Source organism: Nyctereutes procyonoides, unplaced genomic scaffold, assembly GCF_905146905.1.
Source record: "Nyctereutes procyonoides isolate TBG_1078 unplaced genomic scaffold, NYPRO_anot_genome, whole genome shotgun sequence".
NCBI lineage: Eukaryota > Metazoa > Chordata > Mammalia > Carnivora > Canidae > Nyctereutes > Nyctereutes procyonoides.
The window spans coordinates 2631845-2703933 of NW_026575049.1; the positions used below are offsets into that span (position 1 = coordinate 2631845).

Sequence of the window (72089 nt, forward strand, 5' to 3'; positions counted from 1 at the left end):
AGAAGCAGGAAGAAAGGAAAACCTGGGACAGACCCTTTACTGGGGTTTCCATGGGCAAGGCAAGGCTGGACAGAATTGGTAATTTGAGTAATTTCAGTAGGCTTTGGTTTATAGGGGTGAGCTCTCTCTAGTTGTCCGGTACCTGGCCCTGGGGTGATTTAGGGCAGGGGAAATATTGACTTGGTGTATGTTTGGGTAAAGAGGGAGGTTGGGGATATAGACTCAGTATTGGTTGGTTTGCTTATGGAAGGCATGCTCCAGAGCAGTGGTTTATTATCTTTAGGAATTAAGTAGCCCTGGGAAAGCGAGTCCCTCCTCAGGTCTGTAAGGCCTCCAAAATGTCAAAACATCATTAAATACAGAAAAATTTAAAAACATGATTAATAACAGGGTGGACACTGAGGCATAGGAAGTTCAAAGGACTGGCCCATATCACACAGCTGGGGAGTGGCAGGCCTGAAGACGAATGAGCTCCAGCTGCCTCTGAAGATCCTGCGTAGATACAGCTTCAGGACTGTTTCCTGGTTCTTGTCATTATGCCACAAGCCTTTAATGATCTCAGGCACAGATGGCTGATGGGACATGAAAGCAGAAGTGATTTTAAAGAATGCAAAGAGCAAAACACTTGAAACTTGACATTGGGAGACAAAGATAATGGAACTGGGATCGTTTAGCCAGGTGAAGAGAAAGGTGAGTGGCCATGTTGGTTTGTGAAGGATTGTGACACACTGGACTGTGAAGAGCTGGAATTTATCTCCATCACCATGAAGGACTCAGGACAGCAATGAAGAGTTTCCTGGGAACATTGATTATAAAACAGTGGTGGATTGCTGCTGCTTAAGTACATGAATCTCCTTCTCAGGAAACAGTCTCATCTCCCACTAGCTCTCTCATCTGTGCTTATCCACTATTCTTATTTCTCATAATTATTATAATAATTACCGTGTGGAGTGAAATAGAATCATATCCTCAAAACTCTTTATTTTATAATATTCTACCTTAAATAATTGTCTTCTCACATAATTATCTGTGAAGGGTTTGAATTTTAATCTACTATACTCCAGTGCAAGAAATATCTATCATTTTAACCAGATCCCAAATCTCTAATTATCAAGATGGTGAGAAATTCATTACCAATCATAAGGGTATAGGACGGGACCTGGTGGGGAAGGTGTCCTGGCCTATACTTCCAAGGTCATACAAGAGAATAGGGGTTAAGATAGTTTCTGAAAAGTGGAAGGAGTTTCTTGTCTTCCATATGATGATTACAAATAAGTGTGTTACTCAAGTTTTCATAATCATTAAAAAGAGAGGACTGGGGGATCCCTGGGTGGCTCAGCATTTTAGCGCTGGCCTTTGGGCCAGGGTGCAATCCTGGAGTCCCAGGATCGAGTCCCACCTTGGGCTCCTGGCATGGGGCCTGCTTCTCTCTCCTCCTGTGTCTCTGCCTCTCTCTCTCTATCAAAAATAAATAAATAAATCTTAAAAAAAAGACTACCCCCTCTCAAAAATATTAAAAAAAAGAGAGAGAGGACTGTGCATCTCTATGCTTCCTTTAAATTTGAGTAGCTCTGTTATATCTGTGCCAAACTTGGGCACAGAAGTGATAGTGTTGGTGCCTGGTGCACAGACTCCAAGGTGCACCATGTGGCTTGTAGAGGAGTCAGGGTTGATTCTGCTACTCCATCAAGTACTGACATCCTAATCCCAAGCTTGCAGAATCTTCCCTAACAAATGTATGGAAACTCTCTTCCAGTTTTCCAATCCTAAAGACTTTCTTTCCTCTTTATCCTCTCATTCATTTCCATAATTCAGGTTTTCAAGAACAAGTGAATAAGAGAGGTTGTCTTTGAATAAACTCATCTATGGTAAACCCAAAGGCCTTCCCCATTTTAATGAGGGAAGGAAAAATACAGTGGAAAAAAATGTAAATTAGTATCTCAATAAACAACCCTGCCATCGTTCACATAGATTCAGAGAAAGGTTGGCTATGTCACATCGACAAGGTACGGCAAATGTATTCTTACTGAGACTTAAGCCTGACACTGCCATCTGCCATCATCTGCTGCCTCCAATAAAGGGCTTTGTAACTGCTAGTGACCAGCTGGTCACTTCTCTCATTATTCAATGCAAATATGTTATACAAAGAAAGTATGACATGAAATAACATTTCAAAATATAATGCCACATTAGAAAAAAAATCCTAAATACCAACAGAATGCATTTTTTGGCCAGGGGACTAAAAACAGCTTGTTGGAACTCATTTTGTTTGTTATAACTAAGCCACTCTGGAATGATTTTTTCTTTTCCAATGTGTAATGGTTCATTTCATGCATGGAACAACTGTAATGAAAACAGCTCTTTACTAAGTCTTTGCCTTTTGGCTTTAAATTGCAATTAAAATAACATTACTCAGGTCTTGATTGTTCTCCGTCTTTACCTCTGGTGCTTAGGTTGTGGCATTTATCTAAAATTCTTTGTCTCATATAGAAATGCGTGAAAGCTGAGAAAATCAATTTTAATGAAAGCATGGATGGGAGAAACAGATAGTACTCCAAAAACTTAGAGATTGCAAGAAGCTTTTAAACAGAAGCAACAACCATCATGAATTGCATCAATAAAGGAATTAAAGACTTGGAAGGCAGCCAAGTTATATAGTTGCAGGCAAGCGATGAAAGGGTGTTAATACATTTACATCCCATTATGGGGGACAGTCAAGGTTAGACATTATGGCCAAACAGAGATGTTCAGAAATAAAATAGATGGCTTCCGCCCTGGTGGAAGTGGGAGTAGTGGGCAGTTGTGTTTTGTGGACTCTGGGACCACACAGGGATATGCAGGAGGAGGCAGCAGCTCACTCTTGACTCTCCAAAGCCATCTCCATCTGTGATTTTTCTTCCCCTTCACAAAAGACAAGCCACTGAAGCTACGACTTTTCAAACTATCCAGAAATCCATGTCCACAGCAGCAGAGCATGGGGGAGCGCCGGTTCTCTGATGCCACTGTGATCCATCCAGATTCCCAAATCTGTTCTTTCCCGTTCTCCTCTTCACCCACTACCACTGCCCTTACTTAGGGCCCCATCCTCTCTGGGTTTTCTATACTGTAACAGCTCTCAATCTCCTCTCCCTTACGTCAGCTCATTCCCACTGCTGCAAGAATCGTACAACTTGGAGCGTCAGTCCCTTTTATGATTCCTGGTTGTCTACACAATGAAATCCAAGTTCTCCAGAATTTGTTTTTGTTTTATTCTCACTTTTTTCATCTTCTTTCTTTTGTATCTACATCTGATCCCATTTTATTCTGGGAAACCCACCAGTGTGTGCTGCTGGTAGGAAACAACATATTGCTTCTGTCCAATGGTTTTCAAAAAAATTTTTTTCTTTTTATGTGATTCTGGGTCTATTTTTGTTGCTTGCCAGCATGACTCTGATCTGCATACATAATTCCCTTCATGGTCCTTTACTTGCTTTTTTTCTTCAGCTTTATTTCTTGGCATTCCTAATTCTTGGGTTGAATCCCATTCTCCCAATCTACTTGGAGCCCACTGAGTGTCTTATGCTCTCTCTTCTCCAGGTATTGTACATGCTATCTCATCCTCCCTGAACATCCTTTTTCTCTTGCCTTCTTATACACTCTTCAGTTTAGATGTCAGCTCCTTCAGGGAGGTATTCAAACAATGGGCTCTCTCCTCTTGTAGGGTTGTACCTCTGTTGGCACCAAATTACCTGCTCACCTTTCCTTTGACTGTAAATTCTAGGAGGGTGTGGACTTTTCCCTAAAAAAAAAAAAAAAGATTTTATTTATTTATTTATTTATTCATGAGAGAGACATAGAGAGAGGCAGAAACATAGACAGAGGGAGAAGCAGGCTTCCTGCAGGGATCCCAATGTGGGACTCAATCCCAGGACTTCAGGATCATGACCAGAGCCAAAGGCAGACACTCAACCACTGAGCCACCAAAGCATCCCAACTTTTCAGTTTTTAACAAGATTTTTATTTTATTTATTTGTAATTAATTAATATTTTCAAGATTATTTCTCTTATACTTAGCTCTTCAAGATAGGACATGGGAAAATGATCATTATTCCCTCGACAAGTAAGTTGTCAAGTTAATTTAGTTGTAGGTGACTTAGGAACATATTTCATGTAAATATTAACAAATATTATTACATGGCAGGATGAGATTTTTTACACTTCAATTATTTATATATCATCTTTATAACTTGTCAGCTCTAAGTAATGCCTGTGCATTACTTTTATTTCATAATTTTTTATTGATGACATTTATCCCATGGTTTAACATGTTAATTGTACTGTAATAAACATGGCTTTAATATTCAACTTTTCCTTATTATCCAAAGTTACCACAGTCCATTTCAGTAAATATAAAAATATATACTTAATACTTTGTACAATACTGGTTTTTGGTCCAAACAAAACTGGATCAGAAAAGCCAATAAATTCACTTTAAGAATCCCCATTTTTTTTAAAGATTTACAAATGGATTTAGGCAACTTTGAATAATAGGATTTACATAATAAAATCTGAGACAAGACTAAACAAAGAACAAATAAATTTTCTAACACAAAATTAAAATTTCAAGTTCACAGATTTATGTTATGCCAAAAAAGTACAGAAACAAAATTATTTTTACACAAGCTTAATAATAAAATAATGAAAAAGGCAAGACAGGTGATAGGATAATGAAAATATAGAAATAGCATATAATTATTAAATGGAGAACGCACTAGATCTAATAAGTCCTTAGCATGGACCATTCTTTAATCAGGCTTCCTCTATCAGAAAATTTTAGTGCACAATACACCCAACTCACTCACTTCACACATACACCAGCACAAACTCAGCATAGAGTTTATCTGCTTAAGAGTTCTCTTTAAATACATTCATTTTTATTAAACTATATTTATTTTAAAAGCAACTTTACACCACTAATATAAGTAAAAATCCCATTTTTTGCCATAAATAGAAGATTCAGATCAATAAAAATGTAAAGCAATATTCAAACATTAAAGTTTTACATGAGAATATCAATATTTAGCAATGTACACATACTTTGAAATGTGTCTTGTGTTCAATCGCTGGTGTATGAGCCGTACATTCAAGCCAATATTTTCTATTATAAAAACCATCTATAGTCTTGTTTTAAACTGGTCTTTGCCCAGCATACCTCACAGGGTTGTTATGATAAACATGTGAGATCATACAAACTTAAGCTCTGTACAAGGGTAAATGGTTATTAGTTTTATTCTATTTCTATTCGATAAGCAGGTGAAGGAATAAGACCACAAGGAAATCAGGATGGGGAGAAGGGATCATTTCATTTATAGAGTTGCCCATGAAGATGTAACTTGGTTTTACTTAGACTTCCAGAGAAGGCCAGAATTCAAAGCTATTAAGGGAAATTGTTTTTCATGTCACTTACTCATTATCAAAGTGAGTTTTTAGATTGTGAAGTTGAAAATATTTTATTTTAAGTTAATAATAAGTTGGCAACAAGTTTATTAGTACATTAACTCTACCACTAATATAAATTTTTATTTAAAAGCAAATATTCACACAAAGTAAAAGCACACAAAAATACACGCCATACTTTTATAAAACAAATCCTAAATGATACTATTATAAAGAAGTTTCATTCTTAGTTTTCTTCCTCATGTATTTAGTTTTGAATGCCCTTATTAAAAACATGAGGAGCAAAACACAAACACAGACAAAACCAAAAAGCATGAGGAACAACCACAAATTCGCAAATCCAGACTAAGACCTGGAACGTTAGCAATGACTTTCAACTGCCTGTGTGCTTCCCCTCATCTCATTCTCTCCCTCCTCCCTAGGGGTGGTCGCCATCTTGAATTTTGTGCTTATTATTCTCTTTACCAGCAGCTTTCTTCCTCATGGTTTTATGATACATCTTTGTCTAACAATGCATTACTTAGCTTTATTTCATTTGGAAAATTATGTGAAGGGCACCGAGCTGTACTTAGTCTTCTGAGAATTGCTTTTTGCACTCAATACTGTATTACATCACTAAGATTGCATATTGTTACATATAGTCACAGTTAATTATTTTTTATTGCACACATGCACATATAAGTGTGTAATATAAGTAAATTACTTTATCCATTCTTCTGACTTGGGCATCTAAATTGTGTCCAATTTTATTGCCACTATAACTATGCTACTGTTGTTTGAGCAAACACAGGTGAATAATCTGAGAGCATACCCAACAGACTTTCTTAACAGCATCAGGGAAACTTGTGATGAGAGCAGTAGTAATCTAAAAACCCACAGGGTTATCCTCTGGTGTTGTCACTACCTGTAATCATTAATATGAAGCAAGTAGTGACTTGTTACAAAATGTAGATCCTATATTAAGGAGATAAAAATAGTGAATCCTTAGTTACCCTCAAGAAGAAGGAAAATGGATATGCCATTATTTTCACAGTCTCCATTATAAAGGTTAATTATTCAAAATAAATAATAAATTCCATATTCATTTGATTTTGGAAATAGTTTATAGAAAGCCTGGAGAATGCTATCAGTTGGTAGCTCTTAAACTTTATTGCATATTAGAAATCACAAGGGGGAGGTTTCTAAAATTCTGATGCCTAGGCCATTCTGTAAACCAAATCAATCAGATGCTCTGGGAGATAAAGTTGCCTGGGAATTCTGATATATGACCAAGATTGGGAACCCCTGCCCTAAGCCATAGGATCTAATCTGTGTGTTAATCACTCATCCTTAGACTGGACATGTGCAGGCTGAATACTTTGAACCTGGGAGAAGGAAAGAGCACTCAGTAAACAATAGGAAAGAAACATAAGAAAAGAGAAGCAAAAATTTCAAATCCACAACCATTTAAACAGGAGTTCACAAACAAGATGGTTCACTGGAAACTTAGAAACCCCAATCACCTTGATTCTTAAGAGGTAGAAGGAGCTGCTCTACTTGAAATTTTGTTGAGTTTCTGTGTCTCTCTGTCTCTCTCCAAAGTATGTCTTCAAGTCTTCTTCCTCACTCCACCCTTCCCAGCCTTGGCAGGCAAGCCCTGGAAAGAACTGGCAAATGAATGACATCTTAAACTAAGGTTTTTGCATTGAAGTCTGTTTCTTTCTCAATCACTTTTCTGTTGTTTTTCTGTGTCCTTTCCAGGAAACATCACTCACTCTGATCACATAAAGAACTCTGTTAGGAAACTAAGGCAGGATGTTTTCCCTTCCCTCAAGGGAGTTTAATCTAAGTCATTTTACCATTCAGTGTCTATTGAGTAAGCATTTGTCGAGCGAGTGCTATGTACTGTGCACTCAGCGAGGTCGGGAGGCTGTGGAAATGAACAAGGCATAGTCCATGATCTGGAGGGGAAGACAGATTTCCAAACAAATAACATCTTTCAAAATTAATTAACAAATATAATCTTTGAAATAATCATATATTTAGATGTTTTAAAACCTACAAAATGTCAAAGTAAAAAGTTTCCCTTATGCCATTGTCCAGTTCACAAACACCTTCCAGTGTAAGCAGTATTATTTGTTTCTTGTGTGTATTTACAGAGATTTTAGCACATATGCAGCTATAAATATAAACATATATTTATCACGCTCCCTTTTTTTCATACACCGCAATCTTGCCATAGAAATACATGAAGACCTTCTTCATTATTTTATAGAGGTACATAGTTTTCATTGTATTAATATTTCATGATTATTTTTACCAACCTCACAGAGAGAAACATTCAAATTTTTCTCTAATATTTTTCCGTAACAAATAATACTGCAATGAAGAGCTTTGTATGTATGCCATTTCATCATCTCATACATGTAAAATCTGATAAATTCCTAGCAATGGGATTGCTTAGTCAATGAACTTGACTTTTTAAAAAATTTATAATTATCCTGTGATGAAATATTTTAAGTATTTATTTATTTAATCTTTATACCCAACATGGGGTTTGAACAAATGACCTCTAGATCAAGAGTCATGTTCTCTTTTGTCTGAGCTGGCCAGGTGCCCCTGAACTTTTACTTTTGATAGATATCACCAGCAGTATATGGAGGTGCCTATGTCCTCACTTCATTGCCAACACAGTGATAACTGAAATTTGACTTGTTGCTGATATAATGGGTGGTGATTTTTGCTGATATGGTTTGATGTTAATTTACAATCCTTTTTATGAGGAAGATTGAATACCTCTTTATAGCACCAGTGTTCTGTAAGTGGGGGTAAAAGAAGCACTTAAAAAGTAGAATAGAAACAAAAATTTATCATCTCTGCCCCTGGGATGCGGTAACTCAATGTTACCAAGATCCTCAGCAGTTTTTATTGGATTCTTTTTCAAAATGCCTTACCAAGTCATGGTGAAGGCATGGTAAGTACGTGGCTTTTTTTGTTTTTTTTTTTTGTTTTTTCTTTTATATCTAATTCATTTTATTTGATCATTTAAAATACACCAAGGCCTCAGCTTCTGGATTGCTACCAATGTTTTCTAGGAGTTTGATTTTCATTCAGCTTATTTGAATTCATGCTTGTCACCATTCAGATGTTTGGTGACATTTTTGCTACTTCCTTTTTTCATGTGATTTTCTAAAGTTCAACCATATTATTAAATGCTTAATTTTTAAACACACAACTACAAGAAAATTCTACCTTGTAAAGCATTTGGGGTTTGCAAAGTGACCTTAGGTCGATTATCTCATTTAAGGCACTCTACAGCTGTCATTTACTCTCAAGAAATTGCCTCTATTTTAACACAGAGAAATAAAATTATGCGCTGTCAGCCTCACAGTTAGCCTCACCTGGGTCATGTTGGAATCCATATGCAAGAACTGGAACTCCAAATCCAGTACATCTTCTAACTAGACTTGAGAGAGTTGACTGTGACTAAATAATCTTTGGTTCTCCTTTGCCTCTGGGTCTGCCTCCTACATCCACAGAGAGGTTGTTAGCAGCCTGGTGAGCAAAAGCACTATCGTATCAGGCTCTTGTTCCTCCAATTTCCCTCCCCAGACTTCACTTGCATTGACTTTTCTCTGGGTCCAGCTGTGAGAACACACGTTCTAGTCAGAATGACTTAAGAGACTTACTTCATAAGCAAGTCGGTGCACAATTGATTAGGAATATGTCTTAAAGCTTCCTCCTGACTCGGTCTTGCTATAAGATTTGTCACTACAATCAGGAGGACTGATTCACCTATCTTGTCAATTGGGATATTTGTTCTTTGTTCTAAACTAAATTAACACAGGCCAGAAAGAAACCTCTTATCCCATTGGTATCCATCATCACCATTCTTTGAAGTGCTTTTGAAAGAAGCAGTTGAATCAGGACATTTTATGAAATTGTCATCCGATTCCTTGGAGGGCCAGACCTAAACAGCACTTGCGAAAAGAGCTGGGACACATTTTTTTCCTCCACTTCAGAGTCTTTCATCTTCGGCACAGACAGCTGTGTGTGGTTTCCTTCTTTGTACAAGGGCACTCCATTTTATTTTGGTCTGACCCTCCATGGCATCAACTGACAATTTCATAAAAGATTTTGATTCAACTGAATTAAATAGTGAACTACATCAGGGGCAGAGGGTGTGACCTGACCCCCATTAAGATTATTATTAGGCTTCATTACCATCTTATCTGGTAATATTAGTGATTTGCAGCAAGTCTCTTGGCCATATCCCTGTGGACATTTGAGAAGCAAATGCAGCTAAGGAGTGAGTTGAGTCTTACTTTGTAATAAGTGAGCTGCCTTGTGTAAAGCCAAGAAAACACTTTGGGGATATAAGGTCACCTTCAAGTCAATGGCATAGGAGGTGATAAAGACACAGGAATGATTTTGGAGAAAGCTTAGAAAGTGCAGTTATGGATAATTAGCTGGATAAATGCTATAAATTCAATGCTTCCCAAGGAATTAATGCTCTGTTGCTATCTAATTCCATTCTTCCCAGGTTCAATTGCAGTTTCTGTTTTTCACCTTTTCCTCCACAACATTTATTTATTTACTCTGCCCCCACCTCTGTCTCCTTTCACTTCTGTAGCTCCAGAACTGAGCGAATATTCAATAAACATTTATTGAGTTAATCACTGAGTGATACACCTTGACCTGGCTCTGGTTCCTCCCCTACCTCTTCCATGTGAGTGTCTTCTCTGTCCTATACTTTCTACCTTTTTGTTTCTGCTACTTTCGTTCTTCCCTTTCAACATTTAAAATTATTCATGTGTCTCTCACCTTGGAAAAAAAGTGGGAAGTGATTTTGTTAATCCAATACCCCCTGCAACTATCATTCTATCATTCTACTCCCTTTCCATTCAAACTTCATGAAATGCCTACCTTTACTCAGTGCCTTGCTTTCCTTTCTTTTTCTGCATTTTCCAGTTTCTGCTCCTTACATTGCCCCCAAGGGACTGTAGGCCCCTTCCCAGTGCTTGCTCAATTTGTTCCTTTAGTAGCATTAACATCGTCAGCCGATCCTTCCTTGAAACACCCCTCTACATTCGCATCCCGACCCAGTGCTTTCATACTTGTTCTGTTTCCTTTGCAAGCTTCTCTCTTTTGCCTGTCTCTTAAACACTGGTGCCCTCAAATATTGGTGTCCTTCAGAGACACTCTATGTCTTCTCCCCATGCAGTTTCTCTGACTCTCCTGGCTTCCATGAGTGCCCTCTCAGAACTCTCCCCAGACCTACTTACAGAGCTGAATCTAAGTGCCACAAGGATCCACACCCAGATGCATCTCAGCACTTCACCCTCAAAATGCTCAGACTTTTATCATCTCTTCCAGAATTTTACTTCTCTTCCTATTTCCCAGTTTCAGGGAACAGTGCCCTCATCCTTCCGGTGATCCAGTGCCGACCAGAAAAACAGGCATCACCCATACCCTCCCCTTTTTCCTCACACCCCTAAGGAATCACAAGGTGCTTCTACTGAAACATTTAAAATGTTTCTTCTTCCAGTCCCCACTGGCCCTGCCAGGGTACAGGCCACCATCCTCTTTGCATCTGTTGCTAGGACTTTCTCCCAAGTGGACTGTCCAACCTCTACTCTTGCGGGCCTGCCGTCTGTTTCCATACGTGGCCAGATTGATCTTTCCAGAAGGCAGATTTGGCAACATCCCTCTTTACTTAGAGTCCTACATTTTCCTTTTTATTAAATCAAAATACGTGAGCACGTCAGACTGGATCCTCCAGAAGGCTCACTTACTGCTGCTCACTTCTGGTACTCTGCTTCACACCCTCATCTTCAGTTTCTGGGTTAGTTGTTACTTCCTCTGAAGTCTTTCCTGACCAGCAGAGGCTGAATTTGTGTTTTTGCCACAGCATACTAATATCACATTTTTTAGTGAATTGTAATTAGTTTTTTACTTATAAATCCTCTCAAGTAATAATTTCCTTGAAGGCACAAGTTGCTTTTATCGTTCTTATCATTATGTCCCAAGGATATTTCTTGGCATAGGCTAGATACTCATTTAATATTTATAAGACAAAAAAGATGAGTCTGCCTAAATTACTTGACATAGATCCTACTGTTTAATAAAAGGTTGGAATAGAATACTATATATAAAATGATCAAGGTGGTCTTTCAATAAACATTAGTTCTTTTCCCTTTCTTATTTGGTTCCTAAGAAATGTTTACTTAGAGCTGTGGACTGGGTTAATTTAGTCTTATGGTGATTTCAGTTTTTATACTAAAACCTATTGCCATTTAGAGCCAATAGAAGTATAGAACTTTATGGCTGCAATTGTCTTATCTATAGTTCAATGCTCCGTGAAAGTACTGCAATCATATTTCTAGAATAAATTGAAGTCTATTGAGAATGAACAGAATGTACTAGCCATAGGGTAGCTGTTCCATAGAGTGACACTTGGATTGGTTCTTGAATTTCCCAGTTGGAAATTCAATCAATTATCAGATGACTTCACAAAAGAAAATAATAAGGATTGTTATTAGCCATGATAAAACTATCTCATGGATGGATGAGTCTATGCTATTTACTAAACACATGAACGCACATGTAGATTCCATTCAATTAGTACTTACGGAGAAGCAAGAGCCAGGGTCAGATAATGCAGCTATCAAAACCATAGCAAAGCATACAGAAAAATGCTGATGAGATAATACTTTTGTTCTTTTTTTCCTTCTTTAATATTTTCAAATTGATGATAAAAATGATGCATGCCTCCAAAAAAGGATAACATTTGGACAAGCCTTGATCATCGTGTTTGACCCTAACAACAATTTTCAAAGGACTGAACAGATATTATTTTTACTTTCAATATGAGGACCCTGAGGCAAAGTCTATTTATTTGTCTGTTTACTTATCTGTCACCTATTGAACATGTCCTAGATACCTTGACAGACACTGAGATGTGAAAACAAAAATGATTACCGCTTGTTCAATCACTTCTACTTTTAAGATTATCTCCTTCCCCGACCCTCATGTACCCCTGTCCCCAACCCCAGTTGTTTAGTTTATGCTAAAGAGCTCTGGGTACCTGAGGTGGGGCTGGAGGATGGAGGGAAAGGAAGAGAGAGGGGTGGGGAGAGCAAGAGGGAGGGAAGAGTAGAAGAGAAAGAATGGGGATGAAAATGCACAGCTCTCAAAAAACAATGAGTAGCCTTGGGTCACTCACTGATTTTTCCCTTTCCAGTTCTCATCTGGACACATCCAGCCACATCTTCATTTCTTGTTGGTAAATGCCACAAAGTTCTGTATAGCCTTATAAACCACCCTCCCTCCATGCTTTCTGGGCTGGATATGGTTAATTAAGCACAGCACATAAGAAGCTGTTCTGCTTCTATTTTTACCTCCTTTGATGTGTCTTGTTGAATTGCAGAGTCTGTAAAGCCAAATTCTACATTTGTAGACTATTTTGCAGATAGTTCTGGATACCAACTAGATATTCTTATGCAAGATTTGGAGTCTGGTAGTGAGGTGGATGCTATCACCCTTCTGCTGTTTCTGTTGGAAAAGAAGGTCTAGGGACATGAGTGTTGAGAAGCAGTATGGTGTGGATTTTTGATCCCTGCATCAAATTACGGCTTTAATTTTTGTACTCTATGGTTCCACTGGCAGTCTCCTCATGTCAGCCCCTCTAACATTTCTCATGATTTTAGTGGCATTTAAATTCTGTATTAAATTCCTTTCTGTTTGAAATACCTAGAGAGGTTCCTATTTTCTCCACAGAACTGTGAAAAAATACAGAAACTTTTGCTTAAATTAATTTGAAGAATCTCTGTTCTTCTAACCAAATTTGTCCAGGCCAAGACAGGGAGGATATCAAGAAAATACCATGGAAGCAGAGAAAGTCTTAAAGAACATACATTCTAGTGACTTGCTTTGTTTCATGCAGCTTATAATGAGGAAGCCTGGGTTTAAATCCAGATCCTTTGACTCTGGATTCAGAGGCTTTTACTTATATTACCTATCACTTTTCCAAAGCAGTTAGAATATTACGTCAGTACCTGGCAAAAAGTAGAAAATCAGCATATGTTTTTCCATTTGAATTGAAGTTACAACATCTCACAGGATATATTTTAAACATAAGCATAGGGATCACTATGTGAAAATCATTTCATTCTTTTTGGAAACAAGAAAATCCTCTATATTTAGAAAAGCAGAGTGGAAGTGAGAAAAGAGTAAGGAGGTAAGAATTTAAACATTAGAAAGCAGGTAATTTTTCCTAGTACAGTAAAAAATATGTTTTGATTAAAAAATAAAACAATTCTACTTCCAAAAATTTAAAATTCATGGACATGTCATTTATGAAAATTACTTCTGACTTTTAGTTTTTATTTAAATTTTTTTTCATACCAGAGTCAATTGAATTATTCAGCAAAACTTCCATTATTTCAGAGCAATATAGCTTAACAGCTAGCATGGACCTAGTAAATGTTGTCTAAGGTCACTGGAATGATTACTGACTTGATAGAATTATGGAGAATTGCTTTATGTATCTATTTAACTTATAGAATTGCAATTACATCTGGTTGCTATTTTATGTAATCTGAAAGCCCTAAATATAAGACCTATGATAAATTTATACAACACTTGTAAACTACAAATTATGGATAGTTTAAGTAAGCTACTTTCAAAAATAATGTGACATGACATAGGTATGAACAAATAACTAGATAAAAAAAATGACTTATTCTACTCACAAGGGATAAGCAAAGCATCTGTTTCAGTTTTCAAAAATAAGAGTTACCAGACCTGGGGAGTGGGAGCAAGTAGCATTCTAGTTATGCAGAACAGCACTGAGTAACAGAAAACCACTGTATACCAACAAAGTGTGACAGATAAGAAGAAGGTTATGTTTGTGTCACTATAGAGTGTGGATTATCAGGTGTAGAACAGAATGAGGCCAGGTCAAGTGGGTATAGAGAATGTGCTTGTGCCGTCTGGGTGGTGGGTGGTCACTGAGATATTAACAGGGGACTGTCACATGCAGATTTACAGTCACAGGGAAATCTGGTGGCAGTGTTAAAGATACATAAGGAGCTTAAAAAGGAGGTCTGTGTAATGAATCTGGTTACTGATAACGACAATAATGGTCCTGGAAAGGAAGGGCTGAATCTGAGAGAAATTTTAAAACAAAACAGGTCAGCTGTTATGAATAATTGTGGGGGTGTATGTAGTGTGTTTTAGGATGTCTGAATGAGAATTATTGTGTGTCCTAGGTTTCTGGCTTGAAAGACTGAAGGATGGTGACACCATAGATCTGAGAAGGAATGTGGGAGATGAACCTTAGTTTCTGGAAATGATGACAGATTCATTTTGAACATGTTGGATTTGAAATGACTTAGATGCTGGTTTACAGATTGTGGCTGAAGCTAGAAATTTGTTTTTAATCAATGGAAAAATACTGAAGAAGTTGATGGGCTCACCAGGTTAAAGTAATTTCATTCAGACCACAAAGATATTTTATAACAAGGGAACTGACATGGGTAAAGATCATAATGATTATTATACTTCTGCACCATTATTTTCTATCCTATTGCATTATACAAGAAAGAAATAGAGAAAATCTTAAATTAAGTAAGTAAGAGTTGTTTTTGTCCTTCCATCTATAAGATGTATATAGGTGTGTGTGTGTGTGTGTTTGTGTGTATTCAATGCTATACTGCTATTATATTGATCTTGGTATCATTAGCATCAATCTGAAAACATACTTTAAAATATCTAAATCCACCAAATATTGTTCACCCATTATAGAGTTGAATATTTTTTGAATTCATTGTTTGATTAGAGCTTCATAATATAAATAAAGCACGTGCCACAAATCCTTTAAACTCCATAGCTTTGTGATATGTGCCAAAACTGTGATATTTGCCATCATTTAATCATGTTTGCAAGTTTAGTTCAGAAAAGAAATGGTTATTCTTTCCTGGGTATGTTATAACTTCAATTTGAATACTGAGATAAGATGATTACCAGTGAGTCAGTGATATGTCTACCTTTGACTGAACTGGATACACTGTGATTAATAATCTAAACTGGTATAATGAAAGAATATAGCAAACTATCTGTATGGGTGAGATGCTGGATTGACAATGGGATAAAATGAAAGTTAGCATATTAAGCAGTGTGATCAGCTCCACTATGTTCCTTACCAGAATGATGGCAAACAGGTTCCCATCTCTACTCCCAAGCCTTGGCAAGAGATATGAATACCCATCTCTGAGAAACAACTATCAGCTCTCCTAAAATACTGCACATTCTCACATCTAGGGTCCTCTAGTAAAAACAATTCAGTCATTAGGGGCACCTGGGTGGCTCAATAGTTAAGCTTCTGCCTTCAGTTCAGGTCATGGTCCCCAGTCCTGGGATTGAGCCGTGAGCCAGGCTCCCTGATTTTCTCTCTCTCTCTTTGTCCTTCTCCCCTGCTCATGCTCTCTAGCTCTCTCAAACAAATAAATAAAATCTTTAAAAAATCCAGTCATTATTCAATCTGCCTAGAGTGAAACCTACCAGTTAGTAAGCTGTATTCATGCAGACATATTTCTTTCTTTTCCATATTTCTTAATTAGCTTTTCAGAATGTCATCACTAAGAATGAATAGGCAGCCAAAGATCACCCAATATTTAAGGAAAGACTTTGACAATAAAAATGATACACTAAAAAAGTAAAGGTGTACTTAGAAAAAAACATTTTAAAATGTACGGAACATAAAATGTCAAAGAAACTAAAAATCAATATACTCAGAGAGATGGGAGAAGATATTGTAATAATTACACAAAAATATTGAATTATAAATTTCCAGATACCTGGTCATAAAGATCCTAAACTTTTTCAAAGAAAATAAATCATATACAAAGGATTAAGAATAACATGAGACTTCTCACATACATCAGAAGCTATAAAACAATAGAGTCAATTATGAGTGAAAATTATTGGCAATATAGAGTTCTATACCAAGTCAAACTATCAAGCTAGTATAATGATATAATAAAGATACTTTCAGAAAAACACCATCTCAAAAAACTGTCTCTTACGTACTTTTCTGAGAAGACTTCTGAAGGATGTGCTTACCAAAACAAGAGAGCAAAGAGAAAGAGATGTATAGGATACAAAAGAAGAGAAAGGCAAAGGAAATTTTCAGGATGAAAATTGTTAATTGTACCTGGTGAACAAGGAGTAAATATTAAAACAAAAATGATGGAGTTCCAGTATGGAATCTTCCTGGAAAAGAAATAAGAACCAATAAACCGTCTAAGGGGTTTGACTGTATGGAAATATTGTGTGCAAACACATGTACCAAGCTATTATATGGTATGGAAAAACAGCTATAAACTGTTTTTTATAAAGAAAATGCAAAAATACAGCAATATTAACTCTAGGAAGAGCAAAATGTTCAAGTAAGAAAATAAAATCAAAATACTCTACTTGGCACAAGACTCCACAAAATTCATATAGTCTGAATAAGAAAAGTACAGAATAGGAATTTTTAAAGCTCCATTACAAAAATGTCAAACAGATACAGAATTAGAAAGAATGGTGTAATAAATCTCCATGTACATTTTACCCAACTTCAACATTATCAATCCTTTGAAAATGATCACCTCTTTATTTTTTAAAAAAAATGTTATTTATTTATTCAAGAAAGACACACACACAGAGAGAGAGAGGCAGAGACATAGGCAGAGGAAGAAGCAGGCTCCATGCAAGGAGCCTGATATGGGACTCAATCTCAGGGCTCCAGGATCACACCCTAGGCTGAAGGCAGGCACTAGACCACTGAGCCACCCAGGGATTTCCCTTTCACCTCTTTAAAAAATAATCACATTCCCATCATTCTATTCCCTCAAGTAAGCAATAATTTCTGAATGTCATTTGCTACCCATTCAACATAAACATTTCTCTAATTTTCCTATAGAACTTTTTATTTTTTAATATTTTTGTTTAGATCAGGATCCAAATGATCATTCTTTGCAACTTAGATTTCCTCTCCATGTCCTCTTTTTTTCTTTTAGCTTTTCTTTCCTTGCAATTTTTAAAAAATAGAAAACAGATTATTTTTTCCTGTAGAGTTATTCACAGTTTAAATGTTGCTAGTTGCATCTCATAGTATTCTTGAAGATACTTGAAATACATATAATATGTTTAAATCTGTGCATTCATAATGATCCCTCATGGAGGAACATTACCTGTGAGATAATAACACTATAAAAAAGTCCAACTTGAATCTTATTAAGCCTAAAAAATCTACTTATAAATATGTAAAATAAGACATGAGATATGTAAGGGAAAAAGGACTAGAATTTTAATTTAACCAAATGTTATGATGAAACCATATATGGAGAGTAGATAGGAACCATGGGAAAGGACTAAAAATCCTGTGGCTTGATTAAAAGCAAAAGATAACATCAAGCCATGCAAAGTAGGATACATATATTATTTAGAGGTATGGAGATAAATATTTACCATTAAAAGAGTTTCAAGGTGTTGCCCCTGGTGATTAGGTAAAGCAGGGAGAGGTCAGAGGTCAGAGAGAGTATCATGGTTTTTTGTTTGTTTGTTTTGTAGCATTATTTGATTTTTTAAACCACATACTACTTTGATGGAATAAGTTTAAAGTGAAAGAAATAAGGGACAAAAAAAAAAAGGTAGAAACCTCTAAATTGAGTGTATTCCAAAATCATGTGTCTCCTCTCAACACAGTCGACAGATATTACTCACCATTTATCCTGTATACATTTAATGTATGTTGCTATTGTTGTTTAGTAGAAATTTTCTTTTTATTTCTAATGTTTCCATCTTCTGCAAGCAAGAAGGTTAGCCTCATGAGGTCACTCCATGACCCTGAACCCCTTCTTTCTCAAGATTGTCTGGGCTTGGATAATGAATTTCAGATTCATGCTATAAGCTATAAACAAACTTTTTTGTTTTCCTCCCCGGACTTGTTCCAAACCACTTCAGCCCCTTAGATACTCCAGAATAGAAGTGGAAATAAGCTCTTAACTATCAATACTGGGGGAGATTTTATTGAGAGAAGCTAGGTCCTTTGTATTCTTAACTCAGTACTTCACCTCGAACTGATTAGTTTGGGGATAGAGGGAGTGGGTGGAGAGTTCTCTAAACAAAGATCATATTTCATATTTGATCTCCTGGGCTAGCAGAAAAGCAAAATGGTCATAAAGGCACAAACTTTATTTTTAATATCATTTCCAATTATATCTTCATGAGAGTTTCTTTCCAGAATTAGCAGAGATCCTTGGAAATTAAGTTGTTACTTTATGTTGATTCCTTTTCAATTAACTTGTGAGGCCCAGAATCCCAGCGAGTACTCATCTGCATAAAGCCAAAATGACCACACAGTTTAATATCAGAGCAACTCCTAACCCTTTCAATTTTCGTATAGAGAGTCCCTCTTACTCTTTCTGAGCTATTTAAACAGACAGAACAGTCCATTTTATTTACATTAAACATGTATAAACAATCTGAAACTTGGGATGTTGTAAAGAAATATGTTATTTTTTATCATTTCTTCTCCAACACATATAATAGACACAGAAAGGAAAGATTGCACTTGGCTGTGTACTTTCCCCTACCCACGCAAAAGGTTCATAGAAACTTTAAGGCCATCCGTGTATTGGGAAAGGTGTTAAAGAGTAGATAATATTTTGATCATTTACTGTTACTAATTTCGTATTATCATATTACTTATATCAATCTTGTATGTCTTCCATCTTAAAAAAATTGGTAGAAAAAGAAGTCTATTTTCCAAAATAGGGAAAAAGAAAATATGCAAGTCAGTTGTAGAAGATGTCATAAATTAATGAGTTAAATCAGTGGAAGTTTGATACAGAGCAGGATTTTTAGCAGACTGTAAGAAAATTATTATGTTCACATAGCCAACAAAAAATGGTAACGGATGGAATGTTTTCAGTTGAAAATCTCCCTCTCTCTCCCTGTGGTCATCAGGTACGGTTCAAGTTTATTTTTATATATGTGGTTCCTGTTTACCAGTCATTTATGAACTTGAGCTATAATTGTCTTACAAACCAAATGTGAATTTTATTTTTGTAAATTTTATTGTGTTGGCAATCTTTTATTTTTAAAGTTCAAAAAATGTTCTTGTTTTATTTGAAAGGCATTTACAGAACTTCTATGCTTCTCTGAAAATGTAACCCTGTTCCTGTCACTTGGCTTAATGTTCCACACATGTTTTCTTACTTAAACTTTGCCTCATTTGGCTGTGGGTTTTTTCTCTCTTTATTTTTCTTTCTTTTCTTTCTTTCTTTCTTTCTTTCTTTCTTTCTTCTTCTTTCTTTCTTTCTCTTTCATTCTTTTACGTAGGCTTTGAAACCATCTCTAATGGAAAAATGCAGCTGTGAGCAAGATTTCCTAAAATGTACATGGAATTAATTTTCCAGGCATTTCATGCAAGGGCCCTGATGTATCAAAAAGGAGAGATTTTGCCAAAAGGAGTTTTAATGTATCTAAATGAAAGAGGGAAACAGCCAGAAAAGAGGTTAAAGAGGCAAGCAAAGCCCTAATGCAGCTAGGAAAGGAGAAAAAGCATGGAGAAACGAAGAGGAGGAACAGGAAAAAAGGGGGAATGGTGGAGCGAGGAAAGAAAGCTAACAGCCTCTATGGGAGGAGGGAAGACAAAAGAGGAGGGAGCCCTGAAGACCGCAGGGGGCCTGGGGGTGACCTTGCCACAGGAGAGAAACCTTATCTCCAGGTTTCCATTAAGGCATTTGCTTTAACTAATCAGTGTCTCCACTCTGTCACCAAAAACATTATTTTCCATCTGATCAGTGATTTTACTGTCTATAATTTAAACAAATTAATTTCAGCTAAAAGGCACATTATTAAAAAATAACAATATTTTAAGCATCGCCGCTGAGAATTTTTTTTCTTCATAAACGACCCCTCCTGGCCACATATTGTGTTTTTATTGACACTAGAAGGTTAAAACCTGAAACTACAATGTTCGAGTTTACTAATGCACAGCTGGTGAGCTTTTCATGCCCAGGGGATTGTAAAAATATAAAGTCATGTGGCTGACTTCAGACCGTAAACATAAAGACTTTATTTTGTCGATTCTTTCTCAGTTTTTTGCCTCTTATTTACTCTAAGCTCTCAAGATAAATGACAAAAATTCGAAAGTCACAGAAGAAACAAAATGTATTTTTAATATGCATGTGAGGGTTCAGTGATGTATTTTCCAGCATTGCTCCCATGGAGAACATAAACTTTAAATGTACGTGTAGCACATTTTCCATAGTATAAAATATTTAGCATATTAATATAATACAAAGAAATTAATAATTTGTAACTATGTGGGACTACGGGGTTCATTTATACAAGTTTATGATCACTTTACATATACTCTGCTGGTAGAGATGGTTTTACAAATGACCAAATTAGCCCAATTCCTTGGATGCCGTCTGAGCAAAGAAATTGCCTTATGTGAATGAATACTACATAATGGCTCCATGAGGCATTATTTCAATATTGAAGGATTGTTCATATGGAACAGAATAAAATGAGCAGTGTGACATGACCTGTTTAACGTTAGGCAAGCACAAAATATTAGATGTCCCAAATACTCCAAGTTATTTCTTTAAGCATCATAAAAGCCTGAAGAGAAAAAGATGAGAAAAGTTTAAAATTTAACTGAAATACAGCAGTATATTAATGTCAAATGTAAGACCATGATTCTATTATCTATGCACTACAGTTGAAATATATCTTTAATAATCCTAATATAATTAAATTACCATAAGAAGTAATAATCTGCCACCATACACACTTCGAAAAAATGTAGAGATTCTGAAATTAGTTTAATGACTTTATATAAAATGATCAAGCTGGAAACATAACATTGCCTCTTCATGTCTGTACCACATTCTTCATGAAACTTGACTCTGCAGTTATTTTTTTGTGGGGTCAGGGTGTGTGTGTGTGTGTGTGTGTGTGTGTGTTTGACTAGTGTTTGGTTCAGTTGTTTGTTCAGCTTTTCTATGACAAACTAACGTATGTAGTCTTATCAAAATGTGCCACATTTGTGGCATGACTAAACCTCCTAAAGAATGTATCTGGGGGATCCCTGGGTGGCTCAGCAGTTTAGGCCTGCCTTCGGCCCAGGGTGAGATCCTGGGGACCCGGGATCGAGTCCCACGTCGGGCTCCCAGCATGGAACGTGCTTCTCCCTCCTCCTGGGTCTCTGCTAATCTCTCTCTCTCTCTATGTCTATCATGAATAAATAAATAAATAAATCTTTTAAAAAATTATAGTTATTATTTATCGTTATTTATTTATATTATTTTTTTAATAAATTAATTTTTATTGGTGTTCAATTTACCAACATACAGAATAACACCCAGTGCTCATCCCATCAAGTGTCCCCCTCCGTGCCCGTCACCCATTCACCCCCACCCCCCGCCCTCCTCCCCTTCCACCACCCCTAGTTCATTTCCCAGAGTTAGAAGTCTTTATGTTCTGTCTCCCTTTCTGATATCTCCCACACATTTCTTCTCCCTTCCCTTATATTCCCCTTCACTATTATTCATATTCCCCAAATGAATGAGAACATACACTGTTTGTCCTTCTCCGATTGACTTACTTCATTCAGCATAATACCCTCCAGTTCCTTCCACGTTGAAGCAAATGGTGGGTATTTGTCGTTTCTAATGCCTGAGGAATATTCCATTGTATACATAAACCACATCTTCTTTATCCATTCATCTTTCGATGGGCACCGAGGCTCCTTCCACAGTTTGGCTATTGTGGACATGGCTGCTAGAAACATCGGGGTGCAGGTGTCCCGGCGTTTCATTGCATCTGAATCTCTGGGGTAAATCCCTAACAGTGCAATTGCTGGGTCGTAGGGCAGGTCTATTTTTAATTCTTTGAGGAACCTCCACACAGTTTTCCAGAGTGGCTGCACCAGTTCACATTCCCACCAACAGTGTAAGAGGGTTCCCCTTTCTCCTCATCCTCTCCAACATTTGTGGTTTCCTGCCTTGTTAATTTTCCCCATTCTCACTGGTGTGAGGTGGTATCTCATTGTGGTTTTGATTTGTATTTCCCTGATGGCAAGTGATGCAGAGCATTTTCTCATGTGCATGTTGGCCATGTCTATGTCTTCCTCTGTGAGATTTCTCTTCATGTCTTTTGCCCATTTCATGATTGGATTGTTTGTTTCTTTGGTGTTGAGTTTAATAAGTTCTTTATAGATTTTGGAAACTAGCCCTTTATCTGATATGTTATTTGCAAATATCTTCTCCCATTCTGTAGGTTGTCTTTGAGTTGTGTTGACTGTATCCTTTGCTGTGCAAAAGCTTCTTATCTTGATGAAGTCCCAATAGTTCATTTTTGTTTTTGTTTCTTTTGCTTTCGTGGATGTATCTTGCAAGAAGTTACTGTGGCCAAGTTCAAAAAGGGTGTTGCCTGTGTTCTCCTCTAGGATTTTGATGGAGTCTTGTCTCACGTTTAAATCTTTCATCCATTTTGAGTTTATCTTTGTGTATGGTGCAAGAGAGTGGTCTAGTTTCATTCTTCTGCATGTGGATGACCAATTTTCCCAGCACCATTTATTGAAGAGAGTGTCTTTCTTCCAGTGGATCGTCTTTCCTCCTTTGTCGAATATTAGTTGACCATAAAGTTCAGGGTCCATTTCTGGGTTCTCTATTCTGTTCCATTGGTCTATGTGTCTGTTTTTGTGCCAGTACCACACTGTCTTGATGACCACAGCTTTGTAGTACAACCTGAAATCTGGCATTGTGATGCCCCCAGATATGGTTTTCCTTTTTAAAATTCCCCTGGCTATTCGGGGTCTTTTCTGATTCCACACAAATCTTAAAATAATTTGTTCTAAGTCTCTGAAGAAAGTCCATGGTATTTTGATAGGGATTGCATTGAACGTGTAAATTGCCCTGGGTAACATTGACATTTTCACAATATTAATTCTGCCAATCCATGAGCTTGGAATATTTTTCCATCTCTTTGTGTCTTCCTCAATTTCTTTCAGAAGTGTTCTATAGTTTTTAGGGTATAGATCCTTTACCTCTTTGGTTAGGTTTATTCCTAGGTATCTTATGCTTTTGGGTGGAATTGTAAATGGGATTGACTCCTTAATTTCTCTTTCTTCAGTCTCATTGTTAGTGTATAGGAATGCCATTGATTTCTGAGCATTGATTTTGTATCCTGCCATGCTACCAAATTGCTGTATGAGTTCTAGCAATCTTGGGGTGGAGGCTTTTGGGTTTTCTATGTAGAGTATCATGTCATCGGCGAAGAGGGAGAGTTTGACTTCTTCTTTGCCAATTTGAATGCCTTTAATGTCTTTTTGTTGTCTGATTGCTGAGGCTAGGACTTCCAATACTATGTTGAATAGCAGTGGTGAGAGTGGACATCCCTGTCTGGTTCCTGATCTTGGGGGAAAGGCTCCCAGTGCTTCCCCATTGAGAATGATATTTGCTGTGGGCTTTTCGTAGATGGCTTTTAAGATATCGAGGAAAGTTCCCTCTATCCCTACACTCTGAAGAGTTTTGATCAGGAATGGATGCTGTATTTTGTCAAATGCTTTCTCTGCATCTAATGAGAGGATCATATGGTTCTTGGTTTTTCTCTTGCTGATATGATGAATCACATTGATTGTTTTACGAGTGTTGAACCAGCCTTGCATCCCGGGGATAAATCCTACTTGGTCATGGTGAATAATTTTCTTAATGTGTTGTTGGATCCTATTGGCTAGTATCTTGTTGAGAATTTTTGCATCCATGTTCATCAGGGATATTGGTCTGTAATTCTCCTTTTTGGTGGGGTCTTTGTCTGGTTTTGGAATTAAGGTGATGCTGGCCTCATAGAACGAATTTGGAAGTACTCCATCTCTTTCTATCTTTCCAAACAGCTTTAGTAGAATAGGTATGGTTTCTTCTTTAAACGTTTGATAGAATTCCCCTGGGAAGCCATCTGGCCCTGGACTCTTGTGTCTTGGGAGGTTTTTGATGACTTCTTCAATTTCCTCCCTGGTTATTGGCCTGTTCAGGTTTTCTATTTCTTCCTGCTCCAGTTTTGGTAGTTTGTGGCTTTCCAGGAATGCGTCCATTTCTTCTAGATTGCCTAATTTATTGGCGTAGAGCTGTTCATAATATGTTTTTAAAATCGTTTGTATTTCCTTGGTGTTGGTAGGGATCTCTCCTTTCTCATTCGTGATTTTATTAATTTGAGTCTTCTCTCTCTTCTTTTTAATAAGGTTGGCTAATGGTTTATCTATCTTATTAATTCTTTCAAAGAACCAACTCCTGGTTCTATTGATCTGTTCCACAGTTCTTCTGGTCTCAATTTCGTTGATTTCTGCTCGAATTTTAATTAACTCTCTTCTTCTGCTGGGCGTCGGGTCGATTTGCTGCTTCTTCTCTAGCTCCTTTATGTGTAAGGTTAGCTGTTGTATTTGAGTTCTTTCCAGTTTTTGAATGGATGCTTGTATTGCGATGTATTTCCCCCTCAGGACTGCTTTTGCTGCATCCCAAAGATTTTGAACAGTTGTATCTTCATTCTCATTAGTTTCCATGAATCTTTTTAATTCTTCCTTAATTTCCTGGTTGACCCTTTCATCATTTAGCAGGATGGTCCTTAACCTCCACGTGTTTGAGGTCCTTCCAAACTTCTTCTTGTGATTGAGTTCTAATTTCAAGGCGTTATGGTCTGAGAATATGCAGGGGACGATCCCAATCTTTTGGTATCGGTTCAGACCCGATTTGTGACCCAGTATGTGGTCTATTCTGGAAAAAGTTCCATGTGCACTTGAGAAGAATGTGTATTCAGTTGAGTTTGGATGTAAAGTTCTGTAGATATCTGTGAAATCTATCTGGTCCAGTGTATCATTTAAAGCTCTCGTTTCTTTGGAGATGTTGTGTTTAGAAGACCTATCGAGGGTAGAAAGAGCTAGATTGAAGTCACCAAGTATAAGTGTATTATTATCTAAGTATTTCTTCACTTTGGTTAATAATTCGTTTAAGTATTTGGCAGCTCCCACATTCGGGGCATATATATTGAAGATTGTTAAGTCCTCTTGTTGGATAGATCCTTTAAGTATGATATAGTGTCCCTCTTTGTCTCTCACTACTGTCTTCGGAGTGAATTTTAGTTTATCTGATATAAGGATGGCTACCCCTGCTTTCTTTTGAGAACCATTTGAATGGTAAATGGTTCTCCAACCTTTTATTTTCAGGTTGTAGGTGTCCTTCTGTCTAAAATGAGTCTCTTGTAGACAGCAAATAGATGGGTCCTGCTTTTTTATCCAGTCTGAAACCCTGCGCCTTTTGATGGGGTCATTAAGCCCGTTCACGTTCAGAGTTACTATTGACAGATATGAGTTTAGTGTCATCATGATATCTATTTAGTCCTTGTTTTTGTGGATTGTTCCACTGAACTTCTTCTTAAAGGGGAATTTTAAGAGTCCCCCTTAAAATTTCTTGCAGAGCTGGTTTGGAGGTCACATATTCTTTCAGTTCCTGCCTGTCTTGGAAGCTCTTTATCTCTCCTTCCATTTTGAATGAGGGCCTTGCTGGATAAAGTATTCTTGGTTGCATGTTCTTCTCATTTAGGACCCTGAATATATCCTGCCAGCCCTTTCTGGCCTGCCAGGTCTCTGTGGAGAGGTCTGCTGTTACCCTAATATTCCTCCCCATGGAAGTCAGGGACTTCTTGTCTCTTGCTGCTTTACGAATCTTCTCTTTATCTTTGGAATTTGCAAGCTTCACTATTAGATGTCGAGGTGTTGAACGGTTTTTATTGATTTTAGGGGGGGATCTCTCTATTTCCTGGATCTGAATGCCTGTTTCCCTTCCCAGATTGGGAAAGTTTTCAGCTAGGATTTGTTCAAATACATATTCTGGCCCTCTGTCCCTTTCGGCGCCCTCGGGAACCCCAATTAAACGTAGGTTTTTCTTCCTTAGGGTGTCATTTAATTCCCTTAATCTGTCTTCATGGTCCTTTAATTGTTTGTCTCTTTTTTCCTCAGTTTCCCTCTTTGCCATTAACTTGTCTTCTATGTCACTCACTCGTTCTTCCACCTTGTTAACCCTCGTCGTTAGGACTTCTAGTTTGGATTGCATCTCATTCAGTTGATTTTTAATTTCTGCCTGATTGGATCTAAATTCTGCAGTCATGAAGTCTCGTGAGTCCTTAATGCTTTTTTCTAGAGCCACCAGTAGCTGTAGAATAGTGCTTCTGAATTGGCTTTCTGACATTGGATTGTAATCCAGATTTTGTAGCTCTGTGGGAGAGAGGGCTGTTTCTGATTCTTTCTTTTGAGGTGAGGTTTTCCTTCTAGTCATTTTGCTCAGTGCGGAGTGGCCAAAAACAAGTTGTATTGGGAAAAGGAGAGAAAGAGAGAGAAGGAAAGAAAAGAGAAAAAGAAAAAAGAAAAAGGAAAGAAGAGAAGAAAAAGGGAAAGAAAAAGAAAGAAAGGTGAAAAAAAGGGGGTGGGGGAAGCAATCAGAAATCAAAAAGAAAAGAAAAAAGAAAAAAAGAAAAAAAGAAAAAAAAACACGGGGGAGTATTTCTGTAGACTTTAAGTCCCTTGACTTCCCCTGGAACTGGTCCGTCCAGCTGGTCTTCTTGGGGAGGGGCCTGCTGTGCTGATTCTCAGGTGTTGGCACTTGGGGGAGCTGCTCTGCCCCTGCCTGCTGCAGGGCTCAGCGGGGGTTGTTTACCCCGTGAGGTCTCAGGAGGAACAGTCGCAGTTGCTATGGCAACTCTGGAAGCCTGGATTCAGCCTCCGCAGGAACTACGGGCTCAGGGCTCTCGGTTCTCCGTCCGCAGGGCCTGGAGGCTCCGGGGCGGGGCCGCTGATCTGCTCAGCTCGGGGCAGGAGCGTCCTCGCTGTCCTGGGCCCTCCCGGCCTCTGCCTGTCCCGGGGGAGGCCGGATCCTGGGCTGTGTCCCGGCGCCCTGTGCTCCGGGGCCTGCGCTGGTGGATTCGCGCTCCCGCCCCGCAGCCCCCTCCGCGGAGCCGCCGCCCGAGCCCCTCCGAGCTGCTCCGGCCCCGCGGTGCGCGCTGCAGCCCTTAGGGAGCTCGGCGCACTCTCCCGGGGAGCAGGTGTCTGTTAGTGTCCCCGGGAGCCCGAGGGCATCCCCGCTCTCCTGGGTCCTGCTCCAACTCCCTGCGGGCCCCTTTCCGCCCGCCCGGGAAGGTTGGTGCAGCTCCTGCTCCTCCGGGACGGGACGGGCTCTCCTGTCCTGGGGACACTCGCCCCGGCCTCAGCCCGGCTCCTCGCGGGCCCCTCCCCCTCGGAGGCCTTTTGTTTCTTTATTTCTTTTTCCCCGTCTTCCTACCTGGATAGAAGCGCGGACTCTTCTCACTGGAGCATTCCAGCTGGTCTCTCTTTACATCTCAGGCCAAACTCGTAGATTTTCAGGATGATTTGAAGGTTATCTAGGTAATTTGGTGGGGACAGGTGGTTTGGGGACCCTGCTCTTCCGCCATCTTGCCCCTCCTCGCCTATTTATATTATTTTTATTGTAAATTACATTATATTATTTATATTATTCATATTAGGCATAAATGCTGACTTTTATCAAAAGTTTTTTAACAGTTATTAACAATATCATAGTCCTAATAGGATCACAATAAGTGATAGTGGGCAGCCTGGGTGGCTCAGCGGTTTAGCGCCGCCTTCAGCCCAGGGTGTGATCCTGGAGGCCTGGGATCGAGTCCCACATCGGGCTCCCTGCATGGAGCCTGCTTCTCCCTCTGCCTGTGTCTCTGCCTCTCTGTCTCTCTCATGAATAAATTAATAATTTTTTTTAAAAGAACTTATCTGGGGGGATGCCTGGGTGGCTCAGTCGGTTAAGTGTCTGACCCTTGGTTTGGCTCAGGTCATCATGAGCTCAGGGTCATGGGAGTCTGTGTTTAGCTGGGAGTCTGCTTGAGGATTCTCTCTCCCCTCTCTGTCCGCCCCTCCTCCCCTCCATTGTCTCTCTCCCTCTCCCTAAAATAAATAAATTTTAAAAAGAGAGAGAATGATATCTGATATTATAGGAAGAATTTGTACTATAACCTTAGAAAACATCGATGCACTAAACACTATGCAGGGTCCTTTTAAATTTTTTTTTTTTTACTTGGTAGAGATAGTGAGTATAAGGCTATCACTTTGGGCCACTATGGTGTTTATGGCCCTCAGAATCATAGAACTGACTTGTTAGGCCCTCTGGGTATCTTGAGATAATGTGAGCTAATGGAAAGAATTCTCGATTGAAAGAACACAGGCTTTTATTCTATCTCTGCAGTGTTGGTTAATTCATTTTCTTAGGAAAAGCAAGAATAGGATTTTTTTTCCCCTTAAAAATAGTGGACCAATTAAGGAAAAAAGAAAATAGGAAGAGCAGAGTTTTTATTAGAACTGTTTTTAATTTTCACTAGCTCATGGCAAGACTGATGATAGCAAAATGCATCTTCTAATTGCTAAAGAAGGTATCTCCCATTAAATCAATATTTGAAGGCCTCCAACAATGGGATCCCCTCTGAGCACCTCTGAATTTCTTAGTTCTTATAATGTGACATTGTAACAACTTCATCCATTAGCTCATCCAATCATTAATTCTTTTTCTAATTTGACTTGAAGTCCTTACAGTGGCCTACAAGATGGCACATCATCTGTCCCCTCCTGCCTCTCTGATCTCCTCTCCCCTCTGCTCACTCTGATCCTGGCCCATGAAGGTACTCACTGTTACTCTAGAGTGTGCTTGGCACTGACTTGATACCTTTGCCCTACCTCTCCTTTCTTCCTGGGATTTTCCCCCAAATATCTACTAGACTCACTTTCTCACCTTCTCCAAGTCCTTGCTCAGCACACTCTCAAGGGGGCCTATCCGGGCATCTGGATACAGTTGACTGCTCTACCTCATTGTGTTTATTGTTTATTGCTTATTGTCTCCTCTTCCCTCTTCCTGCATGCAAACTGCATGAAAATGGGGATTTTTGTCTAGAACAATGTCTGGCCCATAGAAAGCACTTAAATATTTGTGGGATGATTGAAGTTAACTAATGAGTATCATATGTCTACTCTGTCTCAGGATTTGTGCTTAGCACTGGGAATAAAATGAGGAACATGACACAATCTCTAACCCACAAGAAATGGTATAATTCCCAGGACACTCACCACAGATTCTGATTCAGTAGCTTTGGGGGCAGCCTAGACATTTGCAATTTTGCCAGATATACCAGCAGTTTCAGATGTACCCTGTTCTCACTGGCAGGCAATGAAGTTGTCTTGTCATTGGATCTTGGACACCTAATACAATGGCTGAAACATGCTGGGTGTTGAATAACTCTCCCTCAGTGATGAAAGGAACATTATGATAAATAAGATGTACTTTCTGCCTTCCAGGAACTCATAACATTGATGAAATTTTTACCTGGCAGTTGCTTTTTTTTTTCTTTCCCCCAAATCACTTCTAACATGATGAGAAATGAATGCCCTACGCACAGAACGGTTAAATGATAAAACAAGCAAGTGTGTGAATACGGAAATTCAGCAGAGAGAACACAGCGCAGAAATATTCCACTAAGAATTCCACTGCTCTGATCTGAAAGCCATAGTTTAAAATTAATATCAATGCTATATCTAGGGATCCCTGGGTGGCGCAGCGGTTTGGCGCCTGCCTTTGGCCCAGGGCGCGATTCTGGAGACCCGGGATCGAATCCCACATCGGGCTCCCGGTGCATGGAGCCTGCTTCTCCCTCTGCCTGTGTCTCTGCCTCTCTCTCTCTCTCTCTCTCTCTCTCTGACTATCATAAATAAATAAAAATTAAAAAAAATTAAAAAAAAATGCTATATCTAGATATTATTTAAGAAGTCAATAAATGCAGTGCTTCCTGCATTGTGGAAAAAATGACTTTTTTGAAAACATTTCAGGTCCTTGAGGGGGCTGGAGCAGCACTAGCTACAGCGTAGATACAAGTGGTCAATGGACAGCCTATTATTACCGGAGTCACAGTATACATAGATGTCAGTACTAAATTCGCATCCCTCTGACATAAATGTGCAGGCAAGACAAATGCTTGGATTTTCACCAAATGGGAACTCCAATTTACCTTTTCATCACTTGACACCTGGGCCAGGAATTGTGTGGATTTGCTCTAAATGCACTTGGACTATAGTTCAGGTGGGGAACGTTTTTGTGTACCACCATGAAATTTTACTATAACACAACTTGTCATAGCAGAACCTTCAGAACAAAGCCCGTGTTTATTATTGGCAGTAAGAGAAAAGCCTTATTACATAGCACAGATTCATTTATCATATGGTTGATGAACATCATATGCTGCCAAAAGACCAAGGTCACACAAGAATTGCCTCATAAGCTAGATCCTGAGACACATAGCCATTCTCAGAGAAAAAGTTAAGATAGGTAGTACTCACTTTTGATGGACTCAGTTCTCTTCTTTTATGCATATCCTCCTTCTATTTTTCTATTCTTTTCTTCAGACATCAGTACTCTCATCACTCGCTCTTGCTCTCTCTTTTAATAGACCCCTATTTTCTGGAAAGAGACATATCAATAAATTATACCCCCGTGTGAATTTGTCAGTAGGTTGCTATCCCAAGGATAACTTACCCTAAGTGAATATGCCTCATAGGGTGTCTCCCTAGTTGTGAAGTTGGAGTAATTTTCCCCAAGTTAAATGAATTTCAGTATCTGGGATTGGGAATGATACAGGTTTTAAAAAGTATAGAAGAGTGAATTATTGAACATCTATTGTGTGCCAGGGCCCATTTGGTATTTGTTATTCAATTTAGTCATCCTGAAGAATCCTGTCAGGTAATATTATGCCCTTTTTACAGATGGGAAAACTGAGACTTAATGAGGTTAATTTATTTACCCAAGTTTATGGGACTCAACCCAGTTCTTTCTGACTTCAGAAACTCATACGCTCCTGCCTTTCCATGTCCCACACAGGCCCAGGACATACAGATGTGGGTGGCATATTCTGATGAGAACTGGGAAAGAAAGCAAGAAGAAAGAAGAAAAGGGAAATAGTGAAATGCAGTACCTGACAGTGTGCATCCGTTACTAAAGTCATAAGATCAAAGTTATTAGGTCATTTGGAAATACTATTCTTGATGAAGTTATCAAAGAGCATTTGGAATTTAAGGTGGAAAAATGAAAATTCACCATGTATTAATTTACTACTCCAAGCCTGGCCCTTTTGGTACACATCTCTAATCCTGAAAATACAAGCTGCATCATTATCTTCATTTTGTCTTTTAAACTCACTGATTCCTTCTTTAGCCTTGTCCACCTTACTCTTATTTCATGTATTGGAGATTTTATTTTAACTATTATATTTGGGAAAACTAATATTTGCCACTTACTCCTTTTTGTAGTCTCTTTTTTTCACATTGCCTAATACCTCCTTTGTCTCCTTCGATATACTTATTGTGGTTATTTTAAAGTTTTGGTTGGTCTGTTCTAATACTTATGCTTCAGATGGTATATACTGTTAAGCTGTTGGATTTCTTTTAGGTAATTATATCTTTTAAGTGTTGTGTTATTTCGGCCCATGAGTCCATGTACTTGAGGCTGTCAGCTACTCTGGTAGGTCAGATATATTTGGAAAAGCCAACAGACAGGGCCAAGAGTAAGTTCCAGGGTGAGAGTGTCAATCTGTAACTCCTACTTACTAAAGAGTCTTTTAAGAAAAATGTTTGATTAAGGTAAAGCCTACCACTACACAAATATTAGAACGTCCAAAATTAAAAAAAAATAAAACATGGCAATATCAATGCTGATGAAGATGCAGAGACTTGAACTTTTCACGTATTCCTTGAGGGAACACCAATGGTAGAGCCACTTTGGAAGGTGGTTTGGCAGTTTCTTATCAAGTTAAAAATACACTTAACACTTGACCCAGCAATTCCCCTTTTAGTAATTTACCCAAGAGAATTGAAAACTTATTTCAAATACAGCAGCCTGGGTGCTCAGTGGTTTAGCGCCACCTTCAGCCCAGGGCATGATCCTGGAGACCCAGGGTTGAGTCCCACATCGGGCTCCCTGCAGGGAGCCTGTGCCTCTGTCCCTCTCTCTGTGTCTCTGCCTCTTTGTCTCTCTCTCTCTCTCTCATGAATAAATAAAATCTTAAAAAAAGAAAACATTTCAAATAAATGCATACATGCAAATATTTATAACAGCTTTGTTCATAATTACACCAAACTGGAAAAAACCCAGATGTTCTCCAACCAGGGGATGGATAAACAGCCTGTGGTATATGAACAGAGTGGAATGCTACTCAGCAATACAAAGGAATATACTGATGATATAATACCATGAATTTCAAATGAATTATGCTGTGTGGAAGAAGCTGGACCCCAAAGACTACATACTGCATAATTACATGTCCATTTCATTCTTTTAAAAAAATGGTGGTTGCTGGGGGATTGAGGGTGGGAGAGGGGTAGACTACATAATGGTGGTATGAAGAAACTTTCAGATTAATGTCAAATCTCACTGAAATGTACACCAAAAAGTGAATTTTATTGCATGTAAGTCAAAAATAAATACATGTTTTTGGGCAGCCTGGGTGGCTCAGCAGTTGAGCCCCTCTGTCTTTGGCCCAGGGTGTGACCCTGGGGTCCCCGGGATCAAGTCCCATGTCTGGCTCCCTGCATGGAGCCGGCTTCTCCTTCTGCCTGTGTCTCTGCTTCTCTCTCTCTCTATGTCTCTCATGAATAAATAAATAAAATCTTTAAAAATAAGTAAGTAAATAAATAAATGTATACATACATACATTAAAAAAAAAGCCAAATCTACTTTACTTGGATAATTACCATACTCACTTTCCAGATAATAAGAACGGAATTAAAAAATTCTTTGAAATATTTTGTTTTAAATTTAAGAAAACATCTCTTGATTTTGCCACAAAGTCACACCTGAACTCTTTTCATTGGATTTATTTTAAATGTTTAATAAGCACTAAAGTCTGAAAATTTTTTTCAGTTTTATTATTTTTTATGTTGTGCCAAATCTGGTTTGTGTGTGTGTGTATTTTAAGATCACTTTGTTTTCTTAACAAGTTCCTTTTGAAGAGAAAGCTTTCAGTTCCATTAATGGATTCTTCCTTTTTCCCTCAGCTTATTAAACTTGATGGAGATGAATGAGTTCAAGTGCAGGTGGCCATAAAAAAAGGTCAATTCCCACCCACCTGGGGTTGGCTGGCCCTTTATTCAAAATTACGGGCAGAAAATGTTAAGATGATCTCATGCTCATAAAGGTGGGCCAGCATTCTCTAACACAGGTGTTAAGAAAGAATTCGGACAATCAGAGAATTGTTGAAACCACATCTGTCCCCTTAAGTGTGCACAGCTGTCTGAACATATATTGAAACTCTCGGGCCTTTTTTTTTTTTTTTTTGCAGTAACTTGCTTGAAATGATGGATAACAAACCACATTCAGAGTTTCTAGTTCTAATAAACACACTGAAGTGGCCATTCAAGTCCAGAACAGATCCTTCCCCCACCTCAAAACCCAGGGCCTCGCATAGCCCTTGGTAATTACTGGGTATCCAGTAAATAAATGAAGGGTGAATAAAATAAAACTTTCTAGGTCTTCTAAATATGTGACTTTCCCCAGATTCATCAGTTTTTATGTTTCTTCTGTAGTATGAAAATAATACCTGACATCACAGAACATGGAGAATAAAAAATAAGTTCATTACTAATATAAAAGTGTGATGAAATAATACAGAAGTTTTAAAATATAAAATTGAATCTATGGTGGGAATTCTAACATTGTAACTGACTGAATCCTAGATTGTCACATTCTCAGAGTCCTTCAGTTTATTGAAATATATTTTAATAAATTTTCAAGAAGGCATCTTTGTTTGGGATGTCAATGCATCCAACAGGTGATTCTTACAGGATCTGTTTACAGAACCATAACAGGTTTCAAAGAAAATGAAATAGGCACCATCAATTCTTGTGCTCTTTCTTTCACAATACTCAAACTTCACTGGGTAATAGAATCCTTGTTTCGACTTGGGTGGGAGGTAGAGAAAGGGAGAAGAAAGAGGCAGACAAAGAACAATAAGTTAATTATTTATAAATGTCTAAGTCTAAGCATTTCTTCGTATGGTGACTATTTCTCAACATTCTGATCCACCCACTGTCTGTGCAGTAGTTGATTTTTTCCTTTTGAGGGTAAGTTAGCTGATTGCTTGAAATATCCCCAATTTCCCAGGCTTAAAAATAAAAAAAAATAAAAATAACAAGTATAGTACATCTTGGGATGAATCCACTTAAGAGCACGATGGCTGCCACAGCTATGAGACACTGTGTTATTCTCTTTGTCTTGGGCTAGTGTAGCTTGGAGGAGGAGGGAGCTGCATATTATTTACAATCTTCAAGCCATTGGTAAATGCTATCGCTTCTCTTTTGCTTGCATAATCTTACCTGGAAAATTAGAAAATCGAGAATTTAAATTTGTAGATTCAGCTGGGAATAACTAGGACCGGCAGTTAGAACACTGTCCTTCATGCGGAAGGGGGTGATAGTGATGATGATAGTGATAGAAATAAAAATCCTCATAGGAGCTCTCTTTCCTCGAGTCTTTTCTATCAGTCAGGTGTTCACTAACATAATACGTGCATTGTACAACTCATAACCAAAAGTTGCAAGAGTAGGGTATTTGAAGGAGCCCCCCCAACCCCAAGCCCCGTGATGCTAGCTTTAGGACCAGATGGCCATCGTTATCACCATAGCAACTCTAGGCAGTCTTCTCTCCTGCCCCACTATATTCAGCCAACCCATCTAAGCCTGATGTGCCAAGGGACCTATAACCCCCAAAGTTGAAGCAAAGTGGCACAGGAGCCTTCCTTGGGGAGTGCTTCATGCTGTGGTGACCCTGCAAGTATGTGGGTAATACTTAGATTCTATAGTTACCCCAAATAGTCAGAACACCTTGTCAGGTAATTCATCTGAACTTGCTTACTCTTCAATCCTACTGATTCCCCACCCCTACCCCCTGCTCCCTCCCTACAGGTGGGGAAGCTCTCACAAGGAACCTAGCTGAGCACCACAGGTTGGTCATTAGATACAGACATTGTGCCCCCCCTTCCTCTATCTCATCACTAGGGACACAGCTGCAGTGGGGATCACTCAGCACAAGGGAGGCGCTGGCCCTAATGTCAAATCTCTCTGGCCCTATACCAAGTTTTCTTTCCAGTCCTTATTTGCAGCGTAAGCCCTGAAGAGACTGAAAGAAGACTGGAAAAGAGGAGAGTAGGAAGTCTAGGAAAGAAAAACTGTGGTAATTTAATATATTCTTTTAAAACTGTGTCTAAATGAGAAACTCATACTATTTTTTACATGTGGTGCCCAATGAGCAGTAGGGCCCCCAGCACATGTTTGTTGAATGAATTATGCCAGTTCTGAATTGCGCAGTAACCAGTCTTGAAGACTGGGCTTTCTGGATAGTTGCTTCTCTTGGTTGCCAATTTATAGACATTACTCTACCACTTAGTGTCTTTATTGGGTCTAAAAGAAACAGAAGATGAATATCAATTCAATGGGTAAACTAATGAAAAATACAGTCTTCTTGCACTATTTGTCACTTTGACTATTTTTGAGAGGGGGTGACACACAGATAATCAGAATTTTCGCTTCAAATTTTAATTTTCAGAATTGTACCTTACGTTTGGTTTAAAAAGCATTTTTGAAAAAAAATAAAAATAAAAAGCATTTTTGAGCCAGTGCTTCATATTATGATCTGGTACACAGAGATGAATAAGCTGTGTCCCCCCTTCTAGTGTGGGGAATAATCTGATATTTGGTGGACACAAGGGTTTGATGGCCATTTTGCCTAACTTCCATATTTATGAATTTCCTTTCTAAGTTCCTATTCTTTTAATTAGATCCAGATTGGATTTTTTTAAAGACTTATTTATTTATTTGAGGGGGGGGGATGGGGAAGGGCAGAGAGAGGGGAAGAGAGAGAGTCCCAAGCTGACTCTGTTCTGAGTACAGAGCTGGTCGTGGGACCCTGAGATCATGACCTGAGCTAAAACCAAGAGTCGGATGCTCAACCCTCTGAGCCACCCAGGCATCCCCCAAATTGGGATTATTAATTGGACTTTCCATCTTTAATTTTGAGGGTAGAGTGATGTTTTAAGTGAAAATATGATTGCATTCCTTTTTAGTTAAGAACTTTCCAAGCTTAACCCTCCTTCAAACCCTCAAAGCTTCAGAGCAAACTCTCAAATAGATAACCTTCTCCTCTCCTAAAGAGCCTCTGTGTTGGCACCTGAGAAAATATATTAGTTACTTGTCAGCCTTTTCATTCAGATATTACCTTTTTTTAAAAGATTTTATTCATTTATTCATGAGAGACACATACAGAGAAGCAGAGACACAGGCAGAGGGAAAAGCAGGCTCCATGCAGGGAGCCCGATGCGGGACTCGATTCCAGGATCTCAGGGTCACAACCTGAGCCCAGGCAGATGCTCAACTGCTGAGCCATCCAGGGGTCCCCAGATATTAAAGAAGGAATCATATCTTTTATCTTGCATTCTCAGGGCCTTACTGGCATATAGAAGGTATTTAAAAATGTTTGTTGAATGAAAAGCAGAATGAATAAAGAAAATATAACACATTGTGGACTATGAAAAGTCAGCCAAAGCCAAATATGGTTTATGTGAGCAAGTAATGTTGGTACTTGCAAGTGGTAATCGATGAGGCAGGAGTATTGTGATTTTGGCAAGCTTTTTGGAAAATTACTTGCTAGGGGTGTAGGGCACTTTGAGAAGGCTGCTTTACATACTGAGTTGAAATAATAGTCATCAGGGAATAAATGAATAGTCTGCGGTTAGGCTGAGTATATTCACAGCCCATTAGAAAGGCATTGTAAGACACATATTGTGTTTATTTTCCTGTTAAATAAATCCAGTTATTTTGATGGCAAGAGTATTACTGGTAATTTTTAATAGGCTAAGTCAAATATTTAGAGGTATTAGACAATAGCATAGCTACATTTACTTTGTTATAAGAACATACATACAACAAAATATGTACCATTATAGAGACCTTTCAACCATTTTTGCACAGCTTTAGTTCATATATGAAACATTTTATCCATATGAAGTTTATCTTTAAAATATAATGTATTTAAAAATTTTTGTTTTAAAACTAAAGATCAAAAAAATAGAATGTTACGTAAATGGCATGACTTAGTAGTTGCTTAGATTGTATGTAACATTTTCAAGTACTATTAAAACTCACTTATCTGTTACTGGATGATTATTTTCAGAAATATTCTATCAGTGTAATTAAAAGATCAAAGTATAAATTTTTAGAAGGATACAAAAAAACATAACATAGAAAAAAAACATTTGTACTTTTTTTTTCTTTTGTCCTGCAGAAGCTTGGAGAAAACCTGTTGTTTGCAAGATAGTTGTAAAACCAGCAACTGGTTCTTAGTTATTCTGATTTTTTTTTTTAAATAAGCTCTATGCTCAGTGTGGGGCTGGAACTCATGACCCTGAGATCAAGAGTCACATTCTCTACTGACTGAGCTGGCCAGGCGCCCCATTCTGAAATTTTTTAGAGATTTTATTTATTTATTCATGAGAGACACAAAAAGAGAGGTAGAGACATAGGCAGAGGGAGAAGCAGCTTCCTGCAGGGAGCCTGATGCAGGACTCAATCCCAGGACCCCAAGATCACGATCTGAGCCGAAGGAACACGCTCAACTGCTGAGCCACCCAGGTGACCCCCATTTTGAATTTTTAGAAGAGATTGAAAGTGGAGTAGTTTGATCAACAAGAAACATCAATGCACTGAGGATCACAAAACAAAACAAAACCCCCAAAAAGTAAATGAAAAGGGTAATATTTGAATGCCTCAATTAAAAGATCACCAAGAACCAGACACTTATTCTAAAGTAATGGCTCAAATAATGCCAAAATTTGCTATGTCTCAGCCATTTTCTTTGACTTTTTCCAAAAGAAAAATTCCAGAATATTTTATCAAATGTAACAGAAATTTATGATGAGTTTTCAGACTTCCTCCTCCCGGTAAAGATATTTAGTGGAAGTTTTTCAGTCCTGGAGACATTTGAGAAAGCTGCTGAAAGAAACAAAGACATGCTATTGAAATTTCTAGATTTATAGTAAATTAGGATTTTTATGAAGCTCTGCCAAACTTATAATTATTTCCCATCCGTCACTATCTATTGTTCCAAAATCTCTCTTGTTAGTTCAGCAGTAGTCTTTTCAGGAATGAGAAAGAAGACCAAGAAAGGTTCCTTTATTTTAACTTTATCATCTTCAGTATGGACGTATCCTTTCACTCTGAACATTTGTTCACTGTATGAAACATCATGAGTGTTGTTGGGGCGAAGGAATTACAGGAGCTGGGCTCAGTTCCATTCCCTCTCTGAATAGGAGAGAGGCATCATCTACAAGAAGAAAAGACTAGTCTGTGCTCCTTGTCAACTGGGCCTCCAGGTAAATAAACTAATGATATTTTCCAAGAGGAGGAAGTCTGATCAGCAGGATGTCTCTGGCTACAGGATTATTTATGATAAATGAACCCATAACCCACGAGGCATGACTCCCTAGAGAATGTCACCTAAGCTATATACCACATTCTGAAGTAGAACATGGAAATATAAATGTAATGTTCTTTGCAGTGTGAGGAACCCCACAAAGCCTCATGGGGACCTTGTCTATTGTTCTTATGTCCAATGTGGTAAAAAAGATGGACCCGTGGAGACACGTGAGAGGCTCCGGACCTCTTTACTCCTTCTGAGTCTCTTGATTGTCTCTTTCCTTAAAAGCTGTTAGTAAAGGTTGATACTGGGTAAAAATCTCTCACTCTTTGAGAGTGAGACTGACAATCTATCTTTTGCATTAATTCAGCCATCACAAATAATTCCAATAATATATATATTTTAATAGCCACTGCTGTTTTTTCACTGATGTGATTTTCCAGAAGATGACTTTTGGAGACAAGAGATTATTTTCCCTTCAGAAGGAATAATATGTTTAATTTTAACTAGACATTCCTTTAAAATTGAGTTGTAATTTGAGAGTAACTCTATCAACTCCAAAAATTTCCTTTGTAGATGACATCCTCTCTGGCCACATTAAGGGAAGGTTTTGAATAGCTGAAAACAGAATTATGTCAAAAAGATGATGGAAGATGTCTCCCCATTTTTTGTCTCTTTATTCATTTCCACATGATGGGTTTTAACAATGACTTTTTTCAAGTATTGTTGTCTCCCATTTTCCTAAATGACAGAAGTGTTCATATGTCTCAAGTTCAGAGATTTGAGAATTTACCTTCCAGTATGTTTTAAAGCTAATTATAACACTAGATGTTCCAGCTTTGTCTCAATATCTGCAGTCTGCAATAAAAACAAAACAAATTTTTAATTTTGAATAAGCCAAGTCTTTAAATTTTTGCCATTTTGATAAAGATCTATAAAACCATGTTGTGTGTTGACCATATCTTCTGCTATTTTTTTTCCTTCTCGTTGAACTGGAAACGTTCATCTTTAATCAAAAGAGGTTCACTTCTTCTCTTAAGCAAATTAATCCTTAAATCATCTGGAACCAGTACTGGCCAAGTAGCAATATTAGAATAAGTTAAAATATCATTAACTGTCTCCTCTGCATCAAATTGTGGTCTTTAGGGGCACCTGGGTCGTTCAGTCGGTTAAGCATCTGCCTTCAGCTCCAGTCATGATCTAGGGTCCTGGGATTGAGCCCCATATTGGCTCCCCCCTCAGCGACGAGTTTGCTTGTCCCTCTCCCTCTGCCCCTCACCCCTCCTCATGCCCTCTGTCTCTCAAATTAAAAAATAAAATCTTTTTTAAAAATGTGGTCTTTCCTAGTCTCTCTGTCTCTGTCTCTTTCTGTCTCTACATCAACTATATGTATATAGTTGATATATATACTATCATAACTAAATACAATTGACTGTCATTCTTTCCAACATTTTCTTTCTCTTCCTTGTTGTCAGTGCTTGTAGAACATGATTCCTTGTTCTCTTTTAGTCCTGCTCTATCTGAATCTTTTATCATTTTTGTATAGGTCCTTTAAATAAATAAATTTGTATCTCTTAGAATTTTTTTAACTATACACAGTGTTGAAAGATACCGTGATGTTACAACAATGAATAGTATTTTCATTAGTTTCCATTGGCATTTAGTGAAATATTAAAAAAATTAAATCCAAGGGGCATCTGAGTGGCTCAGTCAGTTAAGTGCCTGACTCTCGATTTCAGCTCAGGTCTTAATCTCAGGGTTGTGATTTCAAGCCCTGTGTTGGACTCCATGCTGGGTGTGTAGCCAACTTCAAAATAAAACAAAACAACAACAATTAAATCTGAGTTTTTATTTAACCTTATGAGTAATCATTATCTGAGTCTTTGCAGAAATCATTCTGGTGGGAGTATTTTTCTCCACGTGTCATTTTTGGAGCTTTGAGGAAAAATTATTTATTCTTTTTAGTCTCACTTCATTACTGGAAAATGCTACAGAATGAAAGTCTAATAGTGGAAAGACTTTCCCAGCCAAGCTGGAATGCTCATTATGAAGCTGTGCATGTAGTACAGACACATTTTTAAAAGTTAATCTCAACCTTTGAAGTACTGTGTGATCTAATAGGAAATATGGATCCAAGAAAATCAGCTTATATTTTGCTCTCTGATGAATGGGATTTGTCTTTTCTGAGTTATCTTTTTACTTGTTTGAAGTTTTAAATGAAATTAATCAAACGCAAAGCATACTTGCAAACATCTGGAATCAGACTTAAGCAACAAACAGTGAAACTCCAAGTTTTAGAGTGGCTCCATCAGGAATAGCACGCAGACATTGAGAAGGCACCTATGCAACAACTAAGTGTAAGAAAATAAATATTTATGTGGAAAAATGAATGAAATGTGAAGAATAATGCCAGGAGAAATGACAATAAATGAGGATCGTTTGTGGTCAAAAGAAATAAGACAAGCAATGTTTGAATTCCTCAATTGTTTTCACCTAGAACTGGACATTCATTCTAAATCAAGAGGTCAAATAAGATGAACGTTCAGGGCAGCCCCGGTGGCTCAGTGGTTTAGAGCCCGACTGCAGCCCAGGGCCTTATCCTGGAGACCCGGGATCAAGTCCACGTCGGGCTCCCTGCATGGAGCCTACTTCTCCCTCTGCCTGTGTCTCTGCCTCTGTCTCTGTGTCTCTCATAGATAAATAAATAAAAATCTTAAAAAAAAAGATGAACGTTCATATGTTTCAGCCATTTTCTCTGATTTTTGCATAAAGGAAGTTCCAGAAGATTTTACCAAATATTATATACACATATAATGAATGTTGTCATGAAGGTAGAGGGGATTTTTCATGTGTGGAGATATTTGAAAGCTGATAAAAGAAACAAAGATGTGGATAGAATTGAAATTTTTAAAATACACAGTGGATGGGATTTTTATGAATCAATACTAACTTTCTTATTATAGTCAGGTAGTAGAGGGGGTGTAAAGGAAGGGAGGGAATGAATCCGAGAAATATATAGGAACTGGACTCAACAGCGCTTGGATATGAGGAACAAAGGAGGGCTCTCTTATGACTCTTCCTTTCTGACTTAGATGATTGAATGAATGTTAGAATCATTGTCTGCGAGAGTACGGAATATGTGGCAGGTCAAGGGCATGAAGGAGGTAGCCACTGAAGCAGAAGCATCTATGACACTTTTGAGTAGACCAGTGGGCTAAGAAGAGGGGCCAAAGATCCTGGAGTTAAGGAGAGAGGATTAGGTGACAGGTTTAGATGTTGGATTATCATGGAAAAGAGAGATGAAGCCACAGAAATGTATGAGTTCACTGAAAATGAGAATAGGGACATGCATGGGACCCTGAGTGAAGGTACTATTCATGGAGTGGGAGGAGCAAGTTATGCAAATAGAGATGATGTTCAATCAGATGCCAAAGGAAGGAGTAGCCAAAACTGATCAAGTGCTCCAGAGGGGACAGGGAAGTGACACTGAGGAGGTCACTGCAAAGCTGAACGGGATATGAAGATGTAGGGCATCAGGAGGCCACAACTCTTTCAAGAACTTAGCTTCAAAGGGAAGGAGAGATTAATAATTAGAGTAAGAAACAGAGTTTTTGTCAGGGATAGGTTGATTTTCTTTTTAATGGGAAAGAAACCATCCTTTTTACTTTCTGATTGTGAAAAAAAATGTTTCTCATAAATAATTCAAAAAGGTCTATTAAAATGTGAAAGCCATTGATCAGCCCAACACCCCGTATTCACAAATACTAGAAACCACACCTCTCCCTTTAGCTTTCAGTAGCTCTTTGAGTTTCTAGGGTAACTTAATGAAAGAGGCAGAAAGAGGTTTGTTGAAAAGGAGTCTTTAACCTGGTATCTCTTCTCTCAGATCTCAGTTGGGCCTGACTCAAGAAAGGAGAACTTTTGCACAGTTTTCAAAAGTGCAAATAGTACAACACTTTCTCCACCACCTTTCAGTGACTGCCTCTCCCTATCACCCTGCGGTCAGTGACAAGAGGGTCAGTCGGGAGCGTTGTCCAGCAGTCTTGTCTCAGCTCTGAATATCCAAGACTTCAGTCTGGATTTGCGTTGGCATTTGTTCCCACCAGAGATAGAAGAAATAATAGGAACACCAAAAGCCCTTCGATGGGCAAAAACCACATACAGCTGACAAACAGAAACAAAAGGAACTTTCAATACAATAGAGCCTGAATTTGATTATGAAGAAACATTAAACTCAGACTGTGAAGCATTCTGCAAAATAACCGAGAGATACTCTTCGAAAATGTCAAAGTCATGAAGGACAAGGAAAGACCCTCAAACTGTCCCAGATAAAGGCAGTAAATATACATGTCATATAACTGATCACATAGTCCGAGATTTTCTTTAGCTTTAAGAAACATTATTGGGGCAAATGTAGAGATATGAATAGGACTAGATTAGATAATAAAGATGTCTCGATGTTAATTTTCTGATTTTGATAATTACACTGTAATTATGTAAGAGATTATATTTAGGGTTTGTTGTGACCACTCTGCAGGGGAAGGATGGACCTTCACCCATAATTTGATTTCACATTGAGATTTATGATTCTATACACATCTAACAAGGGTATGAAAAGGGTTATTACTTACACAATTGATGGGTCCTGGGACAACAGGGCAAGCCTCCCAAGCAGGTCAGAGGGAATGAAGGAAGAAGACTGGCTCAGGGTTTTCATTGTGGTTAGGGAGTGAGGCAGACTGACGATTTCTCTGCACAGGTAGGGTCTTAAATGATTTGAATCTCCCCACAGCAATTAAGGAAAGAGAAGAGTATCAGGCTTTCTGATCAGATTGCTCAGGGGGAGAAATTGGGGAGGGGGGGGTTGAAAAGGCATCAGTAAATATCAGAAAATGGAGACAGATTCTTTATCACAATTATTTTTTTCTTTATCTCAATTATTTCTGCAACTTACTCTCAAATAAATCAGAAAATACTACATATATGTATATATGGAGAGAAACAGCAAAATAAAGCAAATATAAAATGTGAACATTTGGGGAATTTGGATAAAGGCTATATATAGTTCTTTGTACTATTTTTGCAACCTGTGTCTGAAATTATGTCAAAATAAAAAGTTATTTTTTCGAACTAAAGGAATACTAGGCCACTTAAAACTTTCTTCTTGAGAAGAAAATTTCAGATTCCTAGTGGAGAAGAAGCAGCAATGAGGCAAAAGAAGCTTTCTAGAAGTTTTTTCTTTTCTGAGTAAATTTCCAATCCCGTTTTAATGACAGACCTCCTCACAATTATAAATATGCCACAGCAGTAGACTTTGACTACATTTTCATATGTATTCTTTTTTAAAAAATTCAAATTCAAGTTTGTCAACAAAGTGTAGTATTGGTTTCAGGACCAGAATTTAGTGATTCATCACTTACATAAAAACCCAGGGCTCATACAACAGGTGCCCTCCTTAATGCCCATCAGCCATTTAACACATCCCTGCACCCACCACCCCTCCAGCATTCCCCACTTTGTTCTCTGTAGTTAAGATTCACTTATGGTTTGCCTCCCTCTCTGGTTTTTTTTTTTTAATCTTATTTTTCCTTCCCTTCTCCTGTGTTCATCACTTTGTTTCTTAAATTCCACAAATGAGTGAAATCATATGGTAATTGTCTTTCTCTGATTGACTTATTTCACTCAATACGATACCTCCAGTTTCATCCACATCTGAGCAAATGGTAGGTATCCATCCTTTCTGACAGCTGAGTAGTATTCCATTTATATGTACACCACATCTTCTTTACCCATTCACCTGTTGGTGAACATCTGGGGTCTTTCCGTAGTTTGGCCATTGTGGACATTGCTGCTCTACACATTGGGTTGCAGGTGTGCTTTCAAATCAGCATTTTTGTATTCTTTGGATAAATACCTCATAGTGCAATTGCTGGGTCTATTTTTGACTTTTTGAGGAACCTCTATACTGTCTTCCAGAGTGACTGCACCAGTTTGCATTGCCATCAACAGTGTAAGAGGGATCTCCTTTCTCTACATCCTCACCAACATCTGTTGTTTTCTGCGTTATTAATTTTAGGCATTCTAACTGGTGTGAGGTGGTATCTTACTGTGGTTTTTTTAAAAAAGATTTTATTTATTTATTCATGAGAGAGAGAGAGAGAGAGAGAGAGAGAGAGAGGGAGACACAGGCAGAGGGAGAAGCAGGCTCCCCTCAGGAAGCCCAATGTGGGACTCAATCCCTGAACTCCAGGATCATGCCCTGGGCCAAAAGCAGAGCTTAACCACTGAGGCATCCAGGTGTTCCCCTCATTGTGGTTTTGATTTGTATTTTCCTGATGTTGAGCATCTTTCCATGTGTCTGTTAGCCATATAAATGTTTTCTTTGGGAAAGTGTCTATTCATGCCTTCTATCCATTTTTAAACTCAGAAATGGACCCACACCTGAATGGTCAACTCATCTTCAACAAAGCAGGAAAGAATATCCAATGGAAAAAAGACAATCTCTTCAACAAATGGTGTTAGGAAAACCGGAAAGCCACAGGCAGAATGAAACAGCACCACTTTCTTATACCATATACAAAAATAAATTCAAACTGGATGAAAAATCTAAATATAAGGCTTGAAATCATCAAAATCTTGGAGGAGAACACAGGCAGCAACCTTTTTGACCTTGGCCAACCAACCTCTTACTAGCCACATCTCCGGAGGCAAGGGAAACAAAAGCAAAAATGAACTATTGGGTCTTCATCAAGATTAAAATCTTCTGCAAAGTGAAGGAAACAGTTAACAAAGCTAAAAGGCAACTGATGGAATTAATGGGAGAAAATATTTGCAAATGACATACTGGAGAAACGGTTAGAATCCAAAATCTATAAAGAACTTACCAACTCAACACCCCAAAAATACATTTTCATATATACTCTTTTAGATATTTTTCTATGCCACACACATTTCTAACAAATAAAATTGTATATCCTTTGACTCAAGAATTCCACTTATAGAAATTTATCGTAAGTAAAAACTGGAAGTATACAAACACATATTGCCAGTAGGCTTATCATAGCATTGCATATAATAGCAAAGGGAAATAACATAGGAAAGACGTGAAATTCTTTACAAAAGAAATATAATGAGTTCCTCTGTCTGCATATGAGAAGTAGGGATTGCAATTAAAATACATGTGCATTTTTAGAATACAGCATGAATTGGAGAGTTCAATACTTAGTTTAATGGGAGTGAATGTAGTGATCATCAGTTGTGTTAATTTATCCAGCATCAATGATCTATTCTTTGGTTGACTGCACTTTCAGATTGTCTTTGAAAAACTATTTATCCACTGATGGATGTGGTCTTGGTGAGCATTTCTAGGCAGGTGCTGCCCACCACTGACCAAGAGGTGGGTGTACTTCCCAAGCTAGACCTGTCTGTCTCCCCCTCTCTCTCTTTCTCTCTCTGTCTCTCTCTCTCTGTCTGTCTCTCTCTCTCTCACACACACACACAAGTACAATATTCAGAGCACACTCATCCACTACAATGGCACCCTGAAAAGAATAGAACATCCATCTGTTTTCCTTCTTAGATCACTGGAGAGCATCTGGTTTGGGCTTAAAAATAATTTTAAAAAAAGATTGGCTCATCATGTTTTCTCTGATTTTGTGAGTTTTCTGTGTCTATGCAATAACTCATTCACTCCTTCATTTTTACTTGCTAGTCACAGTCCATTTCTGTAGACTGCAACCAAGGAAAGCTAACAGATACAGAGACTAGACAAATGAATAAGTGAATGGACTAGCCACACCGAATACAGACACCTCAGAGATAACTAAAAAGTATGTGACATAATATAATGTATTCATAAGAGGCAAGCTGAAAGAATGAAGAGAGAACAAGTTAATTTCAAAATAATAAAATCTAGCTAACAATTTTTTCCCCAATCTCTTGACTTGATCAAGCTGCTTTAAAGGCCTTTGCTTTTTATGGAATTAGAATGAGATCCTGGCAGGAGCTCATTGGCAATTTAATTAGTAATTAGTAATCCCAAAGGTTAATGTGGAGTTGCTATTAATTTTATTTTAAGGCTGATATTCTTCTCTAAAGGACAAAACCAATGCATATTCAGATAGCAATCACTGCCTTAAATATTCTAAGTAAGTGAAATATTAAATAACAATAGCATTAGAAAACTTGAAATAATGTTTGGATTCTCACATTTATCTTATTCATATTTTAGTTCCTTGGAGAAACATAAAGTGCTAATTTTTAAAGGTGCTTAAAATTCCTATAGTTACTAGATTTCCACTATTCATTAGAGCACAATATTTAGTGTTTTGAGGAAGAATTGCAGACCTTACCCAATTCCACTTGAAGTCCACTCTTATTTAAAAAAAATGAAGTCCACGCTTATCCATCTTATCATTTTTGCACTAATGTCACTTTTTCCAAGTGTTTAAATGGTTTTAGGGTAGATGACCTCCATTGAAAGATTTACCATTATATCTCAGTTTGCACTAGAATCATAATTTTAGACAGAATGTCAGAGCAAAGAGTTTAGAGATAAAAAGTATAGGCCAAACACATTTGTGGCTATTAAATTACTAGTTGGTTGCGTGGGCAGAATTACAGTATCTAAAATGCAACATATCCTCTAACTATTACACAATTCCTGGTTCAAAGTGTATGGGAAAGTGGAGACTTGTCCTGAACAGTGATGAATACTGGAGAGACCAGCATGCAGTGCTGCCCTTGTAGGCACCATCTGAGACAGGGATTAGGGAAAATGAATAACAACTGTCCACCCCAGAGCTTGTTTCTCTTTCCTCTTCCTGGGCCACTGGCAGAGGGATATTATTTGCGTGGTCATGTTCCTTTCTCCACTGGATGCATTTCAACAAGTCCTAGAGAAAAAAGTCAAGGAGTACAGTCTCTGGCTGGCTTTTGCTCTGGGCTTCCACTGAGCATTCTCCTGAGAATGTAACCATTGGGAAGATCAAAAAGCATGTAGATGATGACTCTGCTACCTAAAATATTTCTGTTACCACAACGCTCAAGCTGTTGACTGTAAAAGAAGATAGATATTTTCCTATTGCTTTGGAATAAGTAAACTTCCTTTTCTGCCTCAAATCATCCTGTACTGCCATATTTACATTGTGGGTTATGAGGTAGATTTTGAAAAAGGAATTACCCTGTGTGGTGTGGAAAAAGGATTTTCTAAGTTCAATTTTACAAAGTGTCTCTCTTGTATATGACATAGGTAATTCTAGTCATAATTTAATGCCTATATGCCATGGTGAGTGTCCAGCCACTTATCAGTTGTGCGTGTGTAGCACATGCACGAAAAGCCACAGGCGGGACCCCTGGGTGGCTCAACGGATTGGTGCCTGCCTTCAGCCCAGGGCGTGATCCTGGAGACCGGGGATGGAGTGCCACGTCGGGTTCTCTGCAGGGAGCCTGCTTCTCCCTCTGCCTGTGTCTCTGCCTCTCTCTCTGGGTCTCTAGTGAATAAATAAAAATTTTAAAAAAGAAAAGCCATAAGCATAATACAGAATCAAAGAATTTCCAGACTTTCACTAAAAATGTCCTATGGGCATCATTTATTAAACCCTTGCTGTGAATTTATTACCTAATTTGATACTCATTTGATATTTACTTTCATCCTGCCCTCAGACTTGAGAGTGGCACATTTAAGCCCCCATGATCTACGATTCAATTCAAGAGTCACTCTAAATATGCCGCTGTGGCTCAAAAGACTCCATATGCTGTGACTCCATGGTCAAGAGTCTACTCCTCATAGTTTTGTTTCTTTAATAACACTAAAAGATGAAGGAAAAACTTCAGCTTTGTGCTAACCCCTTCAAAAATTACCTGGCTAATATTTCAAAGTCCTACTCATATTTTCCCATATCTAAGAAATCAAAAGAAAATCATGAGCACTACAAACTTCTACTTTAAAAAAAATCAAGGAGGGATCCCTGGGTGGTGCAGCGGTTTGGCGCCTGCCTTTGGCCCAGGGCGCGATCCTGGAGACCCGGGATCGAATCCCACATCGGGCTCCCAGTGCATGGAGCCTGCTTCTCCCTCTGCCTGTGTCTCCGCGCCTCTCTCTCTCTCTCTCTCTCTCTCTCTCTGTGACTATCATAAATAAATAAATAAATGAATGAATAAATAAATAAATAAATAAATAAATAAATAAATAAATAAATAAAAAATCAAGGACAAAAAATTTAGTACCTTACTATACTAATTGCTCTATACTTCTTTAACTGGCACCCATGTTCACCAAAGTCATCTTTACCTTTACCAAATCATATTCACTATTTGTTCTTATTTCTCATCTCATTTTTTTCATGCACTCAACAAATTTGTTGAGTATTTACTATGTGCTTAGTATTGTTCTAGAGGCAGGAGATGGATAAATTAAAAAACATTAAAAATTACTGCCTTCATGTAGGTTACACATCTCATCTGCCACTTAGCTTAAGAATGTTTAGAAAAGTAAATTTTAATTAAGATTGTTTTTTAAAATGTAGATGTCTTCCAATGATGATGAAGTTATAAAGTATCTGATAAAAGTTTGTCTGTAGATGATATTCAGAATTAACTTCTCACAAATGATATTCATATATCCCATATACACACTCATACATACTTAATGTAAAACCATAGGTGATCCTATTACAATATAATCTATCAAAATGGAAAAGGTAATAAAATCGAGTAAGGAGAGGTGTTTTGATATATAGGTATTTTGGGTGAAGGTGTTCACAAAGTGGGTTAGAGGTATAAGAGATGGATAGAAATATTTAAAAATAGAATAAGGACATGCACATGCTTTAGAGGTCAAGGTAACTTGTTTTGTTTGTTTTTTAAAAAATACATACAAGTTCAGTCTAAAACATACGGCTCTCTCTTCTTCAGTACTTAAAATGCTTTAGTCATTTTTATCTCACTTCTGAAAATAGAGGAAGACAAATGAAAGTGGGAAGGAATAAAATATAAAGGATAAAGGAACAATCCGGAGAACAGAGGAAGAAACACATGTATAATGATACAGAGGGAGAGCGAAGGGGGGCAGAGGGGAATGGAAAAGAGATAATTCATTAAATTATGTGCAACTCCAGCCAAAAGTCCTCATCATTAGCCAAAAAATTGAGGAGTGGGGAATAGTAATGAGACTGAATTAAACAGCCTAGAATGGTACCTGAAACATAGTGGGTTCTCAATGCATATAGGTTGAGTAAGAAAATACATTTTTCAATTATTTATTTATTGGAAAAATGTTCATTGAACATCTATTGTAGGCCAAGCATTGCTCTAGACAAAACATAAAAATTCTTGACTTCATGGGTTTTACATTCTAGTAAAAGGAAATAGACAAAAATCTAAAAACTGTAAGTTAATTATAAAACATGTTAGATGGTTTTTAAGTTAAGACAGTAAAATAAAACACAAAAGTTTGTAAGATGAATTTGTAATTTTTTAAGTAGGGAAATAAGGAAAGGTTTGTTAGAAGAATTTTATGAAGTGTGACAGGAGATGCTGTAGGAGATGTCAAAGTGGGACCAGATTATGGGGAAGTCACCTCTTGGTTTTATTCAATGAAATGGGCACCTTTGGAGGGTTTTGAGCAGAAACTGTGTTTAATAAGATCACTCTGGCTGCTGCATTGGGAATAAACATAAGGGGCTGGAAAAAGCAGAAGGAGGAAAATCACACATAAGGAGGCTTGTCAGTATGATAGCAGTGGAGGCAGTAAGAAGTTGTCAGATCTTGGGTATATTTTCAAAGTAGAGATGATAGAATTTGCTGACATATTGGATATGGGATGCAGGAATAAGAATAACTCTAGGATTTTGGTCTATAAATGCAGCGTGGAGCTGCCACTGCCTGAGCAGATTTTGGTGGGCTGGAAATCAGGAGTTGTGTTTTGGACATGATAAGTTTAAGATGCCATTAGGCATGTAAGTCCAGATGTGTAATAGGCGGTTGGATATGTATGTCAGGGGTTCTAGGGAGAGATCTGGGCTGAAGTTGTACATTTGTGAGTCATTAGTGATATTTAAAGTCCTGAGATTGAATGAGATCTTCAAAGATTTGTGTTGATAGGAAAGAGGAGATCTGAGGTCTCCTCTTGGGACCCTCTAGCCTTAAGACACTGAAGTGATGAGGAAAAATAAGCACGGGAGGCAGAGAAAGAACAGCCAACGAGGTAGAGGAAAAACCCCAGAGACTGTGCTGCCCTCAAAGCCAAGTTCAAACATTTGGGGTTTGTGGGACTTGTAAACTTGGAGTTTATTCATTCTTCCAACATGAGCAGTTATTTTGTCCAGGTACTGTGCTAGCCACTGCTGACACAGGGACGAGTAAGACTTCATCCCTCGCCCCCTGTCGATGAGAAAAGGTATGAACACACAGTTTCAGTGCAATGGGAAACATCTTGCAATGGAAATATGCATAGACTGCTTTTCAAGGTCAGAGGAGGGCAGCTAAGTCACATGGGTGGACCTGAGATCTTGACTTGAGAGTAGATTCTAGCTAAATGAGGAAAATGGGAACTGGAATTCCTAAGAACAATTTCCTCTCTCTCCCTTTCCCTCTCTGTCTCTCTGGGATCATTTTCTCTTGTTTTATTTAGTTGATGATAATTTTCTTCTCCGAATTTTAATGTTTGACTTCTACTTTGAATATTTGATTCCATGTGAACCATTGACACAACCGCCTTTTGGATTCTTTTATACCTATGACATGATTATTCTGACCAATATGTAGACCTGAAAACTATTTTCATGTTCTCTTTTCGACTTGGTTTGTGAAGATTTTTTTTTTATTCATAAGAGATACACAGAGAGGCAGAGACACAAGCAGACTCCTTGTGGGACTTGATCCCAGGACCCCGAGACCATGGCCTGAGCCAAAGGCAGCTGCTCAACCACTGAGCCATCCAGGTGCCCTCGACTTGGTTTTTGAAAATGCTTCCTCTTCTGAAACCCTCTTCAAGTCTTGAAGTCGTGAAGATTTTTTTTTTATTCATGGCCTGAGCCAAAGGCAGCTGCTCAACCACTGAGCCATCCAGGTGCCCTCGACTTGGTTTTTGAAAATGCTTCCTCTTCTGAAACCCTCTTCAAGTCTTGAAGTCGTGAAGATTTTTTTTTTATTCATAAGAGATACACAGAGAGGCAGAGACACAAGCAGACTCCTTGTGGGACTTGATCCCAGGACCCCGAGACCATGGCCTGAGCCAAAGGCAGCTGCTCAACCACTGAGCCATCCAGGTGCCCTCGACTTGGTTTTTGAAAATGCTTCCTCTTCTGAAACCCTCTTCAAGTCTAGCCCATTACTGTCTTTCAAACAAAAAACAGTTCCAAGTGTAAAACATCTAGATCATCTCAAGAAATATGGTGACTTTGGTGAACATGTTAAGGGACTAAATTCAAGTTTGGAAATGGAAACAATACCAGGGGAGAAAATATAAGCTTCCACGGTTTTCTTTTGTCAGATTCATTTTCTCAGGATCAATGATAAAATACTTGCCAGATCTGTACTTCAGATGTTGCATGATCCCTCAATTTTCCAGTTCGCTCAATTTTCACTTACTCTGATTTTCTTTTCCTTTTAAAAACACACTTTGCAGAGAAACCTCCCACCAATAGGTGGCGTTTGGACTCTAGAAAAATATCAACTATCTCTTGACCCAGGAAACAGTATAGTTGGAGTCACTCAATTTCCTCATTTTAATAGAACTTGCCAAGACATTATCTAATATGTGACTGTCACTTTTTTTTTATATCAGTCCGGTTAGCATCAGCGTATCTTGCAACAGAAATAAAATGAAGGGGTAAATATTCTTGTATTAACCTGTCACATCAACTTTTCTCAGTGCTCTTCCAAACAACTTCATCTTCAACAGGCAAATGGGAAAAGAGTGACCTAACTCGTGAGGTTAAAAATATGCCAGCTGTTTGAAGCTAATTTTATGGGAAGAAAATGAGATGGAAGAAATCTGCAAGTCAACTTTAGAAGAGAATATAACCTCCTGTGAAGCCTAAAGTTAGGCACAACCAATTGTTCATATATTGGATTTGTATTGAAATTCGTATGTAACAAAAACTTACTTGTGAAGTCTGTGTTATTTCGAGATTAAAGAAAAATAATGGTATTACAGAGAGCTACGACCGTGATATTTAGAAATGACCGCGATGACTGAAGAGAAAGACAAATGCGTCCGAGAATAGCAATTCATGTGGATATAAATTAGGTTAGTAAATCAAAGCTATTGGACGAGTGTTCTTTAAGCAATGCAACCATAAAAATATAATTTTACTCACTATAACATTCTACAGAGAACAACAAAATAACGACGCTTAGCCAATCGACCTGTTGTTTAACAGAAATATTTTCCAGCACAGAGGAGGCAGTTGATTTATTGTAAAATCATTGAATAGATCAAGGAGCAGATTTTAAACCTCCTCCTACACACCAACATGTTGCTGTGAGTTAATTTACCAATCTCCATATTAACTAGGTGTTGGGAGATGCTTTTGAGATGGGAAATCACCTCTGGCTCTGGCTTTTGACAGGAGAGATTCCAATTCGTTTTGCTTTTCCAGCGGGGAAACCTGGTTACAAGAAGACTGAGCTACTTACATTTTCATATTGTATTATTATCATTACTGAATACACTATTTTAAACTTTCCAGACTGTAGCAAAAATTAATAACTGGAGACACAGCAACCTGGAGATGAGTTTAGATCAGTTCATGTCTCTGAAATGTAATTCTTCTGTATTGGTTAGTACTTCTGTGGTTGCATCTAATGAAGAAAACCCTAGGTAACCTAATCCAAAAGAGGAATTGATTAGAATTGTGACTTACCTTGGTGGCTCTACCTTTGGCTCAGGGTGTGATCTTGGAGTCCTGGAATCGAGTCCGGCATTGGGATCCTCGCAGGGAGCCTGCTTTTCCCTCTACTTCTGTCTCTGCCTCTCTGTGTGTCTCTCATGAATAAATAAATAAAATCTTTTAAAAAAAGAAATCATGAGCTACGGGAACTACTTGTGGCACAAATATGGACCTTTATTTTCCAGTTAAGCCCTCAGGCCACTCCTGCCCCCATTAGTTAGGAAATCCAGTATCTCTCCCAGAACGAATTCTCTGCTCTGTAAACTGAGCTTTCTCCATCCAAAGGGGTCAGACCTGTTCCCAAATGCCAAGTAGAGGGAAAGTTGAGGAGTCTGGTCCATCTTGCGTCATCACCCCAGTGTCACAACTGAAAAATGACAGCTTAGGTCAGTTGCCCCTCTGACAACCTTTGTCCCCTTGTGCCACCATTGGTGAGTCAGCTCCCTCTGCACGTAGCAACATGCCTCCAAATTTGGGTCCTCTAGGTGAGACACTTATTTTTAAGTAATGCTCAACCATTGCTCCCAGGAAAAGCCACATAATGGAATATATAGGTCTAGGGAAGCATCTGGCCTCAGCTTCTGTTATGCCAGCATATTGCGTTTTATGAACTCAAGGCATCGGAACTGTTCCCTGGGCAATAGTACAGACCCTCCCTTCCATCTTGGTGACTTCTATTTGGTGGTCTTTGGCATCTTTTCTGCCAATAGGCCTCATGTGCAACCATTAAAATCCATCAAAAAGGTTTTAGTTACTCAAAAGGCAAGGAACTGCAATCTCAATCTCAATCTCTTTCTTCCGTGGGGCACCTGGCCTCCTCGGCCTGCTTCTGGCCAATTCTTAGTTCTGCCATCTAGGAAGAGGTCTCTTGATTGGACCACGGGATATTTAATCTTTTTTTCCCAGGGCCTTAGATGTCTTGTCATCTTACAGTTTCATAGTTAAGATGCAGTAGTCAGTGTTTTGGAAAAAATGAGAAAAAAATCTACACCAAGTGACTATGTCTCACTAGACAAAGGAGTCATGGCTGGCAGCTTCTCTTATTTAGAAACAAACCAACAGACAAATATGAGTGTGTTTCGTGTTTCTGTCTTTCCAGATACTCTTCTACCAAAGGGAAAGAGCATTGGTTTCTGGGGCCTAGAGTCAGAGATGCAGCCAGGCCTCTAGTATGCCGGGAACCAGGCACTTATATGACATCAAAATGCTCTTTGCATTTTCCCCACCCTCTCTGCAGACCAGGTTTTTCTGTTTGTTTTTTTATTCTGTTCATTCTAGGAGACATGGCTACTGCCTTATGATTTTTTATATTTCTGGTTAAAAGATGAATCCCACCTTAGTCCCAGTAAGGAATTGTGATTAGTCCAAATTTGGTCAATTGCTCATCATTGTGGTCAAAGAGTCAAAGACACAGAGCATTAAATGGTTGCCAGTCATTAACATTTTAATTAAAGGACAGATTCAGTCCCTAGGGCTGTCACGTTCAACTGTTCAGGTGGTACACTACACAAGAACATCACATAAAAACACCATGCACATCATAAATATCTTTTTTTATATTGTAACAATGTCAGTTTTGTTATTATAACTGTTGACTTCAAAGATGGGCTATTCTCATATTTATATTAACAACTTTTTGATGGTGATAGAGTCTTGCTCTACAAAAAATAAATATATTATGACAATTTTATGATCAATGGGAATAAAATGTGTTATCCTAAAACACAGTATATATTATATAATTATGTATACATATAATGTCATGCCCCATTAATTTGTGAAAGAGGAAAAGTTTAATAATTAAAAGATCTTATTGGTCTGACCAAATCTAAAATATGCTTTGATGTGAAATTAGATGCTGATGTTTTTACAGCTGATATATTTAATGATCATAATATCTAATTTTAAAAATTCTCTATTAATACCGGTACATTGCTAAATTTGGCACTCTATATTTTAGTTCATTTAATTTGCCATTTACTTATTGTACCAGATAATATTACTGAGTTCTTGATTTAAATGTGAAATATTTCCATTATATGAGTCATTATATAATCAGCAGTATTGATGTGTCATTAATAATCTCCAAAGTAAATATTTCATACATACAAATTAGGGATTAGCATGTAATAAGCGGCAAAATAAATAAGAGGTATTGATTATTTGCTGTTATGAAAAATTCACGAGCACAGAGGTTAATTCTTACAAAGTTTTGCAGCTTATTACATAAATATATTTGAAATTATTTTAAATGATAAAATGCCAAACTATTATTAGATATTCAAGAAAGGTTTTTTTTTTTTAATGGTGGCAATCAAAAACCAGCTATTATAAAAGAACGCTATTATAATCCTCAAATAAAATTTTGGGGAAAATAGAGAAAAAGTTAGAAAAAAATGAAAAGTGCTTCCGAGTTCCTAAAGTGAGCAGAATGTGGCCACGGTTAGGGTCCAGATGAAGCATGGGTAAATTTATTGTATGTCTCCATGAAAGCCATTACTATAGAATGTCAAGAAAAAATAAGAATAGAAAATCACAAAGAGGGGCACCTGGATGGCTCAGTCGGTTAAGCATCTGCCTTCAGCTCAGGTTATGATCCCAGGGTCCTGGGATTGAGCCCCGCATTGGGCTTCCTGCTCAGCGGGGAGCCTGCTTCTCCCTCTCCCTCTCCCTCTACCGGCTGCTCGCCCTGCTTGTGCTCTCTCTTTCTCTGTCAAATAAATAAATAAAATCTTGAAAAAAAAAAAAAGAAAATCACAAAGAATATATTACACCAGGCATACTGTCTGCTGAACTAGGTACATAGCCTAGCTAAGTAAGAAATTTAGTTTTCCAAAACATAGTACTAATAAGATGTTTTCAGAAATTTATTACACATGAATTTTTCGAAATGGTAAAAAACCCATTGCATTCTGTTTAGCTTATTATCTCTGATGATTATGTAATTTCTTTTTATATTAGGAACTCTTGGGGGATAGGAAAACCAACTAAAGATTGAGGATGATTGTGCAGTTATTGGCAGCGTTTACAGCATTTTTCTAAGCACAAAGTAAAATTTTCACCAAAAATAGTAGTGTTTTTAAACTGAAATCACCTTTATGGATACAATTAGCAACGGCATGGTGGAGACATTATATATTAATGAATAAAACTATCGATGTGTTGTTTTGAATTCATAAAACATGATCCAGATTTTGGCAAGGTGCTCCCACCATCCAGAAAATCATTCAAGAAACTTTATGTGCACTATAATGGGGATTTTCATTTAGCAAATACCAAAGCCAAAATTTCAAAGCATTATGGCAGAGCTTTTATGCACAATACAGATACTGACAATAAATAATAGTGCACGTGGGGTGCCTGGGTGGCTCAGTCAAATGGCTGACCTTTGGTTTCAGCTCAGGTCATGATTTCAGGGTTGTGAGATCGAGCCTCACATAGGGCTCCACAGTAAGCACAGAGTCTGCTTTAGGTTCTCTCTCCTTCTCCCTCTACCCCTCCTCTCACTCATCCTGTCTCCCTCTAAAATAAATAAATGCAATCTTAAAAAAATAAAAGCGCACATTATTTAGAAGATGAAATATAAAAACAGATTCTGGAGAAGGATATATAATACATATATATACACACTATATTTATATATACACATACACACATATATACATATATATATAAAGAAAAATAGATAAACAAACACATTTAAAACACCAGATTAAAGAAAATAAATCTTAGCCAAAAAAACTTTAGAAGCCTAAGATTCTAAATTCTTAATTTAAAAACATGGAAAACATAATGATTTGCTACAAAAGATCCTTGAAAAAACTTCTGAGCATTCTAAATGTTTTGTTCTGTAATAGAAAATGAAGCAGAAACCATTTTACTATGACTAGGGTTATTTTTTTTTAACATTATCCAAGGACTGTGTAATTTCTACTCTTTGGCTTTGATAAAATATTGGAATATTTTGAAAACACATTTAACAAACACAAATTTGAAACCATTGCAGAATCCACAATGAGAAATTCAAGTCATTTCCACTAGGCCATTAAAACTCAATTAGATGCAGTGTGTGCTCTTATAGAAACTGGTGGTGATATTAATAAAGATGTAAATTATAGAACCTCAAGTTTTTCTTTTTTGATGTTTATTTTCCAAGTAACATCTTGGCTCAGTGTTTTAAGTAAAATAATGCATAAACCAAAATTCAATATGTAGAATATCCTTAAAAGAGTCAGGATGATTTAGAATTTTTTGAAAAATTAGAAGTGATAGTATTTACAAAGTGTTTATCATTGATGCCAGAAACAATGGTGAGCATTACACTGATGCCAATTTTTCCAAAACAGAGAAATGAAGACTATTTTGACCTCAAACCCCATTATCAATTGGTTCATGATTTAAAACAAAATTTCAAAATCAATTTCTTTTTCAGAATTTTGTACATAACAATATCATTTTGTAAAAAAGATATGACCATAAAAATCTTCATGCCTCTTTATATTCTTATGACATTTAATTTGAAGAATTATGATGAAACTAATCAAGGAAAAATAACACTCAGAACAAGTGCTCTGCTGTGGTTTCTGCCTGACAGGACGGTAAAAATCTGATCAAACACAAAAGGATTAGGTCTGTAGGAAGAGGTCTTTGGATTAATCATCAAAGAATAACTCTGAGACAATGTGTTTAACACACTCTGGATGTATTCATATAGAAGGAAGCCCTAGAACTGGAACAGAACTCATGAGAGCAAAAGCCACAAGATTTCACTAGGAAAAGTGTTTGGTTAGTTTAAATAAAACCTTGGCATGTGAGTTCAGAATTTGTGGGTTGTAGTGGAGTTGGTGTAGGCCAATTGTTGAACCTCAAATCCCTTTGTATATTTTTTAAGAACAATGCCACAAGAAAGACTGTTAAATCTAGTAACCATTTCTGTACAGAAATAGCACAAGGGAGCACTGAAATAGTCATAGTTTTGTTTCCTATGAAAGTAAGACATATAATTATTTTATAGTAAATTACATTATATCTTATGACTCTATGTCCCTAATTATTATCATTCAAATTTTAATTTTCTATAATTTTATGCTTACTACTTTGATTTGTATAATTTATACTAAAGTCATTTTGTATTTGTATTACTTATATAGATATATTTAAATATACTAACTTTAAAATTCTTAAGTCCAAGAAGCCTTTTCTAATTCACATGTAAAGTACTATTTGGACTTTCAGTGGTCCTGCTCATGGATCCTCTATAGAAAATAAACCTAAGAAAGTATTTAAGAATTTTCATGGAAACAACCTAAGTGTCCATTGATAGATGAATAGATAAAGGTGAGGTATATATCCACAATGGAATGTTAATCAGCCATAAAAAAGAATGGAATTTTGCCATTTGTTACATGGATGGGCTTTGAGGGCATTATAGAAAGTGAAATAAGTGAGGCAGAGAAAGACAAATACTATATGATGTCACTTGTATGTGGAACCTAAGAAACAAAACAAGCAAAAAAAAAAAAAGCTCATAGATACAGAAAACAGATTACTGGTTGTGGCAGGGGTGGGGGTTGTGAGTGTGGTGGGGGGTGCTTGGGGTGGGCAAAATAGATCAAGAGGGTCAAAGGTGCAATGTTTCAGTTATGAAATAAATAAGTCATAGGAAGTAATGTACATCATGGTGACTACAGTTAATAATACTGTATTTCATATTTGAAAGTTGCTAAGAGTAAATCTTAAAAGTCCTCATTACAAGAAAAACATTTTTTCAGCTGTGTGTGGTGAAGCATGGTAACTAGATGCTGATCATTCTCAGTGTATACAAAGACCAAATCATTATGTTGTACACCTGAAACTAATATATGTCAATTATATGTCAATAATTAATGAAAAAGAATCTATCACTTTATATGTAAATGCTATATATACAAAACAAATATAAATTGCTTTCGGCGAAGTGATGAAAATAGGATTTTTTTTTAAAAAAAAGATTTTATTGATTTAATCATGAGACACACAGGGAGAGAGAGAGGCAGAGACACAGGCAGAGGGAGAAGCAGGCTCTGTGCAGGGAGCTTGATGTGGGTCTTGATCCTGGGACTCCGGGATCACTCCCTGGGCTGAAGGCAGATGTGCTTAACCACTGAGCCACCCAGGAATCTGGAAAATAGAATTTTCAACATCTTTCTAAAACCATGCTTACCCATGTCACTCTTCTTGGCCTCCAAGATCATATACAATATTATTTCAAATTACTTTTCTAAACATGAACTTTCACTTCACTACCCTAAATATACCTTAAGTAATTTGGCATTTATGTTTCATCCATCATCCAGAATCCCTTTGCATCTTGCTGCTTGCCCACATCCTAACAGTCCTTTGGGACTCAACTCAAATGCCACCTTTTCCAACAAAGCCTCCCCGACCCCTTTACTCACAGGGAGCTCTCTCCTGATTCATAAAGCACCAGTTCCAATCACCAGCCACCTGGCACCTGTATTGTTGGCTCTTACCTTGAGTTTAGCTCAGAACAAGCTCCTTGAAGGTAATTCTAAGAGTAAATGGTCCCAGAGAACTTCCTTAGATGATGGAACATTTTCTGTACCTGCTGTCCAGTGTGGTTGCCACTGACCATGTTTCTCTATCGAACACTTGAAATGTAATTTATTTTATTTTAATTAATTTAAGACATAAATAGACATATGCAGCTAGAGATAAGGTGTAGCTCTAAATTGTATAGGAGTCCCACCCAATGGCTAAGGGAAGGGATCCCCACAACCTTAAGAAGAACTATTGCATAAATTCAAGATTAAATTTGATTTAGGAAGAGAAATCAGTCTTTACATGACATCCTTGAATTTTAAAGTCTACACAAAAAACATTCTTGTCCTTAGAATCTGCTTTGTTTCAAGTTTGCAAACATCTTCATACTTTTCAGCATTGTTGGAAGATGCAGTTGACCCTTTGAAATTGACTCATTTCCCGTCCAAAAGGTAATGCCTAGTATTCGATGATGTCAGTTTTTCAATGTCATTGACTTCTACCAAACATTTTATGAAGTTGAAAAGTGTTTTTTTCATCTGTCAGAATAAAACCTGGAAAGTCAGTATGATCTCATTCCAAAGATTTCATAAGGCATGTCAAGGGTGTGTTATGTAATTTTCCCCATTGACTTATGTCATTAAAATGCAAGAAATTGTACAACTACTCGATGTTTTCTCTGAGATAAATTACGATTGCATTTGCATCAGCAGCAGTAGCTCTTGGATGCTGGGATACATTCTGGCAACAGGTGCATTAAGAATAGGGAGGTGGGAATGGTTCTGGTTTCTGCTTCCTTGCTGGTCTATGCTGCCTGTGATAAGCCAGCTGTGAGCAAGGCTCCTTTGCTACTTGTCCCTGCAACTGCCTTCATCGGGAGCCTACTCGTCACTTCCCCTCTCTGCTTGACAGATGTGGCTGCTCCAGCCCTCTGGTGATCTAAGCCTTCTTGTAGCCCTAATCTTTCAGAATACATGAAGCCAACAGCTTCTCAGCAGCAGAGTTCCCACGGGACACCCATCTTTGCTGAAACTCTTATGTTTATCAACAACCCCCACCCCCTGGCAGGACTTTACTCCTCCAAAGCAAAATGGGAGAAAGAGAGGGGAAAAAACAAAAAGAGAGAAAAGGAAGGAGGGAGAAAGAGACACAGCTTTCTTCATTTTCCAGCGAATGCAGAGCAACAGCATAAGTGGGCCCCACACAGTCCTAGTGAGAATCAACAGGGGTGACTCATTAAGTCTCAGTATTCTTAAATTTTGTATAAGAGGAATTCACCGTGGGGGAAGGATTACTGTAGGCCTTTGTAATTGCTACGGATCTAACACAATGAACCACACATAGCAGTTGTCGAATATTGTGGATTAACCAGGAGGCAGGTATAGCATCTCCCTTCCCTATCAGCACTCACACATTCACAGGAACCCACGTCTCCATTTTTCTCTCTCAAACTGAATGGCTGTTTCAATAGAGTATTGTGCTAATAACGGAGTTTATAGTGCAGTTTAGAAGTAGTTTTAATCTTTTTGATTCAATGAACTGGAATGTATACCGAGGTAGCAGTGTTGGTAAATGTGGGAAATGAAATAGTTCATATTGAGTGAGAGGAGAGGAAGGTGGGTACACCTGGAAATCACATCAGATCTCATTGCAACAAATGCCCAATTCTAGCTGAAAATGGCATGTTTATGCTCACCCACCACCAATTTGAAAAGCATAAGAAAATCAAGTCTCTCTAAATGGTTGATTTGAAAGGAGGCTGCAAAAATCTTAATAAACATTTTGTATTGAATAAAAGTTTCTTTCCCATGTAAATGCCCAAAAGCAGGTGGTAGTTTATTGAGATTTTCCAAGAGTTAATTTATATTGTCCCAGGTGTTCTCCTTTACCATTTTTTTTTAATCTAAAGGCCTATAAAGAGATGGACAGTGATTTAATTTCTGTTTCTAACTCAGTGTTTACAAAACTCTGCAGGGCATATTAACCCTTTTTTTCCTTGCCTCCACAAACCCACACACCTTCCCTCAGCAGAATTCCACAGAGAAGTCATGATACCAAGAATTATTCTGAGGCCCAGTGGATTCCAGTTTACTAAAACAGACAGGCAGACAGACAGAAACACACACACACACACACACACACACACACACACACACCCCAGGAAGTCTAGATTACAATCTGCATTTGCATCATCTATAAATTGTTTAAAGTGTTTGATAAGACAACAGAGCAATGAAGCTCTTTCTGCATCTTGGAAATCATCAGAGAATTAATTCTTAGTTTCCTTGATTACTTAGGAAAACTGTCCCACCATGGAGTTCTCTTCTATACTCATTCATTCACTGTCTTTGCTTCTGCCTCTGAGTTTCTTCCAGAAAGCAGGGCCTGAGACATTGTGTGCTGACAACTGCTTTTGGAAAGCAATCCTAGAAACAGAACAGGAAGACTGGAGAAAGGACAAAGCCAATCCAGGGGTGTGTTCTCAAGGGGTTCGCTGCTGCAGACAACTGGATCCCACAAGGTCCTTCTCATGAGCCATAGAGAGTGTGCCTCAGAATTGTCTACTGGAGAAAGGGAGCATTTACTTATTGATTTCCATCTTTCATTGGTTTAGGGCTTCCCTTTAGAGCATAAATTCTCTTATTCCACGTATGGTCCGCATATTGAGACAGGTGTCCACAGGTGTCCTGGGTCCTAGTGTTGGAGAAGCCCAGAAGCTGATGGCAAGTGACACAGGATGCAGCAGAAGTGGGTTGCTGTCAGGTTACCCCTGTGCAAAACTGGCTGCCACAGAAATGGCTGGAGTAGACGGTGGGCTGAAAGGTGTCTGATACCCTCATTTAGCAACTACTGAGAGGGACACTACAAAGAGACTATGGAGGAAACAAACACAGGCTATGACAATACCTGGTATTGTGGTAAGGGGCATAATGGGGGTAAGAGAGGAAACAACTAACCTTCAGTATAAGGTTGTGTCTGTTACACGTGCTCTTGGACCTTTGCTGTGTGAACTCAGAGTAATGGTGGGGTGGAGATCAGGGAGGAACACAGACTCGCAGAGACAGTGCCTGCTGGCCGCAAAGACAGTTCCAGTGGACGAGCCTTGAATAGATTTGCAAAGAGGGAGAGTAGTGCCACGGCGGCAGGGCTGGGTTTAAATTGGTGATGGGAGTCAGGGCAGGGGCTTGGGGACAGTCACATGAGATGCTAAGGAGAAAGGAAATGGGGAAAAGGGATTTTAGGAGATTTTGCTCCCTATGAATTGAAACTACATTTGGGGTTTTCAAGAAACTTTGGTAGAGATGTCATTTGTTTTTCCCAATTTTAGTTGCCCAACTCTTGTTTTCTCTCTTTTTCTTTGCAAAGCTGTCTAGTCTTGCTTGGAAGGGAGGCTTTATTCCCACCAGGTGCTGGGATGGCCCTCACCATCAGCTTTTTCAGGGACTGCCTCCATTCAGAGCCACCTTACCCAGCATGCCCCACAGTGGTCCATATCCAGTGGTTTGATCAGTGTAGGCATAAAGGTCTAGTCACATCACCCAACTGGGGATTATTCTAAGGGGTCATCCCAGATTTAATACTCTGTAAGGTTGATGGGGTCCTCAGCTGAGATGGCATCATAGCTCAGCTCCTTCCACTGTTCATAATGCCTTATTGTAGCATAGTCATATCAATACATGAAAAACATCAACTTACCCGAAACATAATTTGTCTTCCATCGTTCTATCCCAAGATTTTCTAGTAACTGTTAATATCAGAGTAAAAGCAATCCAAATTTCTTGTTTTCCATCTTTTTCTTTTATATTCAGAATCACCTTGTATCTGAATAGATCTCCTTTGTTTCCAGAATGGGCCCCGATTCCCATCAGTTCATCACTGTCCTGCCTCCTGCACATGCCATGCCCACTACTGTTCTGTGCTCTTTTACACATGGTTCTTTTTTCCCCAGTGCCTTTCCCTTACCCCAATTGGTTCTTCACTTTGTTGAAGTTTTGCTCATTCTCTGGTCCATTTCACATTCTATCTTCTCTGTGATTACTTGTCTGACATCTACTCTCTTTGATTTTTCTTTCTGAAATTACCTAGCACCCATTCCCTGTGCTGTGCAATAGCCTTCCCCATTATGTTTTTGGCATTTAAATACTTATGTGCACATCTTGCTTACTCAAACTAGATGACAAAGCATTGGGGCAGTCCCCAAGGTTGGTTCTTCTTTATACGCACTACAGTGTCTCACTATACTATCAAGTAATATCATTTAAGAAGCACTTAGTCTTTGCCACCTACAATATTTACCACTTTCCATATGTCAACCAATTGAATTTTTACAAGTATATGCTATTATTATCCTTGGCTTGCAGTTGAGGAAACCGAATCTTAGAGAGATGGAGGGTCTGTTCAGATCACACAGCTGGAAACAGCAGAGCTCGATCTATTTCACTGCAATGTCTTGGTTTGGAGCCACTCTACCACATGCTTCCCATACATTCCCAAAAGTGTAATGGATTGACTGATGTAGATCTAAATTCCAAAGTGTGGGATTTGTTTGTGAGGGCCCAGAGGACAAGATGAAACTTTAGCCCCCCCCAGGATACAGCATTTGCTTTTCTCAGTGACGTGCTTAGTAGCACCAATGAGAAAACAGCTGTGAGCAATAATAGTAGCTAATTCATGACTTCTTGCGATCTCTTCTTTGTACTAAGTTTGGTATCGAGTCGTTCCTTTGCTTCCCAAATATGATTTGGCCTCACCACATGCATTTTAGTCATCATAAGAGACATCAAGATATCGGTCATGTCCCTCAAAGAACTTATATTATAAATAAAGGCAACATGGAACTTGTCGGCATCTGTGTTTTATGGAGCTAAGGTTTCCTAAGAGAAGACATGATGCTGGAATCATGACTCATGCATAGAGAAATCACAGATGTAATTAAATTCATCAAGGTTCTTTCACAGTTGCTGTTCTTGAGTATCATACAGAGCCCCCCAGAGAAGAAAATGCAACAATCTGAAGAGAGTCTTAAAAAACACATTATGCTCAAATGACCATATATCTGTGTGCCACAGTGATTGTGGGGTTTGTGTCACCTCAGCCTACAAAACAGACCCTGTCCAGGTCTACATAATAGTTCAATACAGCCATGGATAGGGGGAAAAATCTTTGAGATCTCTATGCTATCTTAAGATTTTACATCAATTCAGTTTCCTGTGTGTGTTTTGATTTTTTTAAAAAAATTTAAGTTACGACCAAACCAAACCAAACCAAACAAACAGACCTCAAATGAAAGTCATGTTCAAGTCACTGTCTAATGGGAAATTCACTGTTCTACTTAATTGTGATTAATTTTGGAAAAACAAAACTGCAGAATTGAAGGCAACACACACTGAATGCAAGATTCAATGTCATGCAAGCACTCTACCACAGTGTCACAGTATTTTTAGATATATATGGATTTTAGCAGCAGCATGGCTTTTTAAAAAATTCATTCTAGTCAGCCGTGCCAGCTATCAACGAGAAGAGAGTCCCAGAGTGTCACAATTAGGTAGTAAGGTGCAATATTTAAGGCCACTTCGGGTGGAAATTTTGATAATTGCATCCTTTTGCTATGAGGTCACATCTCTAATCCATATCAAGAATCGAAAGGGTACCTGATCCACTGGTAAGTCTCATTCTGTGTCTCACAAAATGATTCCTTAAAGAACTATTTTAGTGAAGAAATATGTCTGATATTATTGTCCTTTATCTCTAATACTGCAATTTTCATCACAGTTAAGTGAACTGAGATTTCCAAGTAACTTGAACTTCCCAATCAAGTCTTTTCATCTGAGTTTCCTGTTTCATTTACCTCCCCACGATCCTGGGAAAACATTTACAATGTTGCCTTGCAGTTGTTGATTGAGACTGTTACACCCTGGGGGGAAAATGCCACATAATCCAACTTTGTGAACAAATCTTTATCATTAAGATAAACAATGTATTCATATGTGCAAATTTTTGCCCTTTTTGTTGGTGTCATTCTGGCCAGGATCTTTCCCTCAGCTGCACCAGTGAACATGTCTACCGAGGTGCAAGTTTCCAAAATCATTTCTACTTTATTTCACCTTTGTCACAGAAGGTATCAGTAACTATTGGTTATTTTATGGCGTTAACCTCATCTCTTCTCTCAATTTACCATTTACCAATCCACTTAATGCAATAGCTCAGCTTCTTGATAGGATTCGGTAGCCGATTCTCACAGACACACATAGACACACACAGCCACACACACATTAGTAGAGAAATAGTTTCAATTCAATTATATATCAGGCATGTTCCAGGATGCTTCTGATAAAATACATATTAGCCCTCTCGTGGGCATCAAGGTCACGTGGCAAGAAAGACAATCCAGGTTGATAATAATAATGATAATTAATACTTCATTTTTATACATTATTTTGTAACAATTTATCATTTATATCTATGATCTCAACTCCAAAAGAATTGATCCATCTAAACCAACAGGATAACATGAATCATTTTTTAATTCTGATAAATGTGAATGGGAGCTCTTATCAATATCTGTTTCAGTTCCAGGGCTTTATATAAACATAAAACAAGATTCTCTGATGTCAACAAATATTTCTTGTTAGGCTGTGATGTGCTAAAGATACAGTAAACATAAGATAAATACAACCTCTGCCTTCAAAGAGAAGAAGACCACAGCATTTTTTTTTACATATTGAAAATGGTCATTTCAACCTGATGATAGAAGTGTGCTTATAATGTTATAGAGTAAAGCAGTTGTTAACCATTGCTTAAGCTCACAGTCTACAGAATATAATATAATATAATATAATATAATATAATATAATATAATAATGTCAGTCAAAAGGGACATTGCTAAATAAACTAGGACCTGTCCACACTGTAGCCTACCACACAGCAAACGAATGTTGTAGATCTATATGCATTGATATAGAAAGGTCTTAAAGTTGTCTTGTTAAATGACACATAGAAGCTGACAAAAATTCATAGAGTATGAAGTCATTTATGGAATCCAAAATTGTATTAAATAAATGTACAGAAAAAGTTTGATAAGAATGGTTATTTTGAAGAAAAGTAAATTAGGGGTAGGATAAGAGATCTAATTTGCCATGATCATTCGAATTTTCAGGATGAAACATGGTTACATATTTCCTGTTATAATTAGAAATGCATTTTAGACATACTGTATTCCTAGATTGAAATAATCCAATAAAGATATTAATTCTCCCCAAATTGATCTATAGGTTTAATGCAATTCCCATCAAATCCTAGAAAGTTTTTCTGTATTTTGTCAAGATTCTAAAATCTATATGAAAATGTATAGCTAAAACCATCTTGACAAAGAAGAATAGAATGGGAATGAATCATTCTACTCTATATTAAGGCTTACTACATAGCTACAGTAATGAAGACACTGTGATAGTGGTGGAGGGATAGACATATAGACCAATGGACAAGAATGGAGATCCCAGAAATAGACCTATATTCATATGTCCAACTGATGTTTGACAAAATTGCAAAAGCAATTCAAAGGAGGAAGGAAGGATGCTTTTTTTTTTTTTTTTTTTAAGTAGGCTCCATGCCCAGCATGGAGCCCAACACAGGGCTTGAACTCTCAACTCAGAGATTGAGACTTGAGCTGAGATCAAGAGTCAGATGCTTAACTGACTGACCTACCCAGGAAAATAGAGTTTCTTTTCAACAAATGGTGCTAGAACAATTGAGCATCTACAGGAAAAAACAACAACAGACTATCACATTTTATACAAAAACAAACTCAAGGTGTATGAAGGGCCTATATGTAAGCTCTGTAACAATAAACCTATTAGAGAAAATCATTAGGGTATAGAATAATACAGAGTTCTTAGATTTGATACCAAAATATAATCCTTAGGAGAAAAAAATTGAAAAATTGGATCTTATCAAAATTAAAAACTGTTTCTCTATGAAATTCTGTGTGAAAAGGATGAAAAGACAAACTACAGTTTTGGATAAAGTATTTACAAACCACATATTTGATAAAAGAATAGAATCTAGAATACATAGAGAACTCTTAAAACTCAAATGTCAAAATTCTCAATCTTCAAAACGTACAATTCAACAAAGCCAAACTATGCAATTAGAGAATGAGCAAAAGACATGGGTAGATATTTCACTGAAGAGAATAAACGGGTGTCAAATAAGCACATAAAACAATGTTAAGCATCATAAATCATCAGGGAACCGCAAGGTAAAACCATAGTGAGATTCTACTACACACCTATCAGAATGGCTAAAATGGAAAAATGGTGATAACATCAACTGGTGGCAAGGATTCAGAGAAACTGGATCATTCATACATGACTAGTGAAAACATAAGATGGTACAACCACTGTGAAACAGTTTGGAAGGTTTTTTTTATTTGTTTTTTTTTGTAAATTAAACAGTTTGTAAGGTGTTTTTTTTTTTTCGTAAATTAAATGCAACTCCCATATGACCCAGCAATTTCACTCCTGCTCATTCATGCCAGGGAAATAGAGATTAATGTTTATACAAAGACTTGTATATGAATGTTCATAGCAGCTTTACTTATAATAGCCCAAACTAGAAGCAGTCTGGATGTGCTTCGATGGCTGAAAAGTTAAATCAACTGTGGTATATCCATCCTACAAAATATAGCAATAAAAAGGAATAAAACATTGATTTTCACAATGACTTGAATGCATCTCAATGGCATTATGCTGGGTGAAATAAGCAAATGTCAAAAGATTACATAGTGCATTGTTCCATTTATCTAGCTCTTTTGGAAATGAAAATGATTCAGAAATGGATAAATTAGTGGTTCCCAGAGTTTAGGGACAGTGAGAGAAGAAGCGAGGGTAGTGTGCTTGTTAATGGACTGCTAGGTATCCCTGGAGGCTATGAAACTGTTTAATGTCACGTGGTGCAAAGCTACATGTGATAAGATTGCATAGAACTAAATACACAAAGAGAGAGAGCAAGAGGGAGAGGACGACAGAGAGGAGCACAAGTAAAAGTGGGGAATTATGAATAAGCTGAGTGGATTTTATCAATGCCAGTATCCTGGTTGTAGTATTTGCTATAATTTTACAGAATTTCACTGTTGGAGGAAAATGTACATAGGATCACTTTGTATTATTCACAACATATGTGAATCTACAAGTTTCTCAATAAAAATTTCAATTGAGATGTATCTGAGGAAATAATGGGGGGGAGGGAAGTGCTTTGCTTGAGCTACTGGCACTACCTCTATACGAAGGTGAACTGGCTATTTATTCATGTGGGTATCTTGGTTATGTTCTATATTCTCTGAAAGTATCTGCTCCTCGCAATCTACTCATTCAATTCTCAAACTGCATATTTTCCAGTACAAAGCAAAATACCTTTACTGTAGGTTCTCACCAAAGAACATGATCTCTGCTTTTTATGATACCTTTTTACATCATATACTCTTTCCAGAATATGAAGAAAGTGTTGACCCTTGTCAGAAGAAATGACATGTTTGTGAATGCATGAACAGACATGTGCATTAGGACATGATGGAAGGGACGCCACAGACACTGAGAAGTCCATCTATGGACTCTTTGTTAAGGATCCCTTTTCTATGTGCTCTGACTTTTGTCTTTGGGGCGAACAAACTGTCAGAAAGCTCCAAACTCCTACATCCGGGTAATAAGGTAGATTGCATGGGGGAATCATTCTTTCTCATCCACGTTTTCCTTGAATTTATGACAGATAATTAAAATAGGTGGAAACAATACCATCCCTGAATGTTAGTTATCAGCTGCAAATACACGGAGAAAAAAGAATTTCAAGAGAAATTCTTGTTATTTCTTTATAGTGCAGATAGTTTCAGATCGACCTATGACTTTATGGGAACTAAGTGGGGAAACTAAGTGGGGAGCTAAGTGGGGAAAAGCCACGAACTAAGTGGGGAAAAACCACGAAACAATCTTCCTCCCCTAAACCAATAACTCCTCAGAGGGGCAAGTCATGGAGTTGAGGACCGGCTGCCAGGCAGTCGGGAGGTATATCTCCATTCCATCAGCACTCCCGGGAAGCATGCCCGTGGTCAGAGTCGAGGCCCAAGGCAGCAAGTAGCTCCAGCTTCAACTTGTCGGAGAGGGCCCCGATTATTCCAAGGGCAGAGCCTTGCCAACATATACTGATAATGAGGGCAATCTTGTCAGGTGAAAATGAGTGCTCTGCTGCCCTCAGCTCATGTCTGACCCAAAAAAGACTAAGAAGAGAAAGTAAAATAAAAATATACTCTTCCACAGAAGCTCCCTTACTCCGGGTAAGACAGAACAATAGAAAGTTCAAACTTCCACTCCGTTTACTTCGAACACCTGTATAGGACAACCTTTGACACAGTCCTCAATGTTGCCACACGGTCAATCCTGTTTTTCTCTTATTTTGATATCTCTTAGCAGCATCTGGTCTTTGCTGGCATTTTTCCTCATTCTTAAAACACTCTGTCACTTGTCTTCAGGGCCCCACAGCCTCCGGCTTCCCCGCCTTGTACACTGGTTATGTGATGTCAGACTCCTTTGCTGGCTCTCTCTCCTCTTCCTGAGCTCGACTGCTGTTTCCCCCAGGACTCCATCCTCTCTGTCGCAGCTCTAGTCCTAGGGGATTTCTGTAATCTCAGAGCCCCCAATATCACCTACGCATCGATAATCTCCACTTTTCCATCTCCAGCCCTGCCTCTCCCTTGAGCTCCAGATGCCTTCTGGAGCATCCCATCTGTGCTGGGATGTCCAAGCAGCTTATCAAAGGCAGTATGTCGAAAATCGAACTACAGATCAATTCCTCCTCGATCCTCCTACACAGCCCCATCCTCATGGTCCAAAGCACTGTCATCTCTATTAGGTTCCTCTCAACCATCATCCTTCTTCAACTCTTACTCATCCCACCCTTGGCCAGTTGTTACCAAGGAGCCAGTGTAATTCTGGCAAATGTAAGTCAGATCCTGTTGACCTTGCAATGGTTTCCCACTGCCTTTAGAATAACATTGAAAGCCATTTCTTTGGCCAAAAGGCTCCCGCTCCCATGGCCTGGTCCCTGCCTACTGCCTCTGCTCCTGCTCTCCTTTTAACTGTTCCAACCCCACTGTCCTTGCAGTCCCTGAACACACATCTTTATTCCCTCGTAAGGTCTATGTATTTGCCACTTTCTCTTCTTGGGATAGGTGTCCCTCCATCTTCACATGGCTGACTTCCCTCACTTTAAGTTCTTTTACCAAAAAAAAAAAAAAAAGTTCTTTTTCCAATTTTTTTTTATTTTTTTTTTAGGGACGCTTACCCTATATTCTCCATCTATTTATTATTCAGCCTTTATTCTACTTTATTCATATTTCTCCACAGAACTTAGCTGCATATAAAGTTTGATATTTGTTTACTTATTCCTTCACAAGAATGTAAATTCCATAGGAGCAGCAGGGACTTCTTTGTTTTTTGTTTATTTTGTTTAAAGTTGTATCCTCAGCACCCAGAATAGTGCTATGTGTGTAGTTGTTGCTCTGTGAATATTGGCTGCATGAACAAATGAATGGAACGATCTATCTCAGCTTCCAGACACTGTCTAGGCAGCTTCTAGACACTATCTAGACTCTCTCTAC

At 38.0% G+C, this 72089-nt stretch overlaps 1 long non-coding RNA gene across 1 annotated transcript; it reads right to left on the reverse strand.

The window, feature by feature from the left end:
* Window positions 1-2580: 2580 nt before the first annotated feature.
* LOC129511950 (uncharacterized) lies at window positions 2581-54025 on the reverse strand. The gene is made up of 3 exons (XR_008664947.1): window positions 53876-54025; window positions 30890-31010; window positions 2581-3778 (listed from the first exon to the last, which is right to left on the reverse strand). It is a non-coding gene; the product is annotated as an uncharacterized LOC129511950 (long non-coding RNA).
* Window positions 54026-72089: the final 18064 nt, after the last annotated feature.